This window comes from Camelus dromedarius, chromosome 14 (assembly GCF_036321535.1).
Source record: "Camelus dromedarius isolate mCamDro1 chromosome 14, mCamDro1.pat, whole genome shotgun sequence".
Classification (NCBI taxonomy): domain Eukaryota; kingdom Metazoa; phylum Chordata; class Mammalia; order Artiodactyla; family Camelidae; genus Camelus; species Camelus dromedarius.
This window is the reverse complement of record NC_087449.1, coordinates 60,323,064-60,380,304: the sequence shown is the minus strand read 5'-3', so window position 1 is coordinate 60,380,304 and position 57,241 is coordinate 60,323,064. Positions and strand designations below refer to the sequence as shown.

Sequence of the window (57,241 nt, the reverse complement as noted above, 5' to 3'; positions counted from 1 at the left end):
CACAACCTCTTGATTCCCCGTCTTTCTGATGGTGGCAGAAGTAAGAGGTCCTGATTGGTGAACTCTATAGTATTCTGAGAGGCGTTACTAGAAGCACAGTCTAAAGACCATTCTTTCAGCCCCTCCAATAATTTTTATAAACACTAAATTCTGTGTATTTAATCCATTTCTAATTAAAATGAACCTAGAAAACATGAGGGATCCTTGTGGTGATGGAAATGTTCTGTACCTTGACTCTATCAATATAAATATCCTAGTTGTGATATGGTATGATAATTTTGCAAGATGTTACCATTGGGGGAAACTGGGGAAAGGATGGGGAGGGAGGTGAAATTGCTCTGTATTTCTTATAATTGCATGCAAACTTACAATTATTTCAAAATAAAAAGTTTAATTAAAGAGAAAGCCCAGTGAGGTTTCTATTTCCGCAGGAAACAACCCTCAAAGATGGAAATCAGGCCATTAAATTTGAAGGCTATGCAGATCTAGTCTATTTCATTCAGGAAAAAAGTAGTTAACATAAATTATCACTTATCACAATAAGTATTGTTGACTAGAGGAAAGTGCCTAATGAAGGTAAGGCTTTAGTGGATGGAGTAGTTGCTGTAGTTGACCATTATGTTGGGAGTGAGGACGATAAGGACTGTGGGGTTTGGGGGGAGGGTATAGCTCAATTGGTAGAGTGCTTGCTTAGCATGCATGAGGTCCTGGGTCTCTAATGCCTCCATTAAAAACTAAATAAACCTAATTACCTGCTCCCCAAAAAACAAAACAAAAGAAAACAGGACTGTGGGGTGGACTGGCTATTCATAATTACACTGAAGACTTTCAAGAAAGAAATAAATCCTTTGCTCAAGATGGGGACATTCCTGACAACTTTAAATTTTTTTCTTATCTCTTGTTGCCAAAGGGCTTATATAGTCAAAAATTGGACAGAGTTAGTCCTGTGGGTTGCTAGATTGTAATATAACTGCAATATAAGTTGTATTAACATCCTGGCCAGGTGCACTGAATGGGAACAAGTGGCACTTAGGAATCAAAATGAGGGTGTTTGGGTGGATGCAGATGACTGAGTTCCCCTAACTCCCAAAATTCAAAATTCAATGAAACTCCTTTGCCAACAGAGGCTGCCCCTCCTCCCATCAAATGAGGCCGATTCTACTTTACCAGAGACCATGTGATAACCTCATAAGAGGAATTTATTTTGCAAGAAGATGCTGGTTCCTCTCAGAGGTCACTCCCCCTTCTTTTATCTCCTGATATATATGGAGAGTCCAATTCCATAATGCCCCAGGGAACAAGAACAAAGTCTGACAGTGGAGGTGGCTTTCACATGTGAGAGAGAGAGAGAGAGAGAGAGAAGGAAGGAAGGAAAGAAAGAAAAAGAAAGAAAGAAAGAGAAAAAGAAAGAAAGAAAGAAAGAAAGAAAGAAAGAAAGAAAGAAAGAAAGAAAGAAAGAAAGAAAGAAAAAGAAAGAAAGAAAGAAAGAAAGAAAGAAAGAAAGAAAGGAAGAAAGGAAGAAAGAAAGAAAGAGGGAGGGAGGGAGGGAGGGAGGAAGGAAGGAAGGAAGAGAGAGAAAGAGAAAAACAGAGGGAAGGACAAAGGAAGAGATGGAGAGTAGGAGGAAGGAAGGAAGGAGGGAGGAAGGGAAAAAAAGAGAAAGAGAAACAGAGGGAGAGAGTGAGAGCCTTAGCTAATAAATTAGCTGAAACCTAGGGATTAGAGGTGTTAACTGGATTCTAAAGGTGTTAGGTCAAGGAAGAAGGAAGATTACATTAGTCTTGGCTAAATTTATCAATATAAATGCACGTTACAGAGAAGATTTTGGAGTTTTAACTAACCAGTTGAGAATGGTCCTAAAGAGCACAGTTGGTTGAATGAAATCTGGACCCAGCAGTGGTCTTCATTAAATGATGTCGAGATGCCAGAAACTCCTTAAAGTAATCGAAACAAAGAAATCCAAAAATTTGGGCTAGGTGTTGAGACAAGGCAGGAGCTAAGTATACGTGTGTTGATTGAATAGGTGGAGGATTGACTTGCCTGGTTTCTCACTAGGGGCTGTTATTAACGAGTTTCTTTTCCCCCATCCCCACTCCCAGTCCCAGCTTAACGATCAGCAGACACACAGGGCCCTTCACTATCTCTGGACCTTCTCAGCCTAAACCTCATCCACCCCCTACTCTAAAGCTCAGTCACTATTCATATGTGGGCTACTTCGATTTTCCCAACAAGGAGACTTTTAAAGTGGTTGGCCAACTTGTGGATATAAATTTGAAGCACAGCAGATAAACTGACATATATCTGTTCATACAATTTAGTTTATCAACTTGATTACAAGCATATTGAAAATCACAAATTTTATAACAGTATGTTAATTTATAAAGGCTTTTTTCCCCCTCTGCTCACCTGTCATGTAATGGTTTTCTTTGCTTTTCACAGACATCCTTGGCACACGTCCTTGACATTCACTTTTATATTCCTTTCCATTTTGAACTTTTTAACCTAGACACAAGAGTAGCTAAAATAATGAAATATTTTCTAGTTGCCTGTCATTCAGATTCAACAGCTAAGCTTTGCTAAATGTACTTAAGATACCCTTCCTTTTTTTTTTTTTTTTTTGATTTCTGAAGTGTTTTAAAACAAATCCCAGATAAGTCATCCCATCTTTGTATATTTCATTGTGCAACTCTTAAAACAATGACCTTCATTTCTGCACTACCTTGACCATGCCTAACAAAATGAATATTCTTTGGAATCATTTAATATCCTACCATAATCAAATTTCCCTAATTTTCTCGAAATGTCTTTTTGTTTACATCAGGATTACATTGGGATAAAATCCTCTCATCGCAGTGACAACTGGGTGGGAAGTTTGGTGGGGTTTTGTTTGTTTTGCCTTTGAGTCACTTTTATTCCAAAATAATCCTTTCTCCTTTTTTTTTTTTTTTTTGGTTTGTTTATTTTGTTTTTTTGTTCCATTTCATTGATGGGATCTCTTGTCCTATAGAATGTCCCACCTTCTGGATTTCTCTATTTGCTTCCTTGTGCTGTCATATGATTAGCTCCTTTGTCCTTCATTTCCTGTAAAATAGCCGTAGAGGGCTGAGTAGATTCAAGAATACATCTTTGGTGCTGCTGAGTGCTAAACGACATCTTTAGTGATGCTAAGACATATGTGAGTTCTGGTGGCAGCAGCCTAATTCCTTCTTTGGAAATTTCCTCCTCAATCTTCCATGCAATAATTTCTTCCTTTTTAAATTTTTTTATTATTTTGGGGAGGAGGTAATTAGGTTTTCTTTCTTTCTTTCTTTCTTTTTAGTGGAGGTACTGGGGATTGAACCCAGGACCTTATGCATGCTAGTCATGCACTCTACCACTGAGCTATATACTCTCCCCCGTTTCTTCCTTTAAAGATGCTTGTCTGAGTCAATAATTTCATGATAGATTATAAAATGATGCATTTTTGTCCCTATCATTCTTTCAACATTTATTGGCTGGAATTCTTCTGTAAACAAGAGCTTTTCCTCATCAACTAGGGCCATATGATTACCTGGAAAATTAGTTCATACAGGGAAGACAGGATAGAGCTCATTTTTTAGAATAACAGCTTTAGTGAGATATAATTCATATACCATGCAATTCACCCTTTTAAGGTATACAACTCAGTGGTTATTAGTATATTCACAGTTGGGCAACCATCTCTGCTGTCTAATTTCAGAGCATTTTCATCACACCAAAAAGAAACCCCATACATATTAATAGTCACTCCCCATTTCTCCCTTCCCCCAGACCCTGAAAACCACTAATCTACTTTTGGTCTTTATGGCTTGGTGCCTATTCTGGACATATAATAAAATGGAAGCATGCAATGTATTAACTTTAAAAACTGGCTTCTTTCCCTTATATTTTAAACTTCATCCATGTTGTAACGTGTCGGTACTTCACTCTTTTTTGTGGTAAAATAATATTCCATTGTACAGCTATATCACATTTGGTGTATCCATTCATCTGTTGATGAATATTTGAGTTGTTTTCAGTTTTGCTATTATGAATAACAACGCTATGAACATTTGGGTACAAGTTTTGTGTGGACCTATGTTTTCACGCTTCGGTATATACAGAAGAGTGAAATGGCTGGGTCTTGGGGTAACTCTATCTTTAACATTTTGAGGAACTGCCAAATTGTTTCCCAAAGTGACTGCACCATTTAACAATCCCACCAGTAATCTAAGAGGGTTCCAGCTTCTCCAGATCCTCACTAGCACACGTGATTGTCTTCCTATTGTTCATTTCCTTTTTTTTTTTTTTTATCTTGTTGTTTTGGCGGGGAGGTAATTAGGTTTATTTGTTTATTTTTTTAAATGGAGGTACTGGTGATACACTCTACCACTGAACTATATTCCCCCCCCCCCCCCATTTCCTTTTAAGTTTCAATTTTCAGATTAGGGAGATGTTCTTGTTACTTCCACTGGCATCCAATGAGAGTCCTCCCCACTCACTTTTTTAAAAAATACTTTCTGAAATTTAGAATAAATTTAGATTTATTGAAAAGTGCAAAGATAGTACAGCAAGTTCTACACCCCACGCCCAGTTTCCCCATTGTTAACATCTTACGTGGCCATGGAACATTTGTCAAAACTAAGGAAATAACATTGGTACATGACTATTAACTAAATTCCAGACTTTATTTGGATTTCACCAGCTTTCCCGTTAACGTCCTTTTTCTGTTCCAGGATCCAGTCCAGAGTCTCACATGGCATGTAGTCATCACATCTCTTTAGCCTCCTCTAGACTGTGACAGTTTCTCAGTCTTTCCTTGTTTCTCCTGTTCTTGACAATGTGAGGAGTATGGGCAGATATTTTTTAGAATGTCCTTCAGTTTGTATCTTCACAATGTTTCTTTCATGTTTCGAACAGGGTTATGGGTTTTGAGGAAGGAGACCACCTATTTTTTTTCTTAAAAAAAAACATTTTTTGGGGGGAGTAATTAGGTTTATTTATTTATTTTAATGGAAGTACTGGGGATTGAACCCAGGACCTCAATCATGCTAGGCATACACTCTACCACTGAGCTATACCCTCCCCCCAACTTTGGTTTTAAATTGTGGTTAAATATACATTGCCCAGTCACTTTTTTTTTCTTTTTTAGGGGGTAATCAGTTTTATTTTTATTTATTTAGTTAGTTAGTTAGTTAGTTCTTTATTTATTATTTTTTTATGGAGGTACTGGGGATTGAACCCAGGATCTTGTGCATGCTAAGAAGTAACTCTACCACTGAGCTATAACGTCCATTCCCCCACTCACTTTTTAGATCATCTAACACAGGCAACAAGATTTAGCTTGAATTTAATTTTGTTTGATTTCTTTTTTGATATTTGCAGAGTGTATCAGTTTTCTCTCGTTGCTGTAACAAATTACCAGTCTAGCAGCTTAAAGCAACACAAATTTATTATCAGTCGGTCAGAAGTCCAACATAGGCTAAAATCAAGATGGTGGCAGGAAGATTCCTTTATAGAGGCTCCAGGGGAAAAACCCCTTTCCTTACTTTTGCCGGGTTATAGAGGCTGCATACATCCCTTGGATCATGGTCCCCTTCCACCATCTCCAAAGCCAGTGTTTAAAATAAGACAAGCCCAAAATGGAGCTGCTTATGCTAAGCCCCACATCACCAAACAGAGACTTGAATTAATTGTGGTTTCAGCTGTCCCAGAAATAGAATTTTAAAGCAGTCAATCAGGGCTCGCCTTACTGGCACCAGTTAGGTAATCTGCCTGATAGATCCCAATTTTCCCCAGAAGGAAAGTAACCTGGCTATATAACCTGCTTCTTTGCCTAGTATTACTTCCTATTCCTCCTCCTTTCTGCCTATAAATCTTTCATCTTGTTCAGCTCCTCAGAGTTTCTCTCTTCTAGATTGGACGCTACTTGATTCAAATCGATTTTTATTCACCTAAACTCTGAAAATATTTACTATGCCCTAGTTTCTCTTTTTAACACCAGCAGTGGCAGATGGAATCTCCCTCTTCATAGGTCCCTGGCCTTGTCCCCCTGATTGTCCCATCTCTTTCTAAACCAGCCAAAAAGTGTTCTCCAATTTCAAGAACTAGTGTGATTAAATCATATTCACTCAGGTAATCCAGGATAATATCCCCATCTCAAAGTCCATGTCTCTGATATTGTGATATATATTAATCTTCCAGTTCCTGGCACAGATCTCCTAACACCCTTGGAATTTCCCAAGGGAGGAGAGTGAGAAAAAGTGTCCTTTGTCACGTTAATGAGGTGACTTTTGGAAAGCCTACCTGGGTTTCCTAAGGATGCGGGCCGGGGAACCAATCATGTGATTGGAAGATTGAAACTGTTAGTCCCACCCACCGACTGACCTCCGGGGTAGCAAGAGGGGCTGGAGATAGAGTTCAATCACATATGGCCAGTGATTTAATCAACCGTGCCTATGTAATTAAGCCTCCATTAAAACCCAAAAGAACAAGGTTCAGAGAGCTTCCGGATTGGTGAACACGTGGAGACTGGGGAAGAGTGGTCCTCTCAGAGCGCATGGAACCTCCTTGCCCATCCCACATACCTCGCCCTATGCAACTCTTCCATCTGGCTGTTCCTGAGTTATATTCTTTCGAAATAAACTGGTCATCTAGTAAGTAACATGTTTCTCTGAGTTCCATGAGCTGCTCTGGCAAACTGATCAAACCCAAGGAGGAGGCTCTAGGAACCTCCCATCTATAGGCCAGAAGCACAGGTGACAACAAGGACTTGTGACTGGTGTCTGTGGCAGGGGTAGTTTTGTAGGACTGAGCCCTTAACCTGTGAGAGCCGAAGCTATCACTGGGTAGTGCAGAACTGAGCTAGTTCGGTACTGTGGGGGAAAAAAGGCCACATCAAAGTTGGTGTCAGAATCAGAATATCCTTAATCACACCTGCAAAGGTAGCATTTTCACAGGGTCTGGGGATTAGGTCATGGACATTTTTGGAGTACCATTATTCTTCTACCATACATAGTTACTTCTTACTTACAGTAGTTATACTGTTTCCATTTAATGAAGCAATACCAATTTTCCTCTGAAGGTATGTGGGCCTCCATATCAGTAAACAAAGGATGTGGCTGCCATCAAGCCATCAGCTCCCGTAGCCACCTCCAATGGTACATACACCCTGAGGGGATTCAGGATGGAGAAAAACAGGATACTGGCCCTAGAGAGTTAAGTTGCACACCAAAGGAATAATTTCAATAAGCCCAGACCCTTGCATCTTCCCATACATAAAAAAGCGCCAAATGTATCAACTTGAGATGTCTTGTTTTCTTTAACAGTCATCTTTTGATGTTCTATCTGTTTGGGGTTTTTTGGTTTGTTTGATTTTATTTTTGTTTTTGTTTTTGTTTTTGTTTTTCTGGCAAAAACTCCAGTATGTCCTGGCTCCTCCCTACCTCTTCAGAACAGTCCCTCAGAGCTAGCTATCTGAGAGACTATCTCCTGGGCTTAAGGCCTCAGTAAACCCACTAAGTAAAACAATTTTTATTTTGTGCATTTTTGTCAATCAACAAATATTTTTCTTTTTCAGTTAAAAACAGTTCATTGAGGAGGGTGGGTATAACTCAGTGGTAGGGCACATACTTGGTATGCATGAGGTCCTGGATTCAATCCCCAGTCCTTCCATTAAAAAAAAGTAATTAAAAATGTATTAAATTTTTTAAGTAAATAAATAAAAATAAAAATAAACAGTTGATTGACTTGCAAGATGCTGTAGACGGGATGCGTCTTCCCAATTGGTATTTTGAGACCTAATCCCCAGTGTGATGCGATTAGGAGGTGGGGCTTCTGAGAGCTAAAGTCATGAGGGTGGAGCCCTCGAGATGGGATTAGCACCCTTATAAAAAGAGACCCCAGAGAGCTTTCTTGTGCTTTCTGCCAGGTGAAGACACAGTGAAGGCAGCCATCCATGATCCAACGAGCAGAGCCTCACCAAACACTGGACTCTGCAGGCACCTGGACCTTGGACTTCCAGCATCCAGAAGCGTGAGAAACAAGTGTTTGTGGCTTAATTCCCCAGTCTATCGCTGCTTAAACAGACTGAGACATATTAAGTAGGTAGTGTTCCACGTAGTTCTTAGGCAGGAAAAAGCAAAACAAAACAACTGAAAACTGGGGAGGCAGCCAATGACTGAGTTTTGGGAAACCGAGGCCTGGGTGAGAAGGTTCCAAGGCTTGTCCTAAGCGAGGAAGCAGCTGGAGTTGGAAGAAATCGTGTCTGTTTGGTAGAAGGCCCGCCTCCCAGGGACCCGACAGCAATCCTGTTGACATAACCCCAGTGGATCAAAACAATCCCTCAACTGCCCCAGGCCAGTTCCTGTGGCTCCTGGTGGAATTCACTCAGCAGATCCGGATCCAGTAAACATAAAAGGTCTGGTCCTTGGGTGGGGAGCTGCATCCTGGAAGAGGCTGCCGAAAACTGCTCCTTCTGCTAGTGCTAAGCGAGGCGCTATGGCAACAGTAACAGCCCCCTCAGAAGACCCCCAGGACCAGAGAGTCAGCTCCAAAGTCAAGGGCCTTGAGACAGACCTGGAGACCAGCTCAGGTAAGAGGTGGCAGAGAGGGCCTCAGCCCTGCAGCTGAGGGCACTGGGGAGGCCGTCGGGAGGCTGGAGGCAGAGGGCAGATACCCTCCGTCTGGGGCTGCCAGGATTCTTAAGCCATGGGTGGGCTTTATCTACAGTTGACCCTTGAACATGGCAAGGGTTGGGGGCACTGACCCTGCGTACAGTCAAAAATCTGCATTTAACTACCGTATACTGTCGTCCCTCCACATCCAAGTTTCCACATCCACCGATTCAACCCATTGGGGTTGTGTGGTAATTGGTATTTATCAAAAAAATCCGAGTACAAGTGGACCTCCAGTTCAAACCTGTGTTGTTCAAGGGTCAACCATATTTCCTGTGTTAACCAACCTACCAGAACGTAAGCTTCCTTCTGAGACTGTGTCGAGGCGAGGAGCACATAATTAAGAGAATGGATTTGTTTATTATTTGGGTAACTTGAAACGTTACTTTTCTAAGAGCACAGGCTTTGGATTCACAGAGACCTGCTCTGGCACTTGCTTGATTGAGAAATTGATTGATTGGTTTGGTTCATGGCGTCTTCTCCCTGTTTGGTGGAGAGGACAGAGCCGGGATCCCCAGAGCGGCCGGGATCAGTAGATAAGATTATTCAGGAAGGGGGAGAACAGCTCAGTGCTCCCTGAGAACCATCAACATTTGCATTAGCAGAGCCTCAGTTTCCTCATCTGTAAAATGTGGCCGAGACTTTTCTCTCACTACTCACTCAGCACAGTCCGTGGACCTTCAGCACTGACATCCCTGGGAGCTTGTTAGAATGCAGACCCTCAGGCCCTGCCCCAGACCCACTGTATGAGAATCTGCCTGGTAACAAGACGCCCAGGCAGTTGGTGTGTCCAGTGGAGTTGACAGGCTCTGATGCAGTGGGCTCTGTGCTCCTGGAAGGCGGAGGGCTGATACAGGGGGAAGCTAGGTTTAATCGCAGGTCTCCCCAATGCTGAAAGATGCCTGCACTTAGGCCCCACTGTCTTCCCGTCACTGTGTGTCCACCAATGCGCAGTTAAATCTTTGTTGAGTGAATGAACAAATGACTTCATGAAACCACATCCTTTGCTGTGCTAACACAAACTTTTGATTTTTCCCTTCCCTCTAGATGGAAAGCCAGCTCGCCATCAGAAGACCATCCCCAAAGCTCACCTAACTTTCGTTATCGACTGTGCTCATGGGAAACAGCTGTCCCTGGCAGCGCCCCCAGCACCACTCCGAGCTCTGAGTCCCAACCTAGGATCTGTCATCCCTCCAATGAAGACCTACATCTTGTTCTGTGGGGGAAACCAGCCTCATCTGACTCAGGAGGCACCCACAAGTGATGGGGGCCTTGCCCAGGCCACGGGCACCCTGCCACCCTGCAGAGAAACTGTAGCCCCAGCTGCCTCCCCAGCCAGCCCACCCTCCCTCCCGGAGGTTCCTGAAGCCAAGGGGAGCCCTGTGAAGAGGTCTTCAGCTTGGGGAAGAGTCATAGGCTCACTTAAAGCCCTCTCTTCCTGTGTCTGCGCGCAGACTGATTAACCGGAAGGGGCTGGCTGTGAGAGGAAGGGGCTGGCACCCCAGGCTCCGGGGCACAGTGGATGCAATTTCCAGGGTCCACTCCCTCTTCCCCAGCCAAGCAGAAGTCTTTTGTGCTTGAGCCAAGGAAGGGACATCAGATCCCTAAAGGCCATCTGAAACGGGACGCACTCAAGAGTATCCTATGTACTCCTTCCTTTCTGTCTTTGTTAGCCTTTCATTGGAAGCAGGGTAAGGCACCGCCACATGGAAAGAGACTAACTCATTCCCACAGCAAATTCTAATGCAGCATGTTCCACGTGCCGGGCCCTTCAAAGCCTAGAGAAGATATAGCTTTCTTGGAGCTAGTATTCTTGGAGGTGGGGGAGAAAGGTTAAACAACTGAATAAAGATGGTTTTGAACAGTGTAACGAGTGCTGTGTAGGAACTGAGACCAGGTGCTGGGGTGGAAAATGAGGAGGTAGAGAGCTTTTCTGACACAGTGGTTGGGAAAGGCCTCTGAGTGGGTAACAAAATATGATCTAAAAGATGAGAAGGAGCCAGCACTGAGAACCATCTTCGCTCAAGCCACCGGGTTGGCATCCCATCCCAGAGCAGGAGTCAGGACCCATCCCCAGCACAACGGGCAGGTGCTGCACATTGGCTGTTGTCATCTTGGCACGCATGCAAGTGTGTAGGTCACCAGGGATCACCAGGTGGGTACGGCACACAGGATGGGAAGTTCAAGGGCCCAGGTGGGATGGGAAATAAGCAGAAATGGCTTGTCAAGATGGGGCGGAAGTGCACAGAAAGGGAATGGAGTATCATGTTTGAACAAATGGAAACAAGAGACATTATTTATTGAGCATCTTCTGCATACCAGGCCCATCCTGCCTCTTAGGGATACAGAAAACAGTTGGGGGCTTAGTCTCTGCCCCACCAGGCGGTCATGGTCCCCAAAAGGAAGCGGGGGTTGCTGTGAGGGTAGGTGTAGGTCTGAGAGATGCACAGAGCTGTGTGGAACTCAGCTGGAGAGTGTCTCAAGGCTCTTAGGTTAAAATTGCTAAATGTTCATTTATTCAATGACTATTTTACTACTTTCCTACAAACACTAGTGGCTAACATAGATGGACCATTTGCTCTGTGCCAGGAGCTAACAGTCTCCAAGTGCCAGTATAGGGAAGCACTATTTTTGTATCCCTCTCACTGGTTAGGGAGCCGAGACAGACAGATTGAGGAATGCCCTCAAGGTCCCACAGACTGGGCCAGTTGGGATTAGAACCTAGGCCAGCCTGGTGCTCAAGTTCTTGCTCCTCACTGTAGAGCAGACAGCCTCACATCCTGGCAGGGTCTCTTCTAGACCAAGGGGATCTAGAGAGAGCAGACATAACCCTGTCCTCAAGAAGCTCACTGCCTGGTTGGGGAGGCAAGGAAGAAAGTGCCTGTAGCTGTAGCTTCAAATAAGTGCAACAGTAAGGGCACACAGAATGATGATGGGGCTGGAGAGGGTCCCCAGCTCACTCTGGAGAGGAGATCAGGGAGGGCTTCCTGCAGGAAGTGATTTCCAAACTAAGATCTGACCAGTGAGTGAGTCATACAAAGGCAAGGGGGCAGGGGTGGGGCATGTTTCAGGAAGAAAGGCCAAAGTCATTCAGTCTGGCTGGAGTATTCATTCATTCACTATTTCTAGACACTCACTGTGTGCTAAGCTCTGGGCTAGACCTTGGGATGGTGCAGTGATAAGATGGACAAGGTCTGGTCATAAAGGAGCTTATCCTCCAGCTGGGGGAGACAATGTGTGTGCATACACACACACACACACACACACACACACACACACACACACACACACGAAGCAGAGAAGCCAGAGAAGTGACAGGGACCATATCACATGAGGCTTTGCAGGCCACGATGATATCTTTGCATTTGATTCTGAGACGGGGACTGTTGGAAATTGTGAGCAGAGAGTGACATGACCAGATCTACCTTAAAAAAAAATTCCTCTTAGCTCTTATGCTGGGATAGGAAAGCAGGGGAGGAAGCTGAGAAGACTGCACCTTAATCCAGCCAAAAGGGAGGTGATGGTCCAAACTAGAGAGGTGGTGACAGAATAATCTGGGTCATATACACCCCCTCCTCTCTCCTTCCCTCGCTGAGAATCACTGGACTAGAAGAGCCCAAAGACATGTCTGCAAAGGGAGTTTGAGACCCATAAGGAAAAGGGTGAGGCCTGTGGCTGCAGGTCTCACTTTTCGCCAGCAGGTGGCACCCTATCATCAGACTGGAGGGCATCACCTCCTGGTCTGAGTGGAGAGGGTGGAATCTGCGGGTGAGGGGCCAACGCTATGGGGCCAGCCGCCCAGGGGGATCAAGTTTTCAGAAACCAACCTTTCACTCTAACCAACATTCCTCTCATCCAGAATAATGGCTATTGATATCTTTATATGCACCACACAGTACCTCAGCTCCTCTCTCACCAGACCTGTGATGTGGGTACAAATTTTGTTGCCATTTTACAGATGAAGAAACTGAGGCACAGGGGAATGAAATGACTTGCCCAAGACCACCAATTAGAAAGAGGCAGAGCCCAAATCCAAACCCCAGGGAGTGTGACATAGCATCATCACCCCATATTATGCTGTAGGTGTTCTGTTCATATTTGTTGAATGAGTGAAAAAAGAATGAGCATTCTCCAAGGACCCAGCCTAGGGCTTGGCAGTGTGCAGGGAGTATTTGGGAATCGAACAAGTGAGTGAGGCCCTCACTGAGAAGGGGCACACAGGTGGAGGAGAACAGTTCAGTCTTTTCACCACAGTCCTGTGAGGGGCTGTTCAACCACCTCCATGGAAGGGTGCCCCTGGGTCCAGCCCTGGAGGGCCTCAGAGCTCAGGACTGGCCTGGCTGGCTGCTCACAGTGAGCCCCAGGCCAGCTGTGCTGACTGTAAACAGCACCCCCTCCCTTGCCCAGGAACTCCTGCCTCGGGCATCAACCCAGTGGACTCAAGTCACCATGACCCTCAGGACCCACTCTTGTTTGGTGGGGGGAGGGTCGGGGTGGGGGAAGGGTAGGGTAGTGGAAGCTTGGTTTTCCTTGTTCAGAAAACAAGCACCGTGCTTTTAACAGCTTAGCATTTATTGAACTTCTACTAAAATACCATCTCTCTTCAGTTCCTCACAGCAGCCCTGGGAGGGTGGTAGCTGATCTTTATTTACACATGAGGAAACTAAGGCTTCCAGGGGCTTCTTTCCTCCACCTCCACTCCCGGGGCCCAGAGAGTTCTTCCAAGAAAGAACCTACCTTTTAGCCGTGCCTTCACCTGCTTTTCCTGGAGAGAAGACCCCAGGTACAGGGCAACTTCTCTGCCCTCCCAGCCCAAGTCCTGGTCTCAGTGGAGCCAGGGACAGTGTGAGTGAGGTGGGATGTCAGGCTCCAAATCTAAATTAAATAACAGGGCTCTAAAGGAGCCCTTCTGAGTGTTTCTAATGCATGGCATATGTGAGCTACAGTCAACAACCATGTGCCAAGCCCTTTAAGGGCATTCAAAACAACCGTAGCAGGTGGATCCTATTAGCACCATTTTACAGATAGGGCAACTGAGGCACAGAGAGATTAAGTTACTTACTCAAGATTACACAGCTCAAAAGCGGCAGAGTCAAGATTTGAACCCAGGTGGTGTGGCTCCAGAGTCCACAATTGACCCTCCACTCTTTACTGAGGATTGTTAGCTTTTAAAAAAATTCTACAAACATTTGCTTAGCTCCTTTCCCATGCCGGGCTTGGGAGCAAGGGGACAGAATAACGCATCTTCTGCACTGCAGAACCAGGGTCCAAGGCAGATGGAAGTGGATGGAGGCAGGAGAGGGAGGGGTACAATGTGGGAGGTGGGTCAGGGAAGGGTGGACATGGTGATGGGAAGGGGGTTCATCTGGTACAGAAGCTCTGGTCTGAAGTTCTGGAAGCCTGGGTCTCCATCTCATCTCTACCACTGCCTGTGTGACCCTGGGCAAGGCCCTAACCCTCCCTGGGCCGAGGTCTCCCCATCAAACCTTAAGGATTTTGGTGTGACTCCCAGAGGAGACAGGGCTGGCCAATCAAGCCTCAGGGTCTTCCCTCAGCCCTCACACATGTGCTCCTTTTGTCTGAGTTTGAGTTTCTTCTTTTCTTTTCTTTTCTTTTTTTTAAATGGAGGGACTGGGGATTGAACCCAGGAACTCATACATGCTACGCATATTCTCTACCACTGAACTATGCCTACCCCCTAGTTTGAATTTCTTTTAAAGATAAGTTTTGGGCCTAGGGTTCTTGGGCTCTGTGACTCTGAGCTGGTAGCTCTGGAGGACTTTCTGGAGGAGGAAGTTTCTGGCCTGGGCTAGGATTTTTAAAGTGATGGAACCTCCTAGGTCCTCCACACCCCTCTGGCACCACCTGAGCTGGACCTTCTCATGGGTCTCTAACCTTGGAAGGCTGCGTCTTTTCAATCTTCCCTGCCTCCTGTCCATGCCCACCTCGAAAGCAAAGGAGGTAGGAACTCCCCTTTCTTGTACAAGATGGGGACAGGGGAGGTGCCTCTGCCCTTTGGATTTAGAGGACTTTTAGAGCCATACATAAGGATTCAAATTCTAGCCATGTCACTTCCAAGCTGGGTGACCTTGGGCCAGTTGCTTGACCTCTCTGAACCTCCTATTGTCCTTGCTACCCACCTTGTGGGACTGTTGTGGGGATGAGCAGTGTGTTTGGCACACGCTAGGTGCTCAATGAATGGGGCTGCTATAATTATTCTTCCCGGGGTGGGGGCGGGGCGCAGGGCCAGCCGCCAGGCCTATATTTAGCCTGGAAAGGGTAGGGGGTGCGTGGAGACAAAGTGCAGCGGCGGCAGCCAGCCGGGGAGCCAGTGGGTGGAGCCAATGAAAGACAGCCTGCAGGTCCCACCTCCCCGCCCCCCCTCTTTCGCAGGGTCACCTTGACAGGAGGGCTCCTTCAGTCTAGACGCGCCCACTCCCAACCCGGCCCCCCCACCCCTGGTTCTGTCTGCTGCGCAGCCCTCATCTCCTAAAACCGAGCCCTGGAGAGGGGGCTGTTGGAGTCTGCCGGGTGGGGAGTATTCGGCCCCACTGGCCACTTGGGGAGCCGCCCTCTTTCCCAGCCAGGGCCGCCCGCGGCCCAGCTTCCCCGGCTCAGCGGCTCAGCGGCTCAGCGAGGGACGCTGCTGGGGTTGGGATGCCAAGGTGAGCCTGACCCCAAGTAGGGGTCGAAGGAGCAGGGAAAGCTGGTCCTGCTCCTCCCCCCAACTCCACGCAGATGAGTGTCGGGCTGCAAATAGCCCAGTGGAATCAGTGAGTCACAGAGGCTGGAAATAACGAGCCCCCTCAAGCCCTTGCCTCCTTTGGTGTGCGGCTACACTGGGGAGCGCCTGGCACTCTGATTTCAGTAGCACCTGATGGTGTGTTTGGGGTGTGTGTGTAGGTACCTCCAAGAGCACTCCCTGAACTAGTCAGCTGCCCAGCCAGATTCCAGCCAGGCTTTGCCCCTGGGACTGTGTGATCCTAGGAGAGTCACTCAGCCTCTCTGGTCCTCAGAACTCATCTGGTACAAGATAGGCTTCAAGAGGGCAGGCAACCCAGTGCAGCTGGCCCATCTTTTGGTGTCCCTGTGCCTGGGACAATGCCTGGTAGGCAGTAGCGGGGGCTGGCGGTTGGAAGAGAAGGTGATGCAAAGTTTTTCATGGACATAGTTCCCGGATTACTGCCCAACTGGGTCTGGGAGCCAAGGCAGGTGACCAGTGGACACCCACATTTCTGTGAGGTCTTTAGCTACCACCTCTGCCCCCAAATCTCAAGAAAGGTGTGTATGTTTACCCTGGGTCTTCCCACTCCTGCTGCCTCCAGCCTCACCCCGAGTCTGAGAACTTCAGGCAGGTGGTCTCCAGAAGTCCGTGATTCTGTTGTTTATTGTGTGTGCAGTGTACAATGCCAGGACTATCCCATGCCCCCCACCAGTCATCCCCTAAGGGCCACAGAATGGCATAGGTGAGAGGCCACCTTGCAGAACACTGACCCAAGATGTGCCAGGGGCCAAAGCTGGCCCTGCCACTTGCCCCAGGGGCCCTGACTAACTGTGAACCACCTTTCCCCCTCACCCCTGCTTCTGTATGACACTGAGCCAGAGTCATGGGGGCAGCTGGGGCTTCCCAGAATGAAGGCTGACTGGAGGCCCTTGCCCTGGCCTGGGAAGTAGGAGGGAGCTGGGGTGGAGGCTTCCACCCTCTGATGTGGGCGTTCTCTGGCAGGAAGATGCGTTGGCAAGATGCACAGGCCAAGGGAGGCAGAATGAGGGGAACTACTCCCCACTGCACAGAGGGGTCGGGGAGCGGTTTGAGAGCCACTTCTAATATCCTGGGTTCAAATGCAACAATCAGTAGTTAAGCTGGGCATTCAACTGCTCAGAGACTCAGTGCCCCCACTGATGAAAATGAAGATTGTAAATCTGAGTTTAGAATGTTCTGAATTCTGCTTCAACTACTGGTAATGCTTAGTATTTGAAGGACAAGGATGTGTGTGTGTGTGTGTGTGTGTGTGTCTGCATGTGTGGGTGTCTGTGTGTGTTTGGTATACACACATCAAGGCTATAGATTCACAGATTAAAGAGGGGAAGGATGGGGGAGGTGCCTGGCCACAGGGGAAGGTTGGCAAGAAGCTGGGATCCAACCCTTAGGACCCAAAGTCCCATCTACGCTCTGCATTTTGGGTTACCTGTCTGCAGTGGAGGCAGCCCTGGGAGCTCAGGCCTCTGGGTGGCAGGGAGGTGGACCCACCCTACCCCTCGGCCCAGCGTCACCTGGGGGCATGAGCAGGTAACAGACGGCTCACACAGTTTATCACCAACCAGCTGTATTGGAAAAATCCCATCTATATACAGACACAAGGTAGCTCTGCCCTGGCACAGCTGGCAGGATGCGGCATCTTGTGGGCAGGTGGCCTGGTGGCTGGTTTGGGGCCTGGAGGAAGGCAGAAGGGAGGCTGACCATCACAGCTGTCTCCTTCTGGCCTCCCTGGGCCCCTGGGCAGTTCAGTTTAGATAGGCACCTCTCCTTCTGATGGCCCTCTGCTTCTCCCACTCCCCTTGGCTAAGGGGGTCCCAGGTCCCCAGTGCCCCTGCCCCTGCCCTACAGAGACTCCAGAGATCAAAGAATTTTGTCTGTCTGTCTGTCTGTCTGTCTGTCCTGCAGATTGTTTGCCCAGAGATCCTACCTGTCCCCATCCCCCTTCCCCAGCATGGGTTCTCTGGGATCTCCCTTTCCTCAATCCAAGCCCTTTATTCTGGATTGACTGGGGCCACAGGTGAGGCAAGGGGGACCCTGACCTGCCCTGAGTAGAGCAGAAGGCCTCATTTGGTGGTGACCCACCTGGGGTCTGGGGAGGGGGTGTCAGGGCCTGGAACCGGGGCTGAGATGTCTTGGATGTTGTTGTGAGGGGGTAAGGAAAACCTCTCTGGTGGGCCAGGGTGGAGAAGATGGGTGAGTCGGGGGAGGGCAGGGGAAGGGGGAGGCCCTCAGATTTTTATCTCCGTCCGGAAGGTCTGCTGGACGTGCTCTGTGTGTGGTTGGCGCCGAGCCCGGATGGTGAGGCTGCCATCCTCCCTCAGAGCCGAGGTCACCGATGTGGGGTCCACATCCTCTGGCAGTTGGCACTTGTGAGCGAAGGTGTTCATGACGGTGCCGTCAGCTGCCAGCTGGGGAAGGCGTGGTGGGTCAGGGCAGGCTGCCTCCCACCCTTGTCCTGCTCACGTCAAGCCACAGTCCCCACTCCCCAGTCTAACCCCAGGTGGACCCCTACATGCTGAGAGGTTCTGCTCTCAGGTACAGAGGCCTGGCAGTGGTGGCCGGGGGCTGGGGGCTATGCAGGAACAGGTACAGAGGTGCTTAGAGGAGCTCCGGTGGGTCTAGTGGGTAGGCTAGGGTTTGGGGGGCAGAGCTCAGAGAGGGAGGAGGCTCAGTGGCAGAATCTGGGGCTTCTGAGCAACAAGAAGGTGGCGCAGAGCAGAGCCGAGTCCTCCTGGGTACCCAGATACGCGGGTGTCCACGGCCGGGGCTGGGCCGGCGGCCCCTCCCCCGCCACTCAGCCAGCACAGAGTGTCCAGACGAGCTGGGGTGGCTGAGTCACTGGGTAGGGGGGGTGGCAGGGCCGGCACGTGCTGCCCTCTGGTCCTGCTGCCCACAGTCCTTGGCTTCCCTGATGGGGGTGCCCAGCCATCCAACCTCCCATGCTCAGTGGAGGAAGCTGGACCATGGCGGATCCAGAGGGAGCCTTGGGCAGACCCTCTTCTCTAAGGAGCAGCTGTGGCACTGGCCCCCTCCGGGGCAGCATCCCTGTTCAGCCAGGGCCACACCCTCCTCCAGGGTGCAGGCCTTCTGGGAGCTGAGACTCAGAGACCCTAGTGACCCAGTGACCCTGAGACCCGTGGGTGGAGGGAATGCGGGGTTTGAAATGTGTGTGACCCTGGACTTCAGGGCCTCTGCCCAGGCTTGGGCCCAATTCGGGGGTCTCAAGATATGGGCTGGGCCTCTGGGTCCAGGAGGGAAGAGGACTTGAGGCATGTCATGTGGGGGAGCTCCTCCTCCCAGCTGCCCAGGTGAGCCCCCCCACCCACATGCCTGCCTCCCTCAGCCACTCTCTCCCTCCTCTTATCCCATCTTCTCACCTCACCTCCTCAGGTGCCCCCGCCCACCTCCCTCCACCCCTCCTCCAATCCCGGGTGGCTTCCTCAGCTGCCCGTGGCTCCTGAAGAAAGGATCTTGGCGCCTCGGGGCAGAGAGAGGCAGTAATGGGGCTCCTGTGGCCCATGGGCTACAGGAGCAGGAGCTCCAGTTTGTCCCGGGGGGTCGAGGGTACACTGGTCAGGGTGTGGGGTCCCAGGATGGGGCATGGGAGTGAGGACTCTGGGCTGAGGGTACAGGTGTGGAGCCCAGGGTCAGGGCGGAGGGCAGGCTCACCTTCTCAGCTCGCACTTCGATGTGGTTGTTGGAGGTGGTGACAATGATGTCCTCAGGGGAGAAGTCACTCACGTCCACTGCAAACTCATAGGCATCTCCCAGGGTCTTGATGTTGCCTGGCCCCCCGGGACGGGCTGTGGGGAGGGCTGCCATGAGCTGAGCGCAGGGCAGGGTTGTACCCAGAACCCAGGTTTCCGGCTCCTTCTCCTGGGAGAAGGGGCGGCCCCCCAGGCCTGACCTCCCCCTCAGCTGTTGCTCCTAAACCACCCTGCCCCCTCCTCCTCGCTTCTTGCAGCCCACCTTTATCATCATCCAGCCTCACTCACCGGCACAGAGGTGGATAGATCCTCCCTGGCCCCACGTACCAGCCTCTGACACTGTAGGGACCCGCCCCAGGCCTGGAGTGGGGAATGCATCCAGCCCCCTGACCCGTGTAGCTCTCCAGGGCTCCAGTTAAGACCTGGCGGCAGGCCTAATGTGGCCCTTGGCGCCACAGTTGACCCCCAGGCCAGAACTGTTCTTTGGAGGCCCGCCTGTTCTCACAGCCACATCTGTCTCTGTGGCCACATCTGTCCTGGTGGCCACACGTGGCTGCAGCTGTACAGCACCTGTTCCTGGCAGCTCGGGAGCCGCAGCCGTGTTGGGTGGTGGCCTGGCAGCAGTGTCAGCAGGTGTCCCCTCCCTGTGCACCTCCCCTCCCCATGGACCCCCGAGCACTTGCCTGGGAAGGCCAGGGGCTCCGAGTGGGGCCGCATGAAGCTGCCAAAATCCTCAGAAAACATGCTCAAGGCCTTCTCCATGGGTGGGTCCTGGGCTGGGAGGGCGCGGGAGGCCGAGGAGGAGGCCGAGGAGGACGAGGAGGAGGAGGAAGAGGAATGGAAGCTTCTCTCCGCTCTGAAGGTGGAGGATGTCCTGTGGCTCATCCACGGCGGGCGGCCGGGCCCTGGCCGGCGGGCAGGGGCGGACAGGAGAGGGTGTGGGCAGCAGCCCTGGGAGAGCGTGCCGGGCCCCGACTGCCGGCGCTTTATAAGGCCCGGCCGTCCCTGGGCGCGGGGCCAGCCCCTTGTCTACTAGCTAAATTTAGTCCTCTCCATGGCCCAGAGGGGGCTGGAAGTCTTCTCCCGTGAGACGGCCCTGCTGACAGCCCAACACAGGCAGGCCGAGCTCACCTCCCGGCATTCCAGGCTGATAACTCCCAGCCCCGAGGCCTCCGCACTGCAATAGGGTGGGGGCCCATCATGTCCCCTTGCCCTCAGACCCCTGTGCCCACCCCAGGACCTTGTGCCTGTGGTGTTCCTATGTCTCTGTCTCTCCCATCAGCCTGAGGCTAAGGACTGTGCCACCCTGTCAGATTGCAAGCTCCTTGAGGTCAGGGTTTTCTCTCTCTCCTGTCCCCTCTCCCCTGAAGTTCCAGCCCTTGGTAAGAGGGACCTGGGTGGTGAGTGATCAGGAGGCCCAAGCCCCCTAGCTCTGGGGAGGGCAGGGGATGCAAGGTCAAGAGGTCGGGGGTTTGGGGAGGCCCCCCACCTGCTGGACCCCTCCGTGAAGTGAGGGGTTCCTTCCCTTAGAGCAGATAATGTTCACAGCCATCTCTTAGGAAGGACTGAGACAGCCCTGGGAGAGGGGACAGAATGTGCAGCTGTTTGCCTGCCAGCTCCCACAGGGAACCCAGGTTTCATGCTTGCCTTCCCACTGACTCTGGAACATTTGGGGACCCAAGAGGAGAAAGCTGAGGCCGGGCTGGGGGTTGGGATTGGACTCAGGGGAAGAGAGCAGCTCATTTAGTAATGGTCCTTAACGATATAGAAGGTTATGTTCCCAGAAACCGTCTGCTTCACCTCCGGCTCAAAGGAGATGCCGGGATGGCCGCGGGCAGGGTTTCAGTTAGAGGTAAAGGAGAATTCCACGAGACAGTTGTTCTAGCTCTGACTTCTGAGGCGCCTGCAGGGCACAGGCTTCCGGCTGTGAGCTTTCCAGCATGGCCTCATTTGATCCCCACATGGCTGGGAAGGAGATAGTAATCCCATTTTAGAGACAGAGAAATGGAGCCTCACAGAGAGCCTGGGGCTGGCACGTGGGTAAGTGCAGAGCTGGGATTGGAACCCAGATGTGTCTGATCCAAACCCTCCAGGGGGCCAGGGTGACCTGAACATTCGTGGAAGGAGACAGGTTGGCCCAGAACACCCTGAGGAGCCCCTCTCTGCCCACCCACGGCTCAGCAGAGCCAGGACTGACATCCTGCAGGACCAGGAGGTGAAGCAGGGCAAGGCTGTTCTGAGAGGCTCGCGGGCCCCCTGCTGCCCAGGTTGCAGTGTGGGCCTCTGCTCTCCTCTCCAGACCCTGCCCTTCCTAACCAGATCAGCTCTGGTTCCTCCTCCACCATGGAGGCTTCTCTGATGGCTGCAGCCCACGCAAGGCATCCTGCCCAGATGCCTGCTGTACTGACTGTCTTTGCCCCCCACCCCCAGAGTGTGACATGGTCTTCCTGTGTCCTCTGCTGTGTCCTCTCTCCCGTCAGAGTGGCAGCTCCCCTGGGGCAGAGGTTCGCCTGTCTCCCCATTAGATTGGGGTCTTCTGAAGGTGGGGACTGTTTCCCTTTCCTCTGGCTCCCACAGAACTTCATACTTGGGGGGCTCCATTTGCAGAGGTGATCACTGGTCCATAAACTGGGGCCAGGGTGGTGGCTGGAGCAAGAGGGGCCTGTCTCTCCAGTGGATATTCCTGCGTGGCTTGTGTCACACATCCTGACCGAGGGGGTTCTAGTAGGACTGCCAGGAAGTTACCAGCACTGAGGAGAGACGGAAAGAAGGTGGGGGTGGGGGGTGGGGGGCCCAGAAGCCTGCCACCCGCCAGGGAAACAGGAGCCAGTGGCTAAATGCAGACACACTGTCATGGTACTGAGAGCCTGAGTCACTGCTCCTGGACGTCAGATCTCATTACCCACCCCCGCCCACCATCCCTGCCCCCCCTTCTCTCCATCCCTGAGGCGTCACCCACACATGCACTGCATCCACTGGCTTCAGTGGCCAAGAGGGACCCTGAAAGGTCATCAAGGCCATTCCCCTGTCTCTGTGCATGTCTCTCCCTTCAGATCCCTGGGCAGAAGGTGCTTCAGAGATGACCCAATGCCTTGAACCTCAGACCTAGGGGCATCCCAGTCACTTGAAGGAACTTTTAACAAACACACACTTTTCCCATGTACCCCAAGATTCTGACTTGGGGTCTTGGGAAAGGACCAGGAATCTGCTCCCATCAGACCCTCTTCTCAGCCAGCCCACAGGCTGGTGCTAGGAACCACTCATCACTCAGCAGGTATCACTGCTCTCACCCTTCACTGCTTGATGCAGAAGAGGGAGAAGTTGGGGGCTGGCAGGTGGGGGAAACGGCTTTGGCAGGGACTTGCCACCAGCACCGGGTCCCTATGCTGCCCTCTTCCCAATTTCCGGGTGCTCCCAGTGCTGGGGGGTGAGGGTGTGGACATGCGGTGCTGAGTGGCTGGCCAGTGCCGGCTGTGAATTATAGCCAGCTGCCCGAGACCAGAGATTGGGGTTTGGGATGTCAACAGGATGGTCGGTTATCCTGTTACTGTACACAGCTTGGTGTAGCCAAGGCAACAGTGGGCCCAGGTCCATGCACAGCAGCAAGCCCCCACCTCTCACAACACACACATGCTCCTATTTTGTTTGGGTTTTGTTTATATCTTTTTTTTTTTCCCACATGCTCCTAGTTTGGATTGACATGGCCTGACATCTAGAGGCAGAGGATGGCTCAGGGTCTCAGGATTTTAACAAGTCATTGAAGGGCCACAGTGATTTTCAGAAGCGGGGCTTTTTCTGGAAGTCGAGGGAGGGGGTTGTCCCAGATCTCTTACCGAAATCTTCTAAAAGTGACATCAGATACAAATCCTCTGCTTGTGCCCAAACCTTGGCCCTGAATGATTAAGCCATAGTTGCTGGAGGAGCTCCGGGCAGAGGAAGAGCCACAGAGTCTAGGTCTGGGTTCAGCCTTTGCTGTGTGACCTTAGCTGAGCAACTGCACCTCTCTGATCCTCCATGTATCATCTGCAAAATGGTGCTGCTGTCTCCGATCCAGAAAGGGGCAGGGAGGATGAACAGGGTACCAGGTGTTATGTGCACATTCCTACCCTCTGTTGAGGTGGGACAAGTCTGTGGCATTTACCCAGAAGCCCCAAGCAATGCCACTGCCTCTTGGGTGCTGTGATTTGAGAGGCAATTTTCTGAGATTGGAGGGTCTGGACATGAGGATCTAGTCCAAGTTCCTCGGCAGCCCCAGCAATTCCCTGCCCCTGCTCAAGCTTGTCCGCCTCCTCTCCACCTCTGAGCAAGGCAGGTCATTGAGGCAGGAACTTGGAGTAGGGTGCAAGCTTTGGAACCAGGCAAGCCTGGGTGGAAATCTCAGCTTTGTCCCTCGGCCTCTGTGACCTTGGGCAAGCAGTTTCACCTCTCTGAGACTCTGTTTCTTTAAAATGGGCTAATACTGCCTGCCTCGTTGGGTTCCCATGAGCACGCACCGATCTGGAGGATGATTGAGCACAGTGCCTGGCATGTAACAAGGGTGTGGTTATGGCAGTGCTCCTCGTCTATGAGTCCTTCCTCCCATTCCATTGGTTTCCCCCTCTCCCTTCTCTGCTATTTTAAACCCCTCCCATGCCCAGCTCTGAGAATCTGGGGCCCTGACCTTCAGCCCCTGCAGGTGACCCCTCACCATCCTGCTGTGTCATGAGCTTCCCCCTCCCAGGGCCTGTGTACCCCGGCCTGCAGCTCAGTTGGGTACCACCTGCCTCTGTGTGGCTCTGGTGGGTCGGGGGAGCCCCTGCCCCCGATCCCTCTTGGCTGCTCTGACCTGTACCGCTCAGCTGGCTGGGGCAGTTCCAGTTGGTTTGTCAAGGACATTCTTAATGGCCAGGGTAAACCCCGGCGGGGCGCAGAGGAGGGGGGGCCAGGATGTTGATTGGTGGAACACACACCTGTCCAGGTGCACCTGAGCTGCGAGCAAAGGAGTCTCTGTCAGAGGAGGGCTGGCTGGGGCCACAGCAGAGCGGACTGACGGAGGTGAGGGGCCGCCGGGTGCAAAGCTGGGGCAGGGACTTGGATGGAACCTGCCTGGGCCAGGGCAGGGCAGGCAGGACAGGACCAGGAGGCTGGGGGGCAGGGAGCCAGCATCTCCTTTGCCTCACAGGCTCTCCTTCTGGTGCTGGGGTTTTCCTGATTCTGTGGCCTGATCTGAGGGAGAGGGGGGTCCGGGATGGGCATGGGGAGTCAGAGCGGTCCATAGGGACCCCACAGGGAGACAGTGACTCCCCTGGGCAGAGACTGCTCTGAGCAGTGGAAGCAGCCAAGCTTCCTGGGAGGGTAGGAGCAGTGGCCACAGGAGGGGGAAGGGGGCTCTGAGCCTGGGGTCCTTCCTTGATCAGTCTGCTGCTGAACATGGAGGGGACACTAGGAACCCCACACCCTGACCCAGAACATTAGCACTCTCAGTGACACCCCCTCAGGAATGAGGACACACCAGACTTCTGATCCCTCCTGAAAATGCCACCTTTCCTTTCTATCCAGGAAGTAGATTTTGGAAGGGCCCAGCGGGTGTTGGAGCAGCTCACCAAGGATCCACCTGCCTGTCCACTCCCTTAGGGACCTGATGGAGGAGCTGGTAGGGCTTCGTGAGGGCTCTTCGGGGAACCCTGTGACTCTTCAGGAGTTATGGGGCCCGTGTCCCCGCATCCGCCGAGGCATCCAAGGTGAGACTTAGGGTCCCTTCCTCTCCCTGTCGAAGACCCCTTGGGCCGTCACCCTACCCAGGCCTCCCTCCCCACCCACCTTGGAGCCCAAGAGCTGCCCTCCCCCTTCCACTTGCCCAGAGTCTCCTGGATAGCAGAGAGGGAGGGGACCTGTCTGCCTGTCTATGGCTCAGACGGGATAGATGTCTGCCCTCTGCCTTTTGGGAAGGCAGCCCCTAGGCTTGATTACGGTGCCAGGGGACTTGCTAGGGGCCCAGCGGGTGCTCTCTGGCCTGACACCAGGACTCCCCCCCAGGTCCTGGGACGGCACAGCAGTCTCTGTATACTCTCCCGTTCTCTAAGCTACAGACCCCGCAGGGGTACTGGAGAAAGTGTAGCTCCCAGCACCCCCTCCACACCCTGCCCCCTTGGCCATTCTTCCATAGGAACTGCAGTAAGGGCAGGGCTGGGGAGGGAGGGAGGCTCAAAGGCTCCCTCCTGGTGGGGCCAATAGGCCTGGCATCCGCTGTGCTGCCTTCACTTGCCGCAAATCCTGCTGCCCTCACATGGGGCACAGCCCCACCCCTGTTTCTCTGGACTCGAATGCCTGCCCTAGCCCCACACAGCCCCCACCCTCTCTGCCTGGAGCCTAAGCAGGCCTCCGGGGAAGGCGCTGCCCCCACCCGGCTCAGGGCTGTGACTCAGTGCCCCTGCCGCAGATGGCCTGGAGTGGCTGAAGGAGAAGCTGTTCCGCGTGGGTGAGGACTGGTACTTCCTGACAACCCTCGGGGTGCTCATGGCCCTGATCAGCTACGCCATGAGTTTTGCCGTCGGGCGTGTGGTCCGAGGTAACCCATCCCGGGCATGCACGCCTGCTCTGGACCCGGACTTCCAAGCACGCTCTCAGGATGCCAGATGGGCCGTCGGGTGCAGCGGGGGTTGGGGGGAGGAGGCCTGGATCTGGTCCTGGCTTTGCTCTTGACTTGCTGTGTGACCCTGGGCAGGCTCCTGCCCCTCTGTGGGCCTCAGTTTCCTCAACTGCACAATGAGTGAGAGGGAGAAAATGTTCCCAAGGGCCCTTTATCCTCTGAGCTCAGTGCCCACTGCTTCCTGCCGCCCCGGCTCCTTCTCCTCCCTCCTTGCTCTCAGCTCAGTACCTCTGGGGGAGGGCACTATGTCCCCCAGGCATAGAACATCCTTTCCCCCTGCTTCAGCAGGCTCTCTCCACCCTGAGGCCTCCCTGGAAGAGGGGATGTGGGGCAGGAAGGGTCTAACATACCTTCTCTGGGAGACTCACTCAGGAAGTCATCGTGAGGACCCGCTGTGCACCAGACATCCTTTGAGGTGCTTTCTCACAATGACCCTGTTAGGGAAGTACCATCACTAGCCCATTTGACAGACAGGGAAACAGAGGCTCAGAGAGGTTGAGTCGCTTGTGCAAGGTCACTCAGCTAGGGAGCGGCAACACCAGGCTATGGGTGGATCCATTCCCAAGCCTCCTCTTGGGAATATGCCATTCCCTGGCTGCCCTGAGCTACCCCTCTCTGAACCTCCGTTTCCTGGCGAGCAAGTGGGCTCCCGAGGGCTGCAGAGCCCATGGACCGCTCCCTGACTCCCGGCTGTCCCCAGCGCACAAGTGGCTGTACCGGGAGATTGGGGACAGCCACCTACTCCGGTATCTCTCCTGGACGATGTACCCCGTGGCCCTGGTCTCCTTCTCCTCGGGTTTCTCCCAGAGCATCACGCCCTTCTCAGGAGGTAAGCCCCGTTATCACTCCGTTTGCCGGTGTGCCTTGCCTTGCGGTGCCCACTGGCCAAACCCTTTCCCTACCCTGTGGGGCTCCTGATGTGGAGAAGCAGGAAGCAGTAACCCTGTTTCACAGCCAAAGAAGCCAGGCTCAGAGGAGTCGTGTCACTTGCCTGAGGTCACACAGTGAGAAGGCCAGACATTGACTCTTGGGTCCCTGGGGGCTCAGCTGCCTCTCTGAGTGCTCCTCTGGGCTGGTGCCTTGGTTCCCTAGGGAGGAGCTCAGAAGGGGAACTTTCAGCTCTGCCTCCAGCCCCAGGCCAGCAGAGGGGAGCTGAGGGGCCTGAGATTCATCCAGGTGGCCCAAGATTCTCTCCTGGGTTCCCCCACCCTGTCATAGCTGTCTGCCAGGTGCAGCTGGAAGAACGTGAACAGTTCACATCCCCTCTCTGACCCTCATCTGCGAAATGAGTTTGCAGATCCTAACTCACAGGATTTAGGAGACCTGACAAGATCATGATGTGAAACACGGTGCAGGATAAAGTGTTAAGGGCTAATCTAGAGATTGTCCCTCCTCTTGTCCCCTGCCCGTCCATCCCCTGCCAAGGATCTGGAATTCCGGAGCTGAAGACAATCTTGTCGGGTGTGGTCTTGGAGGACTACCTGGATATCAAGAACTTTGGGGCCAAGGTGGTGGGTCTCACGTGCACCCTGGCCACTGGCAGCACCCTCTTCCTGGGCAAAGTGGTATGTTTGGGCATCAGAGTACCCCACCCCACCCCACCCCACCCTCCTGCCCCCTCTGCTGTTTCCCCATCACCCCACTGAAGCTGGGTCAGTGGGGACTCAGGCCAGTGCCTGCACTGGGGAGCTCAGTCTTGGGGAGGAGGCAGGCCAGGTCCTCAGAGTGTGACAAGAGCCAGGAGAATGGAGGATAAGGGTACAGGCACAGGTACAGGTACGGTTTCAGGTACAGGTGGGGAAGCCACTGCTGCCTCTGGATGAGTCTCCCTCTGCCCCTCAACCCTGGGTCCCAAGGGAAGGAGGGGGAGGAGCAAGGGCCCCTGCAGCCCCCACGAGGTGAGCCCTGTGCCCTGTGCCCATTCCTCCTCTGGCAGGGCCCCTTCGTGCACCTGTCTGTGATGATCGCTGCCTACCTGGGCCGCCTGCGCACCAAAGCCAAAGGGGAGTCAGAGGTAAGGGGCTCAGGCCCCTCCCCGCACCACTGGGGGAATGGGAGGGAAGGGAGGGGAGGGCGAGGGCTGACTCTGAGCCTGGGACTCTGGGATCCCCCCAGAACAAGAACAAGCAGAACGAAATGCTGGTGGCTGCAGCGACGGTGGGCGTGGCCACGGTGTTCGCAGCGCCCTTCAGCGGTGAGAGCCTCCCCCATGACCCCACCACCACCACTCCCACACATCCCTCCGGTCCCCTGGTCCCCTGGTCCCCTGGCGTGGTCAGGCTGACCAGCTCGGTCCTCTGTACAGCACAGGTACCCGGAGGGAGGTTGTGGGCTAATCCAGTCTCAGTTCTTAACTTCAGTCTTACTGGGAGGGCACAGCCAGCCCAGGGTGGGGATGGGGCTGAAGGTCGAGAAGCTTCACTGTTACATCAGACAGACTTGGGTTAGAAACCCAGCTCCCCTGTGTGACCCTGGGTTGGTGACTTCAGCTCTCAGCCTCATTTCCTCATCTGTGAAATGGAGGTTGTAATCGTCCCCATCCCACAGGCTGTGGTCAGGGTTGAGATGGCCGAGAGGAGCAGGTACAGGTGTGTTCACTGGGCAGGGGGCTCCCGCCCTGCCCTCCCCTCACTTCAGCTCAGGACCAAAGAGATGGGGCTGTGGGAGAGCAGGACGGGAGAGGCCAGGGGCTGGGATGGGCGTTGGGGGATGTCTGTCTAAGCTCAGCGTCGCCCCCAGGCATCCTGTTCAGCATCGAGGTCATGTCTTCCCACTTCTCCGTCTGGGATTACTGGAGGGGCTTCTTCGCTGCCACCTGCGGGGCCTTCATGTTCCGCCTCCTGGCTGTCTTCAACAGCGAGCAGGGTGACTCCCCACTGGACCTCCTGACCCCGACCCTGCCTCCCCTCTTTCTTCCCTTTTCCTTCCTCTTCCTCCTCCCATGTCTTCTCTTGTCTCCCCTCTTCTTCCTCTTCCTTCCCCGACTCCTTCTAGGAGTCTAGAAGGGAGCTGAGCTGTATTTGGCATGGAGGATGGGGGCCCAGAGGCGAGAAGGGACGAAGCCAGTCAGAGAGGAAGAGCCCAGGTGGTGGAGTCTAAAATGTCCAGAGAAGGGGGTTCCGGAGCAGACCTGGCACTCCCGCCATCCCTTCCTGGTGATTCTGAGCCTCGGGTTTGACTAGGGTAGAAGTGTGCTCCCTGATCCCCACTCCCTTCCTTTCCCAGAGACCATCACCTCGCTCTACAAGACCAATTTCCGGGTGGATGTCCCCTTCGACCTGCCAGAGATTTTCTTTTTTGTGGCGCTGGGGTGAGTGGGTTCCATGGGCCCCCCGAGAGCCCATCTGGGGGCCTCCCCCAGCCTGAACTGCTGCCCTCGGTTCTGAAGACGGGCTCTGGACTCCCCTCCCCCTCTCCTCCCTGCAGGGCCATCTGTGGCATCCTGAGCTGTGCTTACCTCTTCTGTCAGCGGATGTTTCTTGGCTTTGTCAAGACCAACCAGGTCTTCTCCAAGCTGCTGGCCACCAGGTGGGCTCTGACAGGGGCTGGGGGACCTTTCAGGGAGGCCATCCCAGACTCTCAGCCTCCTGAGCCTGCGACTACCTTATGTACAGAGAGAGCCCCACCCCTTGACTGCACCCCCATCCTCCTACTGAGTCCCCCAACTTCCCTAGCCCACACCCCATTTCTGGAGCCCCCTTCCCCTCACTAACACCCCTGCCCAGGTCCCCTCAGTTGCTGCTCTCCCAGCTTACTGGGCTACCAACCCCAACATTTGACCCCTACCCCTCCTGAGTCCTCCTTCACTAACCTCCCACCCCTTCACTGAACCCCCTACCAAGCCCTGGACCACTTACTGAGCCCCCTTTCCTCCCAACCTTGTCTGCCCCTTGACATCGGCATTTCAGAGCCAGCCCCGCCGTGCCCTGGCCAGCCCTGCCCTGGCCCCACCTGCCTGGCTGGGCAGCCCTCCTCTGATCCACACTCTCCTCTCAGCCCTGCCCCCTTGTTTCCGGAGTGGTGTGGGCCAAACCCCCCATGTCCCCTGCTCCTGTCCCCTCTCCTCCCGTTCCTGCCTCAGTGTCAGCCCCTGGGATAGTGGGACCTGCTCTTGCCCGATTTTGCCCTCCATGGGGTTGGGGGGGAGAGGAGGGCCGGCACTGGAGCTGACTGCCCCACCCCCAACAGCAAGCCTCTGTATTCAGCGCTGGCGGCCTGGGTTCTCGCCTCCATCACCTACCCGCCGGGCGTGGGCCGCTTCATGGCTTCTCGGGTAAGGGGTGCTGAACTGGGGGGGACCAGAGGAGGGAATGCCCAGCGTTGTCCACTCTGTGCCTGTCATCTCCCTCAGCCCCACCACACCTATAAGGACATGCCCGTGTGACACTTTCCAGATGAGGCGGCTGCAGCTCTGGGAGGGGCAGGGGAGGACTGGAGGCAGGATTGGGCAGTGAGGAGGTGGCAGGGGACTGCGGCCCAGCCCTCACGCAGAGCCCCGACCTGCCCCCGGCTCCAGCTGTCCATGAAGGAGCACCTGGACTCACTATTTGACAACAACTCATGGGCGCTGATGACCCGGAACTCATCCCCACCCTGGCCCACAGAGCCCGACCCCCAGAACCTGTGGTTCGAATGGTACCATCCACAGTTCACCATCTTTGGGACCCTCACCTTCTTCCTGGTGATGAAGGTGGGTACCCTGGGGCCCCCAAGGGTGTGCACAGAGCCAAGATCAGCCTTCAGTGGGATGGGGGTCCCTCCCCACGGCATGTAGCACAGGGCCAGGGCCTTCATCCAGACTCCGTGACCTGACCTCTGCTACTGTGTGGTCTTGAGCAAGTTGCTTCAGCCCTCTGAGCCTCGGTTTCCTCATCTTTAAAATGGGGTAGTTACTGTGCCTACAGCAAAGGAAGATTGAGAGGGAAGAAAAGAAAGTCCCTGGCACAGCACCAGGCACCCCGTAGGCACTTCATCAGAGTGGGGTTCCCTCCCCTGGCCACTCCTTCCCTCACACCAGACACTGGTGATGGGTGTGTGCCCAGGCCTTCTCCCCTCACCAGGAAGCTCCCATGTCCGGCCTCTCCCTTGCCCACTCCTGTCCAGCTGCCTCTAACCTCTGCCCGCTGGGTTCCCTCCACCCACAGTTCTGGATGCTGATTCTGGCCACCACAATCCCCATGCCCGCTGGCTACTTCATGCCCATATTCATCTTGGGTGAGTCTGGGTCTTGCGGGTCTGAGAGGATCAGGGTTATTGGGGCAGGGCCATGGCTCCTGGTCCACCCACCTCCCCAGGATGGTACTGAGGTTGGTCACCAGGGATGGAGGGCTGTAGGGACGGGTTCAGCCTGGTTCCCTGTCCTCATCCTAAGTCTGTGGCCAGGAGCTGCCATCGGGCGCCTCATCGGGGAGGCCCTCTCTCTTGCCTTTCCAGAAGGCATTGTGGCCGGAGGGGTCACCAACCCCATCATGCCTGGGGGGTATGCCCTGGCAGGTGAGTAGACCGAGTTCCTGGGTAGTCATGGTGGGGCTGGGCTGGACCTGGAGACTCAGCCAGTAGTTCTGCAGGGCACAGGGAGGTCATTAGCCTCCCACTGAGCCCCATCCCCTAAGCCCCATGATTCTAGCTCCTGTCTTGTCCCTGGTCCCCCATCCTCTCCCTTACTTCACCAAGCTAAGACAGGATGCTCCTCTCTCCCTCACCAAGCCCAGGCACAGGGGCCCTTCCAACAGTGACCAGTGTATGGCCTCTAGATAATTCCCACCCTCGCCATAGGCCACAGCCACAGCAGCCTGGCCCTCTGCATGAGGTGGTCCCCTGGCCTGAGCAGTCCCTCCCTGGCCCTGCCCCCTGCAGGGGCTGCGGCTTTCTCAGGAGCTGTGACTCACTCCATCTCCACGGCATTGCTGGCCTTCGAGCTGACTGGCCAGATCGTGCACGCTCTGCCTGTGCTGATGGCGGTGCTGGCAGCCAATGCCATCGCCCAGAGCTGCCAGCCCTCCTTGTACGATGGCACCATCATTGTCAAGAAGCTGCCGTACTTGCCGTGGATCCGGGGCCGAAAGATCAAGTGAGTGGTGTCTGCTTAGGTTGTGGCTGCAGAGGTGATGGTGTTAGGGCGGACTGCGGGTGGAGCCCCCCAAACCCCAGTGACTGACCTTGGGCATGAGTGGGTGTGGGAGCGGCCGACACACAGCTGCTCTCTAGTCTTCATTCTCCCCAGCCCCCTGTGTGACCTTGGGCAAGTCCTGGCCTCCCAAGCCTCAGGGTCCTCAGTCTGTCTTCACAGCAGGAGGACAGACATCGCCCATGTGTTGGAAAGTGGGGTTCAGAGAGGTGTCATGTCTTGCTTCAGGTCAGAGAGTCGGCACCAGCTCTGGGAGGTCCCCACTCCTCCCCCCATTCCTGCTCTGTTGTCCTCGCTGGGGCGTTGGGAGCTGGAGGTGGGACTAGAATACTAGAATGGAGATGAGGTTTGAGGTCTTCACTCGACAAGGCAGGGCCAAGCAGCCTCTGTTCCTAGAGAAGCGGGGCTAAGAGGCACTGAGACCTCTGGTCTAAGGCCCGCTTTAGACATGTGACAGCTGCAGCATTCTCCAGACTCATTCCCTCATCTGTGAAACGGGGGTGGTTACTCCAGTAACTTTTAAACTTTAAAGCTTTTTTTTTCCCCCTTTTTGTCATAGAACTTTTCTTCAAATGAAATTCTCTAGAGAGACAGCTTCTGATAAAACAGACCAAGGTGGAGCTGGTCTAGGAGATAGGGGTCCAGGGCTGGGAATCCAGAGACAGGCCATAGGTGAGCTGGTCTCCAGGTCTCTCCCCACCTTGGGGTGCTAGGAGCTGTTCATCCCAGGAATCTCTTAGTCCCCGCCCATGCTGGAGAACCAGCAAAGCTCCCCCCAGGTACCCCTGCCTCATCCTGGGACCTGGATAACCCCCCACTCCAGGACCTGATGGGAGCACCCCTCTGCCCCCAGCTCTCACCGTGTAACTGTGGAGCACTTCATGAACTGTACCATCACCACGCTGGCCAAGGACACACCGCTGGAGGAGGTGGTCAAGGTCGTGACCGCCACAGACACAGCCGAGTACCCGCTGGTGGAGAGCACAGGTGCTCAGAAGGAAGCAGTGGAGCATGAGTGGGGAGGAGGTGTTCCCTAGACCTTCTTCTTGGACCTGGGAGGGTCAGGCCCAGGAAAGGGTGAGAAGGGCATTGGACCTGCCAGGCACTTGAATCTGAATCCAGGCTCTGCAGCTGTGTGACCTTGGGCAAGTCACATCACCTCTCTGAGCCTTAGTTTCCTCTTTGGTAAAATGGAGATAATAACCACCCTACCCTGGGGTGCTTGACATGTTTAAATGAGAGATGAGAGGAGGCTTATAAGGCACTCCATGAAAAGCTCTTGGGGTTCTAGAAACCAGGCCTGGTGTGCTTGGGGAGTGGGGGTAGGATGATGGAAACACTACTAGGGTCTCCCAGAAAGCTCCTTCCTTTAGTCTCCCCTTCATGCATTCTCCAGCTGAGTCACCTCCCTCAATCCCTGTTGCCATAAGAAAAACATCTTTTTAGAGAAAAGTGAATGGGGGCCCTTGTTAAAAGACATATAAGCTGAATCTTGGGGGAGGGTCTAGCTAGAGCATTATTTCCCTCTAGGACAAGTACAGTATGGGCGGGAAAGATAAACTGGGGGGAGGGGAGGAGATAGCCATGCCCATGTATGGCCACTGTCAGCCCATATGTCCCTTTTGTGCAAATGAAACAAGATGCACACTTGGCAAGCAGAGCCCAGCTGGATTTTGGTCCCCACTTGCCTTTGGGCAGGTAGCTTGTGTAGTGAGCAACCCGCACAACCGTACAGGTCATCCCCATACCTACCCCAAGAGGCATAAAGCCATTTATGAGCAGCAGAACCGTAGATAAACCCCTTAAGCTCTATGAACTGCAGTTGCCTTATCTGGAAAATAGGGAGTATGGAATTGTCAGAGGTTCTCATTCCAGATGCCAGGCCCTTCTCCCCACCCAAATTGGAACACTTATGACATTATCCCTTAGGACATGCCAAATATTCCATTTGAAGATATCTGCATGTGCATGACCCCTCAAGAAGCCTCACTTCCTGAACAAAGTCTGCTTCTACCCTTAGGGCCACAGGAAGCAAAGAGCTCCCAACCAGCAAAGGCCCAGTGTATGGGACCCTGCTGCTCACCCAAGAAATTGTTTGTTGTTGTTGTTTTTTTTAAGAAATAGTTTTAATTGTGTTTTGTCTTTACTTTTAAGGGGGGAGCATTTATATGTCCAGTTGTAAAGTTTTTAGTTTACTGGACAAGAAGCAAAAATATCAGGCTGTCCCTCAAAACCAAATACCTGCAGACTCCAGTGATACCCTGGAGTGAGGCTTGCCAAGCCCCCAGCACACAGTAGGACTCAGAACATGGTGGCCTTCCAGGTTTATGCCTTCACTGGGCTGAGCCAGATGTGAAACGTCGTGCGGGAAATGAGGGACAAAGCCCAGTCCCGATGCACAGACGTCTTCATGCAGGTGTCCCAGACCTGCTTCTGCCTTGTGGCCCCACCATATGGGGTATCTCAGGGTGGGCAGGTTACCTCCCAGTCCCCTGGCAGCTTTATCCAGCCGCCCTCAGCCACCACTCCTCCATGTCAGAAGCTGAATGACCTTGGGCAAGACAATTAACCTCTCTGTGCCTCTGAGCCTCAGTTTCCTCTTCTGTAAAATGAGTGATAATAGTTTCTGACCCATAGGCTGCTGTAGGTCCCTAAGAGTCATGAGAATGCCCAGAACAGTTCTTGACACATCACAGCTGCCCAGTAAACATTAGTTCCTTTCTCATAATGTGGCTCTCTCCCTCTCTCTCTCCACCTGTCCAGAGTCTCAGATCCTGGTGGGCACCGTGCAAAGGGCACACTTGGTGCAGGCACTCCAGGCTGAGCCACCCTCCTGGGCTCCAGGACACCAGGTGAGTTCTCATATGGGGTGTCAGGAGGGGCTGGGGAGTCAGTGAGCTGGGTTGTGAAGGGAGTGACCAGCTGGTTGCCTGTAGGGGACTTGGTTTGAGAGGGGCAGTCCTGGGAAGGGGAGGCTGGTCCAGGCCCCCGTAACCCTCCCTCCTTCCCTAGCAGTGTCTCCAGAACATCTTGGCTGAGGGCTGCCCCATAGAGCCAGTGACCCTGAAGCTGTCCCCAGAGACCTCCCTGCACCAGGTACTGGGGGAAATCTGGGCTATGGGCAGACAGGGACTCTGGGATAGAGGAGAACAGCCTGAGAGGGAGACTTGGCTCCAGCTTCCTTGATACGCTGTGTGGCTCTTTGTTCCTCCTGTGCCCGCTTCCTCATCTGCAGGACGGGCAGAGCGGTTCCTGTCCTCTGTCCTTCAATCCCAGGGTTGTTGGGATGATGCAGAGACTAGCGAAGAGGGAGAGCCTGGGGAACAGAAGACTCTGGGTGGAGAGAGACAGTGGTTAAAAGTGCTTTGGATGAAAGCACACGTGGGTTTCAGTTTCAAGTTCACCACATTCTCCCTGTGTGATCTTGGGCAAATTAATCGCTCTGAATGCTGATCCCCTCCCTCTCTGCAAGCACAGAGCCTGGTGCATGGGGTCATGGAGGGACAGAAGCAGGTTGGGGACCTAGGGGTGGCCCCAACCCCTCTGTGCAGGTAGATGATGCTGAATAACAAGTCCTTTCTACTAGTCCCTTATGTGGACTCTGGTGACCCCTGGTGGTCACATTGGGCATCGCAGGCCCAGGTCTTGGTCTCCACCCACCATCCCAGCCTTCCAGCCCTCCCAGGCTCAGAAATAAGGGGAGTGGGCACCCCTGGGACAGAGCCTGGCCAGGGCCTTCACCTCTGATCAAGCTCCTGGGCTAGGGAGAAACTGAAGCTGGAGGAGTAGGGTGGGCGGCACCTGTCCTCCAGTGTTTCCTAACAACCCCTCCTGCAGGCACATAACCTCTTCCAGCTGTTGAAACTTCAGTCCCTCTTCGTGACGTCTCGGGGCAGAGCTGTGGGCTTCGTGTCTTGGGTGGAGGTACCAGGGTCCAGAGGGTGGAGCAAAGGGGAGGAGCCATGCTTGAGCAGGCTGGGGAGGTGGGGGGCACCAATATCTTCCCATCCAAATTTGGAGGGGACTTATGGGATTCTGATGAAACCTACTTCCTGGCCCAGAGTGGCCAGTCACTTGGCTCAGGTACCCCTACCTTATTTTGTGGCCAGTGGCCAGCCTTGCCATTCTCTGGGCCTCAATGGTCCCATCTGTGCAATAGGGAGACACCAGTTCTAAAATTTACTTCAGAATCAACCCTTAGGAGACTCAAAGCGTGTTGGAGCATCTACTTTCAATCTCCTCTACATTCTTACTCCTCTGTTCTCTGTTCTAGTTGAAGAAAGCAATTTCCAATCTGACAAACCCTCCGGCCCCAAAGTGAGCCAGCCTGGCAAGATGAAACAAAGGGCCCCTCAGCTGCCCTGGTGAAGGAAACTGGGCAGAGACCCTGCTTCTCTCTCTTATCACAACACACCCCTCCCCTCCAGCCCAGCTCAACTCCTTGGCGAAGCAGGCAGCTAACCTAACACTGAAGAGGGCCCCACAGTCACCATGTCCCTTCTTTGGTGGGACAAGGGCTACATGCCTTGAAGAACAAATTCCACCCTGGACAAAGCTCAGAATGCAAGATAGCAGAAAACCAGCATATGGTGGGTTCTCAATGAAGGCATCAAATTCACAAATGAAGAGCTTAGTATATGCTGTTATCAAGGGCAGGCACAGATGTGCTCTGGGGGCTGTATGACTCCCAACCAGAAGTTCCCAAGAAAAAATAAAGCTGATTCACAGAGCTGCAGTCTGTCCCTTACCTCAGCTTCAAAGGCGTTGACCTTAACTCCTTACCTGCGCCAGCCCTGAGCAAGCTCTTGGCGCCCCCTAATGGTTATGGGGGCATTGCATACCTAGGCCCCTGGTCTCCCACTCCTTATGCCCTGCTTCCTGGCAGGGAGATATGGGGTAGAGTGGGTTCCCCCCAGGTTGTGTGATGCTCGTCCTCATGTATAAGCAGGACCCTGTGCTCCAGTTACCTTCACTCCAGCCTCAGCCTCCTCCTTGGCTGAGCCAGGGTTGACAAACCGAAGTCCCCAGGTATGGCTCCTTGGGCATGCTCCATGGGGACTCTCCTGGCTGCTAGCAGCAGGTTGACCAGCTGTCTGTGTACTAGGGGAAAAGGGCTATCGCCAAAGTCTTTCTAGAGCTTCTCCCACCAGGGGCCCGAGGACACACTGTCCCCAGCAGAGACCAGGCCAAGTTCATCCAGGGTGAATCCACCGCTTTAATGTCTTCAGAGAACCTTCAGGGAGATGGGAGGAGGGTGCAAGGAGGGGGAGCAGGGCACCAGGGAGCAGATTCAGACAGTGAGGGGCCAACAGACAGAGAAAGAATCCTCATGAAGAGAGCTAAGGAACAGATGTTAGCTACCAGAAGGGGCCTCCCCACCTCTGATGGGGGACAGAAGCACAGACGGGGAGGGACTGAGCCCTGGAGTCCAGGCAGGGTTCCCAGACCCTACCCCTAGTGGGTCTCCTAGGCCTTTCCGTGGCTGTCTGCCTGGGCGGCTTGCCCGAGTGTCTGCTGAGAGTCCTCGAGCTCGCTGATGGCAGAAACGCTGCAGGGGAAGGTGCCGGCCTGAGCCAAGAGAGAGAAGCGGACTACGGCTTCCACTGCTGGGGGCAGGTCCACGGAAGCACACAGTGGTCTGCCAGGAGTGCTGGCCCCATCCCTGCCGCACCCACCTGTGCCGGCCCTGAGGGGTCAAGAGATGCCCAGCCCAGACTCTGGTGTCCTGATACTCCTGGGCTACCCAGCAGGCAAGGTCACGGTGTGAGCAGGCTCCAGGACCCCCTCCGCCTCAGTTATAGAACACCTCATCCTCCTCCTCCGAGAGGGAGCCGCTGTCCACCGAGGGGAGGGAGCCCTGCAGGCAGGCCCCAGCCTCCGGCCCTGGGGCCCCCGGCAGCCGCTGCCGATGCTGCTGCTCAGGACTGGGGGGCTGTGAGCTGGCAGCTGTGAAGGGGGGCTCTTCAGGTGAGGGCCAGCCATCGGGGGAGAGGCCAGGGGAGGAGAAGGCCAGAAGACTGTCATCCTGAGAGGGGACACTCAGAAGGCTGTCCTGAAGGTAGATGCTCTCCAGGTCTGGAAAAGCAACAGGGGGTGGGGGTGAGGAATGGAGCTCAGAAGACCCTGCTCCTTGTCCTCTCCTAGTGTGTGAGGGAGTGCAAGGGGCAGGAGACCTGCCTCCAAACCTTGCTTTGCCACAGCCAAGCTGTGTGACCTTGGGCAAGACACTGAACCTCTCTGAGCCTTAGTTTCTCCCTGGGGGTGATGGGGCGGGTGGCGGCAGTAGTGCACAGAATAGTTAAAAGCAGGTTCTGGAAGCCAGCCTGACTCACCTCAGATCCTTCTGGGCTCTGACATTTACGACAAGTGCTCTTCCAGACCTCTGTCCCCTTCCCTTCCCTCACTGTCAGAGGGAGGATTAAGTTAAGGTGATGCAGGCTGCACCCAGGACCCAGGCTCCTTGAAGCCCTCAGCAGTAAACTGGTTTCTAGCAAGCTGATTGACTGTGCTTGGTGTTAAGGTTCAGATCCTGACTCTGATGCCTCTCACTGTGTAATATGAGGCGAGTTTCTTGATGCCTCAGTTTCCCTTATTTGTAAAATGGAGGTAATAACAGGACCTACTTCCTAGAGCTGTCCCGAGGAGAAAGTGAGATGAGACAAGTAAAGTGCTTGGCACACAAGCACTTCATTCATGTTTCCTTCCTTTCTATCTACCTACACATCCATCTGGCATCATCATCATCTCTCCTTTATGCTCACGTATATGCCCAGGTAATGGGCAGGGCGAGGATCACCAGATGAAGAAACTAAGGCTGAGGTCACAGGGCATCTGCTGGCCGAGCCAGCCTGCAGCTCTGGCCCTGCGGCACCCACCCGACCCTGGTGCCCCACCCGGGCTGTACCCTGTAGCTGGATGACGTCCTGGGGGTTGTCCTCTGGGTGCAGCTCCTCGTCATCCAGCGAGGACCAGGCGCTCAGTGTGGCCTCCGTGATGGCAAACTGCTCGGCAACCCCTGATGGGGACAGAGCCAGCTCAGTGGGGGCAGGGGCAGAGGGTGGGGGCGGCCACAGGTGCCAGGACAGGCTGGCACCAGACGTTGCCTCTCATGCCCGGGTGATCAGGGTGCCCACCAATGCCCTGTCCACCCCGTGGCATTATTTTTCCCTGCCCAGACAATGCCCAGGTAGTGACCGAGGGTCCCCTAAGGACCAGAGCCCTGGCCAGTCCTGTCCCCAAGCTCTTCCTCCCCACACTGACCTGCGGCAAAGCGGGCTTCGCGCACCTCATCTGGGAGGCAGCAGTAATGCTCGTCCTCAGCCGGGGACAGCTCCCAGCCTGAGCGCTGGGCACTCCAGCCCTTCCACTCGATGAGGTGGGCCACGCGGCCACGTGCCATGGCTGTGGGCTTTGTGATGTGGTCCTTGATGCTCTGCACCACTCCTGGGGGCATGGAGGGCAGTTGTGTGACAGCCTTGACCCAAGGCCCAGCTCAGGGCCCCATCCCCAGTGCCCCAGGCCCCTCAACACCTCAGGCCCATCCGATGGCCTATACCCCAGATCCATCCAGTGTCCCATACTCACCCAACGCCCCATGTGCTCACAGCCCCACACCCACAGTGCCTCACCCAGCCAGTTCCTCATGCCCAGACAACACCTCGTGCCCACTCCCTGCCTGCCCCACGCCCTCCCATACCCTGAGCCCCACTCATGTAGATGCTCCCTACCCACCTGCAGGCCCCTAGCCCTCCTGGTATCCTGTTTCCAGCCAGTGTTCCTGCCCACCTAATGCTTCTCCAGACCTGTCACACCCCCATTCCCTTTCTGACCAAGTTCAGACTCTTCCGCCCAAGGGGACCCACTCAAAGATACATTCGATATTCACCCAGACTGCCCCTTTATCCATTAGTTAACAAATTCTGAGAGCGTATCCTCTGTGCCTGGAACAGTGCCAGCTCTCCTGATGGTAAGACCTGTGGTGGTGAAGGGAGGTGTGCAGCAAGCAGGGAGGGCTTCCTGGAAGAGGTGGACTGGAGTCAGGCTTTGAGGGCAGGTTGGGTTGGACAAATGGAGGCAAGACTCGGGGACTATTTCAGAGATGAGAAGAAGATGAAGGCATGGAAAAGTCTGGCATGGTTCTAGTACTACCAGGGGCAAGATATGGGGGCAACACCAGGACTAGACTGGCAGAAAAGGCTGGGAAGCCCGACAAGGGCCAGACTGGGGACTGGGAGAGCCAGGCTGAGGGCACCATCATTCTCCTTATAGCCATGGGGAGCTACAGCAGGGTAATGAGCAGGAGAGCAACAAGTCAGATCTGTTGTCTAGGGAGAACATCCTCATTAGGGGAGCAGGGGCCAAGGGTGGAGACAAGGGGACATTAGGGGCCCTTGAAGGGATCTAGCAAGAGACAGTTACAAGGGCTGGGCAGATAGGGAGGAGGGCCTGGAGGGGTTCTTAGAAGAAGGCCAGTTGGATGTGGAAGCTGACAGACAGCATTTCCTTTAACGCAGGCTGAGAACATAGATCTGGGAATCACTGGTCCCAGAAACCATGATGTGAGGAATGGCAATATTGAAGAAAGATGGGCATCCACAAAGGAGACTGAGACATGAAACTCGGAAAATGGGAAAGGTGGAGGTGAGGAAGAAAGGGGAGAACCCCCAAAGCTGGGGAGTGCCGGCAACCAGAGAAGGTTTCTGGAGGCCATGGTTCAGGGGCTCCTGAGGGGCAGGTGAGGCAGAGGGAAGTGGTTTCAGGTGGAGGAAACAGCAGGGGCAAACGTGATGGTGGTGGTGGGGCAGCAAGGGCCTTCTGGGGCGCTGCAAGGGATATAAGAAATGGGATCCTGACGCTGGCTGAGAACAGCCTGGGTTGTGTGTGAGGGCAGATGCTGTGGTGGCCCAGGGAGACCCCTTGGCTGGCCTGTGTGCCCAGCCCCCCACTGCTGTAGGTGCCGCTGCTGCTGCTGCTGGCTCACACCTGCACCCTTTTTGGGAGCCATGACCTTAGCTGAGAGGAGCTGCCTCACCCAGAGATGCCTGGGAGGTGGGAAAGTCCTCCCCAGGGGCAGCCAGTGATGGATGATGGAGGAGTAATATAGAGTCAGCCACCTGGCGTCAAAGTGCCATGAGTTCCGTGGTGCGAGTCATGCTCCTGAGCTCCAGTGGGATCAGGCAGGGAAAGAGGATGCTTCTGCAACCACAGCTTCGCCGAGCTCCCTCCCCGACCCCTCCTGCGGCCTCACTCCCTACAGGTTTCCTTTGAGAATAATCCCTCAGTAAATCATTAGCATGACAGTTCTCACCTCGGCTCTGCTTCCAGGGCCCCAAGGTGGCCTGACTGGCAGATTCCATCTGCTCAGAGAGGCTGGGGACCACGTTGGGCAGACATCTGGAAAATCGGGGCCATCCCCTCAGAACTCTTGAGAGCCCAATAATTTAGCCCATGGGGGCAGGAACCCTAAGTCCTGCAGAGCCTGGCGTTTAGAAAACGTTGACTCCAACAGGGCCTCAATCCTTCCAGCTGCGGTTCAGCTTTAACCCTCCTACAGCTAGTGTCTGTGCGAACCCCAAGGGCAGGAGAGGGCGGCTGGAGCTCACCCACGAGGGACGAGGTGGCCAGGGCTGCCACGTTGTAGTTGCTGGAGCAGGATCTGGAGTCGGACAGGTAGCCGTTGGTGGTCTGGAAGCACCTCTGTAGGAGGGGAGGGGGATGAGCAGGGAGGGGCAGACCTGCAAGGTGATGTCCCCCCACCCCTCCCGTCCCCAGGACCCACCCTCCCCAGGTCCTCTGGGCTGGGCCAGAGTGATCCTGCCACCCCCACGAGACCATCCCCACCCCTGTCTTCATCAGGCCTCTTCACTCTTCCCCCAGGGCTGGTGGCACCATGTTCCCTGGAGGGGCCCGGCACAGGGGGAGGCAATGGTGTCAGCTGTGGCTGGCTGGACTGGGCAGTGGACAAGTGCACTGACCTGCCAAGGATCCCAACAGAAATCCATCTGTTTGTCCTAAAACAAGAGGAGAAAGAGGAACAGGCCGGGCCTGGCACACTGCGCCAGCAGATGGCACAAGTCCCGGCGCCCTGGGTGGTGGTGTGGGTCAGCTGTCTGGTGCTCCCTGAGGTCAGGGTCTGCCCACTCATGGGCCATACCCTGGTGTCCCCTGGCATGCAGAGAGAGAAGTGGGCAGGGTGAGGGGGCCGGGAGAGGCAGTGGCTGCTGGGATCGAGCAGACTTGGGTCAAGTTTTGACTGGATATCCTTAAACTAGTGACTTAACATCTCAGAACATCAATTTCATCTTCTGTAAAATGGTGACAATGCCATTTACCTCACGGGTTGTGCTGAAGCATAAATGATGTAATGTCGGCAAAGAGCCTAGCACAATGGTACGTGGTGAAGGAAAAGGTAATTATATCAACTGGCAGGTTCAAGCCACAGCCTCTGGGGCAAGGGTGGAAATTATGCACCAGGATTTGAGGCCCTCTAGCAAGATCTTCCTGATCTTTCTGGACTGAGAATTCCCTTCCTTTACTCTCCAGCAGGCAGTGCAGGCTGCTAAGGAGTCCCAGGCTGGTAACAGAACTTTTAACTGCAAGGCTGAATTAATTGGGGTGGGAAGACCTTCATCAGATGAATACCAACCCTTAGGGGTCCTGATCGCACAGGAAGTAGCCAAGTCTGGCAGGGAGAGAGGAGTCTGGGATGGTTTTTGCTCCCTGTGGGGAGCTGTAGGGCACCACCCAGGAACCAGGCAGGGGTGGGGATTGGGGTGGAGCGATACCGGTTACCTTGCCAGTGACGTGGTCTGGAGCCACGATGGGTGGGCGGCTGGAGCGCAAGTCTGGGTTCAGGGGGGCCGTGCCCTGGGGCAGGGGGCAGTCCTTGTGGGCACTTGTGAACAGATCTGGAGGTAAGAAAGGCAGGAGGAACTTAGCAAAGCCCGGCGCTCTCCCGCTCGTCAGGCTGGTTCAGGCCCGTCCTGAGAGATGGGCATTACTTTATTATTATTCACATCATTCTGCTGAAAACACTCAAGCCCACAGCAGCTGGGAGCCTGGCCAGATCCCCTCCTGCCTGGTCCCCTCCGTAGGAATCACTTGCCCAATTTCCTTTTACTCCACTTCCACTAACTCTCGCACCCACACTCCAGCCACGTTTTGACTGCATGGAGAGCTCCAATTCATTTATTCTGCCACCTTCCACCAGCTTCCACTTCCCCCCTGGCCCAGCTAAGACCCCCGGCGTACCCTCTGAGCTCTCCTTTGCAGATGCCCCTGACTCTCTTAACCCTGCTTAGTCTAACCCTCTGCCTGTTTCTTGCCTGGACCTTCAGAGCTGCCTGTCCCTGGGGAAAGTCACCGGCCTCAGGTAAAAGTGGTGCCCATCAGCCTCACAGAGGACGCTACCCAGGGATCTGTCTACGTCTCTCTGACTCCTGCTAGTTTGCTTCCAGCCAGGTTGACTACCTCACCCTCTTTCCTTCTCAAACCTCCGACACTGGCACCCCTGCTGCTCCCTGCACCCTCCTGCTGGCTTCTCTCCACTCTCAGTGCCACCCAGGAGCCTTGGGAAGGCATCACCCCATTCTCCCCACCTTAGATCATCGTCCTGACTGCAGGCCACACTGCTTTCCCTCTCATGACAAAGGAAGAATTGTCCCCTGTCGGTGCAAGACAAGTCCCTCCACCGCCACCCGGGGTCTGGGTCCTGTGCCTGCCCTGCACCCAGGGCGGGGCTCTGCTCTGTGCACTCTCTCTCCTGTGTTGGGTTTCCCTCCCCACCGACGTCCCATCAGTGTGGCAGATGCTGAAGGCCTCTTGGCTCAGGGACTCTTGCCAGCATTCACCCCTGCCCCGCCGTCTCCTGTCTCACTGAGTCCCATACCAGTGGGCCAGCCCCCAGCCCCCTGGCAGCTCAAGCATCTCCCACCCTTTAAAGACCTTCTCCTGACCCCTGCTTCCCTCCAGCTCTTTGCTCACTCCTCTGTCCCCTTTGTGGCCAGACTTTAAATTGTGTCTGACCTCTACTTCCCCATCTCCCATTTTCTCCTCCATCCATTCCAACACGCAGCCTTTCACGAGACAGTCCATGGCGAGTGGCCGGAAGCCTGCACGGGGCCAAGCTCAGCGGTGGCTTCTCCAGCCCCATCTTCAGTGGCCACTCAGCAGGCACATGGATGTCACCCTCCCTCTCCAGCCACACCTTTCCCCTGGCTTCCCTCCTTCCCTGCTCAGCCCCCGGGCGTGCCTGCCTCGCAGCTCTATCCAGGCCCCTTCTCACCTCCCTTCTCTCTCTCCCAGGAGATCTCACCTGGATGCGCTGACACCCACTTTGACACCTCCAGCCTCAACTCTCTGCTTGGCTCTTGCCCAAATTTCCAGCTCGCTAAGTAGATGCCCAATAGGCATCTCAAGCAAATCTGGGCAAAACAGGACTTGCAAACCTGAGTCCATCTTCCTTCACTTTCCCAATTTTAGAAAATGATGCAATGGTCCACCCAGCAGTACCAACAAAAAATCCACATGTTTTCTTGGAGTCCTGCCTTCCCTGACCCTCCCCAACCAACACCATCCAATCAATCAGCAAGTCCCACTGGCTCTCTCACTCCAACCTCTGCTCCAGATTTATCCCTCTCCATCCCCACCGCTGCTCCCCTCTCTCACCTGGATGCCAACAGCCTCCTGTTTCCCCTTCTGGCCACCCCTACCCTGTCCACTCTCCACCCAAAAGCACAGAGACATCACAGCCCAGGTTGGACTGTCTTTGCTTAAAACCTGCCCCTGACTTCTTCCATCGCACTTTAGAAGAACCAGCCCCTCATCATGGTCTTCAGGGCCCTACACGCCAGCTCGCCCACTCCTGACCTCTATCCTCCTCCCTCCCCCTCGCTCACTGTTCTGGCCACTCTGGCCTCCTTCCTGCTCCTCAAATGGCCGAACTTGTTCTTTGTCCTCGCTGTCCCCTCTCCTGTGCCTGGAACACTCTTTACCCAGATCCTCCTGAACCTCATCATCTGGGACTCAGCACAAGAGAGGCCTTCCCCGGCCACCTGCTCAGTGCGGCCCTCCCTGTCCCCTATGCTGGCCAACAGCCACTCCCCAGTCATCACTCTCTGTTATTTTTGTTTAAGTGCCCAGTCCTTCTCCTCCTAATGAACCTGAGCACCATGAGGACAGAGACCACGGCAGCCCTGCTCAGTGCTCTGCGTCCAGAGCCGAGAACCCTGCCTGCACTTAGTAAGTGCTCTATAAACATTTGTGGAATGATTTCTACCTTTATTACAGCACTTAGCACAGGATATCCGGTAAAGCTATTTATGTGTGGGAGGGCAGCAATCAGCTCGTCACGGCCGCATCCTCGGGGCCCACCACAGAACATAGTAGGTCCGCAGTAGTTGCTGAGGGACTGAACACATTGAATCGAGCAACTGGAACTGCTGGCCTGAATCCTTGGGCCAAATCGGAGGGGCCTCCTCCACTCACAAAGGATGACAGGGAACACCCTTATCGGTCACTGGATGAACACATTTATCTCCTCTTCCATTCACTGAACAGTAGCACTGAGCAGCCACATGCACCAGGCACTGTTCTCTGTCCCGAGGACACGGCGGTGAACAAGGCAGAGATGGTTTCTGCCCTCAGGGAGCTGACAGTCTAGTGGCGAGACAGACTATTAACCACAAACCCACAAGTGAATGAGATACCTTTGATAGCAATGAATCTGTGAAGGAAAAACTGAGGGAGAGTGTGAGCTGGAGAGGACTGGAGAGGCGTCTCAGAGCTGAGGTCTGAGTATCAAGAAAAGCCCCAGTACGTGAAGATCTGGAGGGGGGTTGTTCATTAGTTCATTCATTCATCCCTTCAGCCACTGAGCGTCCGTCTACTGAGAGTCTACACTGTGCAAACACCTGGGGTAGAGGTGGGATTAACTCTGTCCCTTCCCTGAGAGAGTTCAGTTTGATGCAGGAAACCAGCCCCAAAGCCCCTCATTCGAATGCAAGGACCTGGGGGAACAGCAGTGCCAGGGGAGCGCTCCCCTCTCTACTCTCCCTTCCCACCTTGACCGAGAGGTGAAGGAATCTGCTGCTCAACTTGACAGGTGGGGAGACTGAGGCACAGGTGGGGAGACTGAGGCACAGGTGGGGATGTCACCAGCCCCAGGGACACAGCCAGTGACCGACAGGCAGGATCTGAGCCCTGTCGCTCTGACACATTGAGGCACTCTCTTCCAAAGCACAAAAGGAGTTTCGATGAGTTTGGGGGTTGGGAGGGGTCGGGGAGGGGGGGTTGCTGCACAGGAGAGCTGATGGGGGGAGCTGGCCCGGAGGGGAAGGGAGTGTCTGGAGGCAGGCAATGTAGGTAGGTGTGGGGATGGTGGGGGTGGGGTGGAAGGTTTTTATCCAAATTGGACTGGACTTAGTGTCCGGAAGAGACTAGAGAGTTCTGGGACCTGCCTGAAGGCTGTTTTGCGCCAGCAAATCAGGGAGGTTTAAGTGAGACTGTGAAGCAGGGACTGGAGAAAAGGGAGGCAGAGCCAGGATTAAGCCCCCACCCCCTGAATTCAGAGCTCAGTGACCCAGCGAGGGCAGCACGGGATCGTGCGGGCTGGGCCCTGCACGTGCACAGCACAGCAGGCAACACATCTTGTGCTTCATCCCGCATCCTGGCTATGTGACTCTGAGCCAGTCCTGCCCCTCTCTGGGCTTCAGAGTTTCCATGTGTACAAAGGCCATGTTCCAGGCCCCTCAAAGGTGGTGTTCAAACCAGGGGTGCATCCTTCAGTGGGCCTTGCACGCAATCTACTAGGTCATATCTTAAAAGAATAAAACATAATTGAATGGAGCAGAAAACGTCACACCCCACTGCAGAGTCAGGTGAAGCCTCTGTTTAAATTGCACAGACACACTGCGCTCGCAGTAAGAATCTTCTACATGTGTGTACTGGGTCATGATGCAAAATATATTTAGCCTTCTGGCTCCAGTCAAAAAAGTTTGCAAGTCACACTCATAAGGTTCCAGCATGTACAAGCTGAGGCCACAAGGTGCAGAGAGGGTGATGCTGGCTACAGACTGCCCCTGGGAACTCTGAAGGGTGCTAGAATATTTCTAGGCTTCTGGTCATGGCCTGAAGCTGCTTTCAACCTCTGCAACCACAGATCAGGGGAGCAAGGGCAGCTGGTAGGGGATGTCAAAGGCCTGGAGGAGATGTGACTTGAACAAGGTCATTCGTCGAGGTGGTGGTGGATATGGACTCCTGGCTCCCAGCCCCTCCCTAGCCTTCCTGTCCCCCACCTCAGTTAGGGTGCGGGTGCCTCTGCCAAAGCTGCCTTCTCCCCCTGAGGACTTTGGCCCCATGATGTCACAGGCTGGTTGCTATGGAGATGTCAGGTAATGAACCAGCCCAGGGTGAAATCACAGGCTGCTCTTCGCCCAGCTGGGACCGGCAGCCACGTCACCACCAGCAACTGGAAAAACACAGCGTTTCACATAGGTTGGGGGCTGGGGGGCAGCCTGAGGAGACCCCAAGCCTCTGTTCCTGTGGGCACCACCCTCTCCCAGGAGAGTTGTGGGGGTGCCCCTCCCTTTCCCATTCTGTACCCTACCCGCCCCCTCCCCACCCCCGACCTCAAGGTCTGAGGCCCCTTCTTAGATCTGCCCCCTCCCCCACCCACCCTGGCCACCGAAGTGACAGGCCTCTGGTTGCCATGGCAGCCTGGAGGGGGCCATCTTGATCCTTCAAGAGGAGGGGTGTCATCCAGATGTCCCCTCCATCCCTCTGCCTTCAACCAGGGCTTCTCTGCTTACCAAAGACGCTTCCTTCCTTCCCACGCCAGCTCCTCAATCTACTACAGAGTCCCACCACCCAGGTAGTCCCTCCTGATGGCTAACCTAAACCCCTCTTGCTGCAAAGTTTCTGCACTGGTTTCCTCTGCTCATTCCTTGGGTGAGTCTGCAGCATAACCGCTCAGATTCCTCCCGCCTCCTTCCCAGTCATCCAGCCCCTTTAGCTGTTCCTTGGTGCTCCATGTCCCAGCCCATGAGTCATCGTAGCTGCATCTCCCCCCGAAAGTGTCTCCTGGCTCCACACCCTGGGAGGACAGGGAGGTCCCATGGGTAAGTCTGCCCCTTTCTCGGAGTCCAGAGAGGGTAAACCTCCTCTTGAAAGCACACAGTAACTGAGCAGCAGCGTGGGTCTGAAGCCCCTGGTGATGGCCCTCCCTGGAGAGCCACTGGCCTCCCCTTTAAGTTGAATCCAAGCTAAATAGGGACCCCTGCGGCTAAATCTTAACAACAACCCTGTAAAGTAAGTACTATTATGCCCACTTTACATATGGGGAAACTGAAGCTCAGAGAGGTTAAATCACCTCTGCAAGGTCACCTGCCAGTAAGTGGCAGAAATGAAGTTCAAACGGAGTCCAGTCTGAAACTCCAAAGCTTGCAGCCAGCCACACCCAGGCATGTGCTGCCCAACTATGCTGCGCCCCGCTCCAGCCTCGTCCCGAAAGAGAACTCAGTGGGCAAGGCGTTCCTTCCCCAGTCCCTGCCCTGGGTTTAAGTCCCGGCTTTTCACTGCTAGCTCCAGGGCTGTGGGCATGCAACAAGGCCCCTGAGAGCCTCGGGGTTCTCATCTGTGAAATGAGAATACTGGAAAGTGAGGATGAAGCACCCGCCACGGCAAGCACTCCACAGATGACAGCTGCTCTGGCCTCCTCCCCACCAGACCTAGATCCTCTTTCTGGACCATGGGGCAGATCTCTGTCACCACTGCCCTGGTCCTGTCCCCAGGCTGGAGCTTGCCCTGGGGGCTCTGCAGACGGAGGCCATGGGGGTGAGTCCTATGAGTCACTCCCACAGCTGTAGTCTGTCCCCCTAAGATTGGCAGAGGCCCAGCCTTGAGGAGACAAAGTGCCCCCTGCTCACCAGGACAGTGGTTTACAGGTCAGCAGAGCCACGGCAGTTAGCTTCATCAGTGAGCTGGCGCAACTCAAACCTGCCCAAAGGGGTCCCTTTCCATGTCCTCTCCAGGACCTTCCACACACACCCCAGCTCCTTTCTACTTCCTCTGCCATTCTGTGGCCTGACTTCTTTGAACACCCTGCTCTGGCCTCACCTCCTCCAAGCAGCCTGCCTAGATTGGCCTCAGCAGCCCTAATGGGGAAAATCTGATCTATAGTAATTTGTTGCCACTGTTTATTGAACACCTACTGTGTGTCGGGTACTATCCTAGGCCTTTCCACCCACTAGCTCTCATTCAGTCTTAACAACAATCCTGCAAAGTAGGTACTATTATGCCCATTTTACATAGGGGGAAACTGAGGCTCAGAGAAGTTAAATCACCTCTGCAAAATCATCTGCTAGTCAGTGGCAGAAATGAGGTTCAAACTGAGGCCAGTCTGAAACTTCAAAGCTTGCGCTCCAACCACTGACCAGTGTTGATCTCCTGAGACTGTCCTCAGGCCATTTTTCTAAGTGTGTGTGTGTGTGTGTGTGTGTGTGTGTGTGTGTGTGTGTGTGTGTGTCCCGCCTCCCCCACCAGACTACTCCGATGGCAAGGTTGTGTCTCTCTCCTCAGACTGTGAGTTCTAAAGGGCAAAGCCCCATTTACTCCTTCCTCAGTCTCCCTACAGTGCCCATGGGGTCTCTGCTCACTGGCTCTGCTGGGCCCAAGGCAGGACAAGGGGGTTGGGGTGGAGGGGCCTAAGTGGGTGGCTCTGGTTGGCCCCTCTAGAGTTTGTGCCTCCTCCCAGACATAATCATATGTCTGACCTTCTGGAAGGAAATCCTCAGTCTCCAATTTCTGCTCTCACAACCCACCAGCACCCAGAGCACTAGACCCCAGAGTGGGACCAGGAGGCGGATCGGTTGGTCTGGAGGAGAGGACTGGGCCGGGAAGGGGCAGACAGAGATGTTCTAGCACCAGGGGCGTGGGAGTGGCCCTGAGAGACCTGGAGCTGCACAGGTGAGGGCAGATACACACTGGCCCATACAGACTGTCACCAGCAGACCAACCAAATGCCAACACTCGAGTTGTTCCAGAGGGCGGCATTTCTTAAGCACTGGCCACACATTCAGTGCCTTTCTCCATGTGGGGACATGAGAAAGAAAAAGGGCAGGTTTTCATGCTCAGCCTCTGGGATCACACAGTCCTGGATTCAAATCCTGCCTGTGCCCTGGCTGTGTGACCTCAGATAAGATCCTTCTCATCTCTGAGCCCTATGTTCCCTGCCTCCAGGGTTGAATGAGGACTAACGAGGTCAGGAACGTGATGGCTAAGCCAGATCAGGATAAGCACCCAACAAATGGTAGCTTAAAAATAGATAATGAACATAAAATAGCTCTGGAAAACAGCATTTGTTGCCTTAATCTGGTCCAAATCATGTCCCACATGGCCTCAGCACCTCAAATGCTGGCCACCTGCTTCTTTCCCCAGGAGGCAGGATGGTGCTTTAAGCATCTGTAGCTTCCCCTTTCCCAGCCAAGAGGGTCAGGGTTAGCTGTCTGCACAGAAGGGTAATAATAAAAATCAAACATTAAAATAACAGCCAGCACTTACAGTGCTTACTACATGCTAGGCACTGGTCTGAGTGCTTTACATGAATTAAGTTATTAATCCCCTCCCAGTAACCCTAGGACATCAACACCAATATTATTCCCATTTTAGAGATGAGAACACTGACATACGTCCACAACATTAAGTCACCTGCTGAGGTCACAGAGCTAGTGAACAGGGGAGCAGGGATGTGAACTTAGGCTGACCGGCTCCCAAGGCTGCACCCCTAACCTCTCAGGCCTGGCACGGAGAAGCTAACTGCTGCCTGAGGCTGGGATGGGGCGGCTCTCCCAGGAGTGGCCTGTACCTGGGGCTTGGCGGGGCAGCCCCAGCCTCATGCAGGCTCTGACTGGGTACAGGCATCGGCAGGAGGCTAGCAATCCCTGGCTTCAGGAAGCACTTGGAGTGAGGGGGCTGCTATTAGCAACTGGTGCAGGTATGGAAACTCGGAAGCTCACAGAAGGCGGCAACCCGAGAGGAGAAGGACAGGTCCCAGCGTCGGGTCTGAGGGCCAGCTGTGGGGTGCAGAGGACAAGGGCCCAGACTCTGGGGTCAGCGTGCCTGTGTTCAAGTCCTGCTTCTGCTCTTTCTGCTAAGGGGCCCTGGGCTCTGTTCAGTTTCTCTGTAAAAGGGGCACTATGGTAGGTGTATACCCCAAACTAGCTAGACGTGCCTAGAATGTTCCTACCAGTCCCTGGTAAGCCGTAAGCACTCTGTGCATATTAGTGACAATGAGAGGGTTGGTGGCCTCCCCTTAGTGGTTCAGCCACCGAGGACCCAGAGTACTAGGACAATGGTTATCCTCTGCAAAAGTGGTCTCCCACCTTCTTTACCTGCACCCAACTTGCCTGCATGCATGTTGAGACTGCAGGTGGGCCTGTCCCCTCAACAGGGGGACAAGGAGAGACTAAATAACTGGATCTGGAGGTGGCACTTAGGAGCCCAAGCCACAGAAGGAAGGGTAGAGAAGACCTGTCTTCAGCCAGTGTGACCTCAAACAGGCATGAGAGTGGGTTCCGACACCCAGGTGTGGAGGGCTCAGAGGACCTGGGCTCCAGCCCCGGTCTCAACACCACCTCGCAGCCTGACCATGGCAAGCAGCTCTTTCTCCTCGGGTCTGCCTCTCACAGGCAAGTCCACCCGGGGCTGGGCCTCCAGCACCTGGCGATGGGCAAGTGATGAGGGAGGGACAGTCAACAAGGAAACACCAGATCCCCAACACCTGGAGCCTGACCAGAGCCTTCGAGGATTCTGGAGACACACGGAGAGCCTGTCAGTCCTAAAGAACTCTAAACACTCTTCACTCTTAATACTCCCTTCCTCTCCAGCCAGGCTGTAGGACTCAGAGGAGATGCTGTACTGGGCTGCGCTTATGGCCTCTGGGCGCCCAGCGTGTACACAGTGCCTAGCACGCATCAGGTGTCACCCTAGCATCAGCTTAATAAACGAATAAGTGAATGAACCTCACACAGCCTATCCTCCACCCATGATCCCAGCCCTGACACCCTCCTGAGACACCCTGAGCCACTTACCTGAGAGCCCCATAGAGGCCAGAGGAGGGGGGAGGGGTATTGTGTTCCATCCCCCACATCCCCCAGGACAAGGTCCCCTCCAGAGGCTGCCCAGCCCCTCCCCAAGGCCTGTTCATCCCTCCAGACCTGAGTAAGCTGCGGGGGTGGGGGGGTGATGGGTGCGGTGGCAGCCCCTCCCCAACCCCAGGCCATGATTGGGGTCAGTGGGTTTGGTTTCAGCCTGCAGAGCTGGAGCCAAGGCCTCAGTCATCGCCCCCATCTCACCCCCAACCAGTCCCACTGTGGGGTGAAGAGACAAGGGTGAGAGAATGACCCAGCCAACCTCTCCTAAAATGTTGCTCAGCAGCCTGCTGGAAAGCTGGTGGCAGGGAGGGTTCCAAAGACTGGCACGGTCCCCCACCCCCAAGGCAGCTCACTCCAGCTCCCTTGCAGCACCTTTGAGAGAGCCCTGGGGCTCAGGCACAGGAGAGCAGGAGAATGGTGGCACACAGTGACTTTTAAAGCTCGGAGAAAGAAGCCCAGGGGTTACTGAGAACATCAGCTGTCTCTGTCCCTTCCTGTCCTCTGACCAGGGATGGGGGTGGGGATGAGGAGTTAGGAATCAGGGTGGGGGAAGGCGAACCTTTTTTATAACCTGTTCATCTCCATTAACCCCTTGCTGTCCACGGGTTTCAGGTTCTCCGAGGACAGGGGCTTAGGATAAGGAGACATGGAGCTAGTAAGGCCTGTGTCTTGCCGGGTGTGAGAAGGAGGGTCTGCTTGCTCTCTTGGTGCCCAGAGTCCCTCCAGAGAAGCCAGGAGCAATCAGACGCCTCCCTCTTCTCCGAGGCACACGGCAGGGGGTGTGTGGCTGCTGGAAAAGGAGCGACCCTGCTTCTGCCACCTGGTGGGGTGTGGTTCCAAGCGGGGCTGGGGTTGCGGTGACCTCCCCACACTCTCTTTCCGCGCTGCTTCCCCCTTCCCACGCCCTGTCCCCGTCGGGGCACCGTGTCCCCTGGGGCTCGGCGGGGGTAGGGTGCGGCTAGCGGAAAAGGGCGAGTCGTCCCCCCACCCTCCACCCAGATTCTTTGGAGTGACCGAGGGGACGTGCGCGCGTCGCCGGCGCGGGAACCCGAACCCTTGATCCCCCGACCCCCTCGATCCGCGGCTCCCTCACCTCGCGACACGCAGGAGCCCATCACGGGGCCGCGGGGCCGGGCCGCTGCGCGCTGGGTGCGTCGGGCCGCCGGGCGCTCATGTCTCCGCGGGCCCGGGGCTCACGTGCGGCGCTGGCGCAGCGGAAGCGCGGACGAGCGGGGAAGGGGCCGGGGCTCCGCTCGGCTCGATCGCCGCTCCCGCTGCCGCTCCCGCCGGGTCGTCCCTGCCGCCGCGCCTGGCTCGCCTCGCTCCACCGCCTCCCGCGCCGCGCCCGCCCCCGCCAGCCGCGGGCAGCACGGCGGGCGGGGTGGCCCCGGGGAGCGCTCGCCCGGAGCCCGGAGCGCGGAGCGCGGAGCCCGCGAGGCCGCCCCGCCCCTCCCCGCCTCCAGCGCGCCCGCGGACCGCGCACCTGTTGCCGTCGCCGGGTTGAGAGTGGGAATGGGGGTGCGGGGCGGGTAGGAGAGCAGGGAGGGGGAACTTCTGGCCCTCAGGCCTCCCGCGCCACCTAGTGTCGGGGGCTGAAGGTCAGGGAAGAGGGCAATGGGGGCCGCAATTGGGGCACAAAGTACACAATGTTCACATGACAACCACCACCAGACACCTGGCTGAAGGCAGTAGCGATTCTGTTGTACCCATTTTGCAGGGGAAGAAACAGGCTCACGGAGGTCAGATGTCTTGCCGGAGGTCCCCTAGCTGTGAGGGACAGCGACTTTTGACCGTCAGCTCCTCATCGGAGGGACACTAGCCCAGGGTGGAGATACAGACGGTGTGGATAGTCTACTAATGGTCAAGTGTCACTCCACAGGGTCTCCCGCAGCCCTAAAGGCGGGTGAGATGGTCCCTCCTGGCCTATCGGGGCAAAGACTCCTGCACCACGTCCCGTCTGGTGGGGCCGCAGTGGCGGCTGATCCCTCACTCGCTCTCTCTCATATACCTGCCCACGAACACACACTCACACGTGTACACACTTGCAGTGCGAACATGTGCACGCCCACACACCAAAAGCCTTATGCTCATACGTGTACGCACAGTCTCACTCAGACACACCCCCAGCTCCTTAGCAAACCTTCCCATGCAAGCAGCTCTTCAGCTGCCTTAGCACTCACTGTCACATCCTTCCTCTCACTCTGTCCTTCCACCTGTGCACCAGGCTGGGCAGGTGTCACTGCGGTCCCTTTTACAAGTGCGGAAGCCAGGTTCACTGATTCTCTTCAAAACAGTGGTTCTGGCCCAGCAGGGTTTTGAAGGATGAATGAAGTTTGAGGAAGGGGTGCGGGGTGGAGCTGGAGGCCTTAGCAGGGCAGGATCTGGGCTGAGTGGGACTGCTGGGGGTAGGAGGGAGAATGGTGGGGTGGGGGGCTGACGTGTCTCTTTCCCCAGGCCTGGTGCCCTCTCCAGAGTAAAGTCTTAATGGAGAGTGACCCTGGCCACTGGTGTCAACATAACTGCTGTGAATGTGGGCTCAGATCACACAAGCTGTGTGACCTTGGGCAAGTGGCTTCCCTTCCCTGTGCCTCAGTTTTTTTTTTTTTTGGTCTGTTAATTGGGTATAAAAATCTTACCTTAAGAGATTGCTGTAAGGATTAATGAGATAATATATACAAAATGACCGACTCATAGTAGGTACTCAGGGCTAAAAATAAATAGCAGTGATGTATTAGTACTTCACCAAGCTTCCCACCCCTACAGGAGTCCTGAAGAACCTCTATTCTGTGGATGTGTAGAAAGCACCTACTGTGTGCCAGTGTGAACAAGAAAGATGCGCCAATCCTAGGCTCCAGTGCTGTACTCAGTCGTGGGTGCTCAGAGCCCCTCACGTTCTGCCCCCATCAGACCAGCACCCTCCCGCCAAGTCTGGCCTGTGGGAGGATAGCTCTGAAGGGACGGATGGATGCCTTGTGTAGGGCCAGCTGCGCACATGCCCTTCTTTGGAGAGGGGCCTTGGGATCCTGTGCTATGTGGCCCAGGATTGGAGAGACAGAGGTGTCCTTTCTCTTCTTCCTGTCATGGGGTGACTGGCTCTGGCTTGGAGGGAGGGCTGTGACTCACCATGACGCAGGACACTCGGTCACAGCTGCTGATGCTCCCAGCTGGCAGCCTGGCAGCTCTGGGGGCAGAAGAGACAGGGATGAGGACCCTGGCAGAGAAGATGGGGCAGTTTACAGGGGAGAGGATGCCTGGGGAGCCCGCTGTGCCCGCTTCAGCCTAGGGCAGAGACAGGTGGATGAGGCTGGGCAGTAGCCCCAACCAGGGTCCCTCGCTTAGCAACTCAGAGATATGTCTGGGGTGGCGCTCTGGCTATCCCAGCCTCCAGCATTCATGCTGGTCAGTTCTACACTGACTCAATCCTCTCATTGTACAGATGGGCGTTCAAAGAGGGACAGGAGCTTGCCCAAGGTCACACAGCAAATTGGCGGCAGAGTAGGGACTAGAACCCAGGCCTCCTGCCCATCAGCCAGGCTTGGCTGTAGCCTGGGACTGGGCCACACGGGAGTGGACAGCTGCCCCTTGCATGGCCATAGCCACCTTCCCAGTCCTTGAAATTTTGCTGAAGCAGATGATTCCCCAGATTCCCAGATAGCTCCAAGATGTGTGGTTGTCCTTCCCCGGGGGCAGGCTGTCCTTTCCCAGCTCAGCCCACAGCCCATCTGCCCTGTGACCTTCCACTACCCTCCCCCAGTTCCCTCCTTACTCCATCCATCCATGGGGGAGGTGAGAGGGGGCTCCAGGTGGGCGAGGGGGCCAGGGGAGGGGGCCCAGTCTGTGCCCTTCACACTCTGAACCCTATTCTCCTTCATGATTTGGGGGATCCAGTCAGAGACCCCGCTCCTGTGCCCTGTCCCACTTGTTCCTAGTCAACAGCGGACATCCACTGGTCCCGAATGCCTGGCCCTGGGCCGGGCGCTGGAGCGTGGACAGCAGATGCTGCAGGGTTTGATCGGAGAAAGATGAATCAACGGGAGCCGTTACAGTGATGAATCAGACTCAGTCCCTGGCCAGGCAGTCCTGGAGGAGGGGGTGGTGGTGCCGTGTGAGGGGAGCCACGTGCGTCAGGGTGGACAGCGGAGCAATCCATGCCAGCGAAGTGTGGTGAGAGGAGAGCTGCTTCTGCCAAGGATCTGAGGATGGTTTCAAGGCAACGGTGACCCTGCAACGGAATTTTGAAGGTTGAGTGGGATATTGGCAGGCAGAGATGGAGGAGGGCTCTGTGTACACAAGGGCATGGAGGCGGGGCTGCTAGGGGGCACATGGGGGACTGGCATAGATGACACCCGGGGATCCAGCAGAAGAGGATGAGTTGCCGATCTCCCAGCCTCAAATGCATCCTCTATGTCGGGTTTCTCAGGAAAGGCAGAGCTGGATAAGCAGAAAGAGAACACAACTGGAAGTCAGACAGATACGGGTTTGACTCCAGTGATCAAAACAATACATAGGAGATGCTCAGTAAGTATCCGTTGGCTGAAGGCAAGAAAATGAGACTTGTCCAAGGTCATACATCACAAGAGTGGCTCCAGCCAGGACTGCCTGATTCAACCTTTCATTCATCCAGCAAAAACTTACTACTATATGCCCAGCACTGTGTGGTCCTGAAATTACAGCATGAATGGGACAGACAAGGTTCCCGTACCCTGGGGGAGGGAGCACAGACTGGTGAGGGAGCTTAGCATTGACCCAATAATGACCCTGGTAAATTGAGTCCTGAGCAGTGCTAGGGAAAAGCTGTGGAGAAGGTAGAAGAGAGAACTTGATCTGGTCTTGCAGGTGAAGGGAGTCTCTGGGGGAGGTGACAATGATGGAGTCCACAGCTGAAGGATGAGTGGGACTTGGCTTGACAGAGAGAACAGCGCAGGCAATGGTGCGGAGGTAAGAGGAAGGGTTTGATTCCCAGGAGGAAGAGAGGGCCAGGGTGGCGAGCACAGAGCATGAGAGGGAGGAGGTGGCAGGGGCCAGTTTCTGTGGGACCTCACCCTGAGATCTGGTCTTTATCCAGAGAGCACTGAGAAGCCCCCATCCTCTGTTTCCACAACTGCAAACCGAGCTTCCTTCCAGTCACTCTCAGGTGGGGTCGAGGCCCAGATGAGTTTTCCTACTGGAAACCTTGCCTGGGAGTCCCCAGGGCCAGGGC

At 54.7% G+C, this 57,241-nt stretch overlaps 4 protein-coding genes across 6 annotated transcripts; 2 read left to right on the top strand and 2 right to left on the bottom strand.

Annotated features, from left to right (window-relative positions):
- The first annotated feature begins 8,331 nt into the window (after positions 1-8,331).
- SRARP (steroid receptor associated and regulated protein) lies at positions 8,332-10,542 on the top strand. The gene is made up of 2 exons (XM_011000889.3): positions 8,332-8,590; positions 9,720-10,542. The coding sequence occupies exons 1-2, from the start codon at positions 8,497-8,499 to the stop codon at positions 10,133-10,135; spliced, it is 510 nt and encodes a 169-aa protein (XP_010999191.2). The 5' UTR covers positions 8,332-8,496; the 3' UTR covers positions 10,136-10,542.
- Positions 10,543-16,977: 6,435 nt separating this feature from the next.
- On the bottom strand, positions 16,978-20,114 carry HSPB7 (heat shock protein family B (small) member 7). Its single transcript, XM_011000890.3, has 3 exons — positions 19,823-20,114; positions 19,102-19,235; positions 16,978-17,840 (listed from the first exon to the last, which is right to left on the bottom strand). The coding sequence occupies exons 1-3, from the start codon at positions 20,022-20,024 to the stop codon at positions 17,661-17,663; spliced, it is 516 nt and encodes a 171-aa protein (XP_010999192.1). The 5' UTR covers positions 20,025-20,114; the 3' UTR covers positions 16,978-17,660.
- Positions 20,115-24,090: 3,976 nt separating this feature from the next.
- Positions 24,091-36,623, top strand: LOC105107070 (chloride channel protein ClC-Ka). Of its 3 annotated transcripts, none has more exons than XM_031464138.2 (20): positions 24,091-24,173; positions 24,678-24,859; positions 25,558-25,686; positions 26,468-26,596; positions 27,193-27,332; positions 27,704-27,781; positions 27,883-27,961; positions 28,507-28,632; positions 28,993-29,077; positions 29,194-29,295; positions 29,956-30,040; positions 30,284-30,457; positions 30,912-30,981; positions 31,150-31,260; positions 31,624-31,837; positions 32,748-32,881; positions 34,658-34,746; positions 34,910-34,990; positions 35,732-35,818; positions 36,168-36,623. In XM_031464138.2, exons 2-20 carry the CDS (start codon positions 24,760-24,762, stop codon positions 36,213-36,215), a joined length of 2,061 nt encoding a protein of 686 aa, XP_031319998.2. In that variant the 5' UTR covers positions 24,091-24,173; positions 24,678-24,759; the 3' UTR covers positions 36,216-36,623. The 3 variants fall into 3 exon arrangements, with proteins under 3 accessions (XP_031319998.2, XP_010999193.2, XP_064350097.1); XM_011000891.3 differs by having other exon boundaries at positions 34,907-34,990; XM_064494027.1 differs by having other exon boundaries at positions 24,099-24,173; positions 24,753-24,859; positions 34,907-34,990.
- Positions 36,624-37,091: 468 nt separating this feature from the next.
- FAM131C (family with sequence similarity 131 member C) lies at positions 37,092-53,418 on the bottom strand. Its single transcript, XM_031464139.2, has 7 exons — positions 53,135-53,418; positions 42,686-42,801; positions 41,869-41,904; positions 41,497-41,590; positions 39,155-39,337; positions 38,799-38,909; positions 37,092-37,969 (listed from the first exon to the last, which is right to left on the bottom strand). The coding sequence occupies exons 1-7, from the start codon at positions 53,154-53,156 to the stop codon at positions 37,686-37,688; spliced, it is 846 nt and encodes a 281-aa protein (XP_031319999.1). The 5' UTR covers positions 53,157-53,418; the 3' UTR covers positions 37,092-37,685.
- Positions 53,419-57,241: the final 3,823 nt, after the last annotated feature.

Bases quoted from the DNA above. Each gene is read 5' to 3' on its own strand.
- SRARP (XM_011000889.3), top strand. From the start codon at position 8,497: ATGGCAACAGTAACAGCCCCCTCAGAAGACCCCCAGGACCAGAGAGTC. The intron at 8,591-9,719 runs GTAAGAGGTGGC...CCTTCCCTCTAG, and splicing joins AGACCTGGAGACCAGCTCAG to ATGGAAAGCCAGCTCGCCAT.
- HSPB7 (XM_011000890.3), bottom strand. From the start codon at position 20,024: ATGAGCCACAGGACATCCTCCACCTTCAGAGCGGAGAGAAGCTTCCAT. The intron at 19,236-19,822 runs GCAAGTGCTCGG...CCCTCCCCACAG, and splicing joins GGAGCCCCTGGCCTTCCCAG to CCCGTCCCGGGGGGCCAGGC. The intron at 17,841-19,101 runs GTGAGCCTGCCC...CGCCTTCCCCAG, and splicing joins TCGAAGTGCGAGCTGAGAAG to CTGGCAGCTGACGGCACCGT.
- LOC105107070 (XM_011000891.3), top strand. From the start codon at position 24,760: ATGGAGGAGCTGGTAGGGCTTCGTGAGGGCTCTTCGGGGAACCCTGTG. The intron at 26,597-27,192 runs GTAAGCCCCGTT...TCCCCTGCCAAG, and splicing joins CATCACGCCCTTCTCAGGAG to GATCTGGAATTCCGGAGCTG. The intron at 32,882-34,657 runs GTGCTCAGAAGG...CCACCTGTCCAG, and splicing joins CCCGCTGGTGGAGAGCACAG to AGTCTCAGATCCTGGTGGGC.
- FAM131C (XM_031464139.2), bottom strand. From the start codon at position 53,156: ATGGGCTCCTGCGTGTCGCGAG. The intron at 39,338-41,496 runs GTGAGCTCCAGC...CCATGCCCCCAG, and splicing joins GGCCACCTCGTCCCTCGTGG to GAGTGGTGCAGAGCATCAAG. The intron at 38,910-39,154 runs GTCAGTGTGGGG...TGTCCCCATCAG, and splicing joins CGAAGCCCGCTTTGCCGCAG to GGGTTGCCGAGCAGTTTGCC.